This window comes from Triticum urartu, chromosome 2A (assembly GCF_056163025.1).
Source record: "Triticum urartu cultivar PI428250 chromosome 2A, HENAU_Tu73, whole genome shotgun sequence".
NCBI lineage: Eukaryota > Viridiplantae > Streptophyta > Magnoliopsida > Poales > Poaceae > Triticum > Triticum urartu.
Window position 1 is genome coordinate 34,468,248 of NC_141874.1, and position 72,089 is coordinate 34,540,336.

Here is a 72,089-nt window from a genome sequence, read left to right on the forward strand (position 1 = left end):
ATGATCATGGAGCCCCGAAGATGGAGATCAAAAGGAGCAAATGATATTGGCCATATCATGTCACTATTTGATTGCATATGATGTTTATCATGTTTTACATCTTATTTGCTTAGAACGACGGTAGCTTAAATAAGATGATCCCTCGTAATAATTTCAAGAAAGTGTTCCCCCTAACTGTGCACCGTTGTGAAGGTTCGTTGTTTCGAAGCACCACGTGATGATCGGGTGTGATAGATTCTAACGTTCGAATACAATGGGTGTAAGCCAGATTTACACACGCAATACACTTAGGTTGACTTGACGAGCCTAGCATGTACAGACATGGCCTCGGAACACGGAAGACCGAAAGGTCGAGCATGAGTCATATAGGAGATACGATCAACACGAAGATGTTCACCGATGCTGGCTAGTCCGTCTCACGTGTTGATCGGACGCGGCCTAGTTAACTCGGATCATGTTTCACTAAGATGACTGGAGGGATGTCTATCTGAGTGGGAGTTCATTGAGTAATTTGATTAGATGAACTTAATTATCATGAACTTAGTCTAAAATCTTTACAATATGTCTTGGAGATCAAATGGCCCATGTTGTCCTCAACTTCAATGCATTCCTAGAGAAAACCAAGCTGAAAGACGATGGCAGCAACTATACGGACTGGGTCCGGAACCTGAGGATCATCCTCATAGCTTCCAAGAAAGATTATGTCCTAGAAGCACCGCTAGGTGATGCACTTGTCCCGGAGAACCAAGACGTTCTGAACGCTTGGCAGTCACGTGCTGATGATTACTCCCTCGTTTAGTGCGGCATGCTTTACAGCTTAGAAACGGGGCTCCAAAAGCGTTTTGAGAGACACGGAGCGTATGAGATGTTCGAAGAGCTGAAAATGGTTTTTCAAGCTCATGAAGTCTCCGACAAGTTCTTCAGCTGTAAGATGGAGGAAAATAGTTCTGTCAGTAAGCACATACTCAGAATGTTTGGGTTGCATAACTGCTTGACTCAGCTGGGAGTTAATCTCCCGGATGACGCGGTCATTGACAGAATCCTTCAGTCGCTTCCACCGAGCTACAAGAGCTTTGTGATGAACTTTAATATCAAGGGGATGGAAAAGACCATTCCTGAGGTGTATTCAATGCTGAAATCAGCAGAGGTGGAAATCAAAAAGGAACATCAAGTGTTGATGGTGAATAAAACCACTAAGTTCAAGAAAGGCAAGGGTAAGAAGAACTTCAAGAAGGACGGCAAGGGAGTTGCCGTGCCCGGTAAGCAAGCTGCCGGGAAGAAGCCAAAGAATGGACCCAAGCCCGAGACTGAGTGTTTTTATTGCAAGGGAAGTGGTCACTAGAAGCGGAACTTCCCCAAATACTTAGCGGACAAGAAGGCCGGCAACACTAAACGTATATGTGATATACATGTAATTGATGTGTACCTTACCAGTACTTGTAGTAGCTCCTAGGTATTTGATACCGGTGCCGTTGCTCACATTTGTAACTCAAAGCAGGAGCTGCGGAATAAGCGGAGACTGGCGAAGGACGAGGTGACGATGTGCGTCGGGAATGGTTCCAAGGTCGATGTAATCGTCGTCGGCATGCTGCCTCTACATTTACCTACGGGATTAGTTTTAAACCTCAATAATTGTTATTTAGTGCCAGCTTTGAGCATGAACATTGTATCAGGATCTCGTTTAATTTGAGCTGGCTACTCATTTAAATCCGAGAATAATGGTTGTTCTATTTATATGAGAGATATGTTTTATGGTCATGCTCCGATGGTGAATGGTTTATTCTTAATGAATCTCGAGCGTAATGCTACACATATTCAGAGTGTGAATACCAAAAGATGTAAGGTTGATAATGATAGTCCCACATACTTGTGGCACTGCCGCCTTGGTCACATAGGTGTCAAACGCATGAAGAAGCTCCATGCAGATGGACTTTTAGAGTCTCTTGATTACGAATCATTTGACATGTGCGAACCATGCCTCATGGGTAAAATGACCAAGACTCCGTTCTTAGGAACAATGGAGCGAGCAACCAACTTATTAGAAATCATACATACTGATGTGTGCGGTCCAATGAGTGTTGAGGCTCGCGGTGGCTATCGTTATGTTCTCACCCTCACTGATGACTTGAGTAGATATGGGTATGTGTACTTAATGAAACACAAGTCTGAGACCTTTGAAAAGTTCAAGGAATTTCAGAGTGAGGTTGAGAATCAATGTGACAAGAAAATCAAGTTCTTGCAATCAGATCGTGGGGAAGAATACTTGAGTCACGAATTTGGCACACACTTAAGAAAATGTGGAATAGTTTCACAACTCACGCCGCCTGGAACACCTCAGCGTAATGGTGTGTCCGAACGTCGTAATCGCACTCTATTGGATATGGTGCGATCTATGATGTCTCTTACCGATTTACCGCTGTCATTTTGGGGCTATGCTTTAGAGACTGCCGCATTCACTTTAAATAGGGCTTCGTCGAAATCCATTGAGACGACACCGTATGAATTATGGTTTGGGAAGAAACCTAAGCTATCGTTTCTAAAAGTCTGGGGATGCGATGCTTATGTCAAGAAACTTCAACCTGAAAAGCTCGAACCCATGTCGGAAAAATGCGTCTTCATAGGATACCCTAAAGAAACTGTTGGGTATACCTTCTACCTCAGATCCGAAGGCAAGATCTTGGTTGCCAAGAATGGGTCCTTTATAGAGAAAGGGTTTCTCTCGAAAGAAATAAGTGGGAGGAAAGTAGAACTTGATGAAGTATTACCTCTTGAACTGGTAAGTGGCGCAGCTCAAGAAAATGTTCCTGAGGTGCCTGCACAGACTAGAGAGGAAGTTAATGATGATGATCATGAAACTTCAGATCAAGTTACTACTGAACTTCGTAGGTCCACGAGGACACGTTCCGCACCAGAGTGGTACGGCAACCCTGTCGTGGAAATCATGTTGTTAGACAACGGTGAACCTTCGAACTATGAAGAAGCGATGGCGGGCCCGGATTCCGACAAATGGCTGGAAGCCATGAAATCCGAGATAGGATCCATGTATGAAAACGAAGTGTGGGCTTTGACTGACTTGCCCGTTGATCGGCGAGCCGTAGAAAATAAATGGATCTTTAAGAAGAAGACAGACGCGGATGGTAATGTGACCATCTATAAAGCTCGGCTTGTCGCTAAGGGTTATCGACAAGTTCAAGGGGTTGACTACGATGAGACTTTCTCACCCGTAGCGAAGCTGAAGTCTGTCCAAATCATGTTAGCAATTGCCGCATTCTATGATTATGAGATATGGCAAATGGATGTCAAAACGGCATTCCTTAATGGTTTCCTTAAGGAAGAATTGTATATGATGCAGCCGGAAGGTTTTGTCGATCCTAAGAATGCGGACAAGGTGTGCAAGCTCCAACGCTCGATTTATGGGCTGGTGCAAGCATCTCAGAGTTGGAACATTCGTTTTTTGATGAGATGATCAAATCGTTTGGGTTTATGCAGACTTATGGAGAAGCCTGCATTTACAAGAAAGTGAGTGGGAGCTCTGTAGCATTTCTCATATTGTATGTGGATGACATACTGTTGATGGGAAATGATATAGAATTCTTGGAAAGCATAAAGGCCTACTTGAACAAGTGTTTTTCAATGAAGGACCTTGTAGAAGCTGCTTATATATTAGGCATCAAGATCTATAGAGATAGATCGAGACGCCTCATTGGTCTTTCACAGAGTACGTACCTTGACAAGATATTGAAGAAGTTCAAAATATATCAGTCAAAGAAGGGGTTATTGCCTGTATTGCAAGGTACGAGATTGAGCACGACTCAATGCCCGACCACGGCAGAAGATAGAGAAAAGATGAGTGTAGTCCCCTATGCCTCGGCCATAGGGTCTATCATGTATGCTATGCTGTGTACCAGACCTGATGTAAACCTTGCCGTAAGTTTGGTAGGAAGGTACCAAAGTAATCCCGGCATGGAACACTGGACAGCGGTCAAGAATATCCTGAAGTACCTGAAAAGGACTAAGGACATGTTTCTCGTGTATGGAGGTGACGAAGAGCTCGTCGTAAAGGGTTACTTCGATGCTAGCTTCGACACAGATCTGGATGACTCTAAGTCACAAATCGGATACGTGTATATTTTGAATGGTGGGGCAGTAAGCTGGTGTAGTTGCAAGCAAAGCGTTGTGGCGGGATCTACATGTGAAGCGGAGTACATGGTAGCCTCGGAGGCAGCACAAGAAACAGTCTGGGTGAAGGAATGCATTACCGACCTAGGAGTCATACCCATTGCGTCGGGCCCGATGACTCTCTTCTGTGACAACACTGGAGCTATTTCCCTTGCCAAGGAGCCTAGGTTTCACAGGAAGACCAGGCATATCAAGCGTCGCTTCAACTCCATTTGTGAAAGTGTTCAAAATGGAGACATAGAGATTTGTAAAGTACACATGGACCTGAATGTGGCAGATCCGTACTAAACCTCTCCCTAGAGGAAAACATGATCAACACCAGAACTGCATGGGTGTTCGATTCATCACAATGTAACTAGAATATTGACTCTAGTGCAAGTGGGAGACTGTTGGAAATATGCCCTAGAGGCAATAATAAAATGGTTATTATTATATTTCTTTGTTCATGATAATTGTCTATTGTTCATGCTATAATTGTGTTATCCGGAAATCGTAATACATGTGTGAATACATAGACCACAACACGTCCCTAGTGAGCCTCTAGTTGACTAGCTCGTTGATCAAAAGATAGTCATGGTTTCCTGACGATGGACATTTGATGTCATTGATAACGGGATCACATCATTAGGAGAATGATGTGATGGACAAGACCCAATCCTAAGCTTAGCTCAAAGATCGTGTAGTTCGTTTGTTGTAGCTTTTCTGAATGTCAAGTATCATTTCCTTAGACCATGAGATTGTGCAACTCACGGATACCGTAGGAGTGCCTTGGGTGTGCCAAACGTCACAACGTAACTGAGTGACTATAAAGGTACATTACAGGTATCTCCGAAAGTGTCTGTTGGGTTGGAACGAATCGAGACTGGGATTTGCCACTCCGTATGACGGAGAGGTATCTCTGGGCCCACTCGGTAATGCATCATCATAATGAGCTCAATGTGACCAAGTGGTTGATCACGGGATCATGCATTATGGCACGAGTAAAGTGACTTGTCGGTAACGAGATTGAACTAGGTATTGGGATACCGACGATCGAGTCCCGGCAAGTAACGTACCGATTGACAAAGGGAATTGTATACGGATTGATTAAATCCTCGACATCGTGGTTCATCCGATGAGATCATTGTCGAGCATGTGGGAGCCAACATGGGTATCCAGATCCCGCTGTTGGTTATTGACCGGAGAGGCGTCTCGGTCATGTCTGCATGTCTCCCGAACCCGTAGGGTCTACACACTTAAGGTTCGGTGACGCTAGGGTTGTAGAGATATTAGCATACGGTAACCCGAAAGTTGTTCGGAGTCCCGGATGAGATCCCGGACATCACGAGGAGTTCCGGAATGGTCCGGAGGTGAAGATTTATATATAGGAAGTCAAGTTTCGGCCATCGGGAAAATTTCGGGGGTAATCGGTATTGTACCGGGACCACCGAAAGGGTCCCGGGGGTCCACCGGGTGGGGCCACCTATCCCGGAGGTCCCCATGGGCTGAAGTAGGAGGGGAACCAGCCCCTAGTGGGCTGGTGCGCCCCCCTTGGGCCTCCTCCTGCCCCTAGGGTTGGGAACCCTAGGGGTGGGGGCGCCACCCTTGCCTTGGGGGGCAAGGAACCCCCTTGGCCGCCGCCCCCCCTAGGAGATTGGATCTCCTAGGGCTGGCGCCCCCCCCTAGGCACCCTATATGCAGTGGGGGAGGGAGGGAGGGCAGCCGCACCCAAGCCCCTGGCCTCTCCCTCTCCCTCCCGTGACACTCCTCCGTCTCCCTGCGCTTGGCGAAGCCCTGCCGAGATCACCGTTGCTTCCACCACCACGCCGTCGTGCTGCTGGATCTTCATCAACCTCTCCTTCACCTTGCTGGATCAAGTTGGAGGAGACGTCTTCCCAACCGTACGTGTGTTGAACGCGGAGGTGCCGTCCGCTCGGCAATTGGTCATCGGTGATTTGGATCACGTCGAGTACGACTCCATCAACCCCGTTCTCTTGAACGCTTCCGCGCGCGATCTACAAGGGTATGTAAATGCACTCCTCTCTCCCTCATTTCTAGATGACTCCATAGATTGATCTTGGTGATGTGTAGAAAATTTTAAAATTCTGCTACGTTCCCCAACACTTTTATCACGATTAAAACTTTGTCCCAAAGCCTCTCCATAAATCCTGAGAATCTCATTGAGTCTGAGAGAACTTGGATTACTTACATTGATGAAAATCAAACCATCATCCGCAAATAATAAATGTGTGACCCATGGTGATCTATAACTCACCCTCAAACCCCTCTCTATGGTTACTCTACTGTAATATTTTAACAGCGAGGAAAAGCCTTCCGCACATAGCAAAAAAAGGAATGGTGAAAGTGGATCACCTTTCGGAAACCTCTGGATGGTGTGAAGTATGGTAAAAGTTCACCGTTGACACGCACCGAGAAGCGCACCGAGGAGACGCACTTCATTATCAATCTAACAAAGCTCATACAGAAGCCAAGCCGAGCTAGTATAGCTTTGAGATAATACCACTCAACGCAGTCACATGCTTTCATCATATCGAGCTTGACCGCGCATGAATAATTCTTGCCCTTCTTCCTCCGCCTCATCGTATGTACACTTTCATACGCACCTAGCACATTGTCAGTAATGAGGCGGCCGGGAACGAAAGCACTTTGCTCTTCACTTATAACCTCATCCATAATAGATCTCAAGCGATTGGTGATTGCCTTAGCAGCAATCTTATACAAAACTGGGCACAATGCAATAGGACGGTATTGCGAAATTCATTGGGGGTGTCTAACCTTGGGGATGAGGGTAATAGAAGTGTCATTCAGTCCCGATGGCAGCTCCCCCGCCCCCCATTGAGAAAATCAAGCACTGTCCTCGGTTACGTCATTACCAAGTAGATCCCAATGACGCTGATAAAAACCCGCAGTAAAACCATCAACACCGGGTGCCTTCGAAGGAGCCATTTGAAACAGCGCCACTTTGACTTCCTCCGGGGTATAGGGTTTGGCTAGTTCTATGTTCATCGCTTGTGTCACTTTGACTGGCACATGTGATAACAACAGCTGGGGATCCGCAAAACCCTGTGATTCATAAAGTTGCTGATAGAAGGTCTGCACCTCCACCTTATCCTCATCTCCACTAGGACACACCATGCCATCAGCTCAGCGAAGATCTGAGATCTTATTCGTACGTTGGCGTTGAGCTGCTTGCGCCTGGAAATATGATGTGTTGCGATCACCCTCTCGGAGCCACTGAACTCTCGAACGTTGCCGAGTCCAAATCTCCTCTTGATGCAAGGCCTCCTTCAGTTTTTTAACAATGCTTTTCTCCTCATCTGAAGGCCCAGTACCTATAGCCTGACACCGAACACGGTTCAGACGTTGTTGGAGTTGTCTGACAGTACGTGCCGGACACCCAAACTCCTTCAAACTGCAAGGCTCTAGGGTTGTCTGCAAAGTACCAAACGCCGATGCAATGCCTTGGAGGCCCGGAGTCCGTGGTATGCCCCGCCATGTCACCTCAACTAGGCGGTCATAATCTGTATGAGTCTGCCAGACGTTTTCATAACGGAATTGTTTCTTCGCCCTAGGCCGATCCGGCAGTACCTCTTTCATTTCTGCTATCACAAAACAGTGGTCAGACTCAACTGAAGGAAGATGTCAAACTCGTATGTGATGAAAAAACTACCGACATTCGTCGTTCGCGAAAGCTCGATCTAGCCGTGCCTTGACATTTGCTTCTCCCATTTGATGATTATCCCATGTGTAGGCTGAGCCAGACCAGCCTAGATCTTGGAAACAAATTTCATCCACAACCTCCCTGAATGATTTCATGTGAGTTTCAGACCGTGCCTCTCTTCTGAAGTGCTCACATGCATACAAAGTTTCATTAAAATCTCCCATGCACAACCAGGCACTATGGGGTATATTATGCAAAGTACGCAAGAACCACCAACTGTGATGTCTCTCTTCCACTCGCGGTGCTCTGGAAAAACCAGTTAAACGCCAAACATAAGTGTTTTGATTATTGCTATGAACCAGTACATCAATATGATTCTTACTGAAATTTTTCAGATCAACAGTCACATCTCTGGACCAAAAAAGACATATGCCGCCACTAAGGCCAACACTGTCAACTGCAAAACTGCCTTCAAAACCAAGCGTAAACTTCAGATCCTCAACTCTTTTTGCTTTGATTTTAGTTTCCATTACAAAGAGAAGGGAGGGGCCTTCAAGCTTCACGATACTGCGAAGCTCCCGAACTGCCTCAGGGTTCCCAAGCCCCCAGCAGTTCCAGCTTAAAACACTAATTGTGACTGGCAGGACCGCTACGCGGTCTCTCCCGAGTTATCTGGTGTAGGCTTTTTCTTCTTTGGTTCATGAGCAAAGTTATCTCCCTGTGTATCGTTGCTAGCTGTGGTTGGGTCCTTGATGCTTGCACCTGCGTCCCCAACTGGATCGCCCAAACTCCCATCTGTAAGCAACAAGGGTTTAGCCACGGATTTGTAAACTTGATGAGAAGCATCTTTTCGCTTCAGTGGCTGCATGTTCTTCATAGGAGATGTCACTTCCTCCCCAGGTTCCTTGTTTGTACTAGAATTCTTTGTGGTTGGCTTGCTATTAGACTTTGGTTCCTTGGAGGAATTGTCACTGGCCGCCGACTTCTTTGCATCATCCGACGCACGGAGTTTAGAGCCAAACGGCAGCTCACCCTTGTCATGGCGTGAGCCCAGAGTAGCACAATAGAGCTCTGAATGCCCTAATCTACCACAGGAGAAACAGAAATAGGGCAACTGTTCATATTGAATGTCATACAAGTCCGTCTTCTTTCTCCTGGCAGAATCGATCAAAATCCACCTTCTCAAAGGCTTGTCTACCTCAATTGATATCCTTGCTCGCAGAAAACCAGCATTATGATCAAACTTGACAAACTGGGCGTTTTTATCAATCTGCTTAGCGATCGACATCCACCACACCTCATCCCTTAGGTTATATGGTAGATCCATAACCCTAGCCCAAATCTGGAGACGATCGAACTGGACCTCATCAGGCAGCATACATTTGTCAAACTCAGCCATCACCACGGCGTTCGTACTGATATGCCATGGCGAGCCGCCCCACACCCGATCTTTGTCCCTCTGATTCTCAAATTCTGCTACAAACACGTTCACGCCCGCTGATCTAAACTTCAAACCACGCGGGTTGCCCCATTACGGCCGAAGCGCATTAGCGATGGTTTGGATGTGTAGATGGTTCCGGTGGAGCACCTTCCCGGCCAACAGCCAATTCGCCGGCCTCCCCTCGACGCGATCGTCGAGGATCAGAGGAGTAGCCTCCTCCTCGGATATGTCAAGTTCCCCCAAGGCCTCCTCGGGTTTCCTTCTGGTGGCGCAGCCCGCCTAGGGATCGCTCCCCTCCCCCGAGCCCGCGGCGCTAGGTGCAGCCATGAGCCCGGAGCACTAGCCTCTTCCTCTTTCTCTTGCACCGGCAACGAGTCATTGGGCAAAGTCGACTCCACGTCAAACCCTAATCGCCGCCAGGGGTTTTAGGGTTTGGGGAAATCTTGTAATTACTGTCAGCACCCTGTCTTCTGCTCTCGTAGTCCCATCTACGCCCTATGTTGTACGTAGATCGCTGCGGCCTTGTACCCTTTTCACTCTTTCTTTATATCAATGGAATGATACGCCTCCACGTATTCGTGAAAAGAAAAGTAAAGACCGAACAAGCACAAAGTCCATTTACTCCCTTCCCTAGTGACTAAGAGCAAAATGCAAGCCGGGATGTCAGGAAGGAAATTTCATGGCTGAGAATCCGATGTTGAGAAACTAAGACAACTCTTGTCAAACAGTATATTATTATCAGGCAGGCTATTCATTATCTTAGCACACAATTACTTGATTATTTTGTACTCTCTTCGTTTTAATTTACTCCGCAAATTAGATTTGTCTGAAGTCAAATTTTATATACTTTCAACAAGTTTGTAGAAAATATATTAACATATACACCACCAAATGTATATCATTAGATTCATCATTGCATATATTGTCACATCATATAAATTTGTTACTGTAAATGTTCATATTGTTTTACACAAACTTGGTCAAACTTTATAAAGTTTGACTTCATTCAAAACTTGTATTCAGAGTAAATAAAAACGGGGAGTACATACTGCATGTCACCTCCACAGTCTTCTTCAGATGCAGACTCCTGGAGTAAACAAGCAGGTTGTTGTTTCATTAATAAATCTCTTAAATGGCTTCTCGTAAGATGTAGACTTCTGAAAACAAATAGGCAGCAATCACTATCAGATGTGCACTACGCGTACTTCCTAGTCCCTGTGCACTTAAATTTTATAACATCGGCCGGACACCACACTCCACGGCAACGCACAAGCCCTTTTCCACAAAAAACTTCCTACAAGCACCGTATCTCTATACCTCCTATTTTAACATGTGCATGACATTATATATACCACAAACTTCCATTCAACAAACCAAACCAAAGCAGAGTACACAGTACTAGAAGGAAGGCATTTGGGTGCATAATTGAAGATGGCCATCCACAGGGCTTTGCTCCTTGCCATCCTGGCTTGCATCTGCCTATGCGGAACTGTCATTGCAACTCGTGAGCTGAACAACGAATTATCGATGGTGATGAAGCATGAGAAATGGATGGCGCAGTACGGCCGCGTGTACAAGGACGCCACAGAGAAGACGCGCCGGTTCAAGGTTTTCAAAGCCAGCGTTGAATTCATTGAAAGTTCAATGCCCAGACTCACAAGTTCTGGCTCGGCGTCAACCAATTCGCTGATATCACCAATGATGAGTTCAGGACAACCAACACAAACAAGGGGTTCAAAGAAAACTCCATGAGAGTTCTTTCTTCAGGATTCAAGTATGAGAATTTGTGTTTTGATGCCCTTCCAGAAACGATGGACTGGAGGGCCAAGGGAGCTGTCACCCCTATCAAGAATCAATGCTAGTGCGGTAAGTCATAACACATTGTGATGGATTGCTTATACATGGTAATATTTTCTAGGATGATACTATAACAACACAATTACTTCTAGGCTATTGCTGGGCATTTTCTGTTGTTGCCGCGACAGAGGGTATTGTAAAACTGAAAACACACAAGTTAATCTCACTGTCGGAGCAAGAGTTGGTTGACTGTGATGTTCATGGTGAAGATCAAGGCTGCGAGGGAGGACTCATGGATGATGCCTTGAAATTTATTATCAAGAACTGAGGACTTACCATGGAGTCCAGCTACACATATAATGCAACTGATGGGAAGTGCAAGGCTGGATCCAATAGTGCTGCATGGCAAGTGCAAGGCAACCAGCACCGGCTTTGAGGATGTGCCTGCCAATAATGAGGGTGCCCTTGTGATGGCAGTTGCAAACCAACCAGTGTCTGTAGCTGTCGACGAAGACGACATGACATTCCAATTCTACTCTGGTGAGGTGATGACTTGCTCATGCGGCACTGATTTGGACCATGGAATTGCAGCCATTGGATATGGAAAGACTAGTGATGGCACAAGTTATTGGTTAATGAAGAATTCATGGGGCACAACTTGGGGCGAAGATGGGTAATTGAGAATGCAGATGGACATTGCAGACAAGAAGGGCATGTGTGGTCTTGCCACGGAGCCTTTGTACCCCACCAAATAAGAAGATCACCAAATTGCACCCAATCATACATATGCACAGTTCTCAAAACACTAAGGTCCCCAAGTAGAATGCATAGTTCATATGTGTCCGTGTACAATAATGCATCTTATGTCTGTACATTGTTATAGTTTGTAATTTAATACCATGTGTGATACATTGTGTTTTAACAATTGATAGAGAATTATGTAGATATATATTCCATGAAGCTTTCAAATGGCTAAAATATTTCAATGTGTGTGTGATTTCTAAATAGTGTCCTCGGGTATTTATAAGAATGTAATGTCTTAATAGACTAGGAGGCATCCTACTAGTGATTTATATCACGAGAGCATACAACATGCAATATTTCAAAGGAATCAATCCATTCCAACTAGATTATGAGAAAACTCCACTTCCAAGAATAGCGTAACACACGATACCTTATGATGAGGTCATAGGCAAGACGTAGGGAATATGATTATGTTATCTTAAATTATGATGTTCATCGATATTGTATTTTAATCTTTCATGTGTCTTTTTAATCTTTCATGTGTTTTTATTCATATACAGAACTCCTAATTGTGCACCAATAAAAATATGTATCCGATGAAAATTTAGGATGAACAAAGAATCATCTTCTTACATTAATATACTAGTATGCACGCACGTGGACGTCAACATAAGTGTTTTTGGTGATAGAAAAAAGCATTAGGCTATGCTGCAAAAAGGAAATGCAAAATAATACGTTCTATGTCTGAATGCATTGAGGAATATTATTGTTGTAAAAAGAAATATTAGAAGTGTGTAATTCCTATTGATTGGTGACAGAATTGTAAAACACAAAGGAAAATAACCAGCAGGCTAAGATTCATTAATTGTTTAATTTAGATTTCTTCTCTCTCTTGTCCTCTTTCTAGACCGATCCCAAGCCACTCAGCACGTCGCTGCTGAACACAGCATGGCCTGAGCGGCATGCACTTCGTAAAACACAATGGTTCTAAAATACATTGGAAGCAGCTGATAGGTACTGTTCATGAGAATCCCATTGCTTTCAACCGTTAGATTGAGGATATCAACAATCAAGATCGATGCTCTCGACACATTCAAAACTCATACAATATATATTGGTATAGATTATAGGGAACTGTTTTATTGTGTGGAACACTAAGAATACACATAGACTAATAAAGTGAAAGTTGCTATGACAATACTTTTATAGACTCCATATAATTTATTCAAATTGATTCTATAACTTGTAATCAATTGTTCACATATTGTTAGTACATCAGAAATTGAACATCCTTCTAAATGGTCAGAAGACACTCTACTTACAAATTAAAATGTCATTCACTCTAAAAGAATTGTAGCATTGGAGTGAATGCCTAATTTCATAACTTGAAGTAAAAAATGCATTGGTATGACTTCAAGTTGAAGTATACTTCGCAGCAAAGTCAGCAATATGCTTATCTGAGCTTCCTCCTTCCTGCATTGCATCCTTGGCCTTTTGCATCCACTTTGCAGCATTTCTTTTGTACTCATCCTTTCTATCTCCGTCCATCACCTCTCTAATGCACCTCTCGACCTCCATCCTCTTTAGCCATCCGTTATCGCCCTTCCGCACTCGCACACCCATGCCCCACACAGTCTCCACATACTTTGAGATGGTGGGTTGGTCAGCCCAATGTGGGATTCCCACAAGAGGAACACCACTAACAATTGCCTCCAATGTGGAGTTCCATCCGCAGTGGGTAACAAAACAACCTACATGTATGTTCATAAATTTAGATCTAAAGTGTTGTCATTTTTGTTTACTTTGTAAAGCATTTATATATTCTTGTCCATAGAAAGTAAAAGAAATGTAATGTGTGTAACCATACCGATAGCCTTGTGTGACAAAACTTCTAGTTGGGGGCACCACGCAACAATTAATCCACTGTTCTCACATTTCTCCTTGAGTTCTTCAGATAACTTGTGTGCCTCATTGGATCTGACAACCCAAACAAAAGGTTTGCCAGAATTGCATAGTCCACTGCCAAGCTCCTCCAATTGGGTTGCATCGTAGTTAGAGACAGTACCATAGGATACAAGCACAACGGAGGAAATGCTATGCTTGTCTAACCAATCCATACAGGATGCACCCTCACTGAACAAGTTGAAACCATAAGACTTGTTGGATGGTAGGCGATTATCATCAAGATAGTATGATGGCAAAGTTGGACCTATCATATTCGCTCTCCATGTTAACTCCATGTACTCTGCCTCCTGCTCAGTTGGCAAAATTTCAAATATCAAATTCTTTCTGAAATGGACTAAATATAATCAAGCATAGAAACGTCATATTGACAGGACCGTTCGTTCCTACCCGTATGAATCATCACATCATCAATCTGATGTGACATAACAAATAATGGAGCGTCGAACACTTGTATGTTTAGTTGACGTGCTGGTAGCATATATATGAGGCCCTTATGCCACCTCCAATAATTTACACTGGATTTGTCATTTTGCACCATCCTTGCGTTAGAAATGTGGAACAGAAGATTATAGAAACGTAATAGATGTGTCCTCCTTACACACCCTGTCATAGCTCTCTCCATGAGAAATGAAAATTTATGTGTCTACGATGCTTGTGTAGCGCATTACTCCTCTTAAATGAAAAATGAAAAAAGAAATATGCTAATTGATAAAAGCAATGTCTCTTGTTAAGATATTTAGCACTGATAAATGCACTAAAAATACATATAAATTAATACATTTCAAATGTATTAAGGAAGCAATTTTACCATCTAGTTTTCTAGCATCTGAAAATGAAAATACACAACTAAAATTAGAATGCTCTGCTCTCATCAGTGCCGAATGCGTAAGATTAATTCCTAACGACCTCTTTAAGTCACGTGGTCTCTTTCTTGTTGCAAAACTTATTAGATAACTAGAGCAGAGCTGACCAGTCTCAAAGTATGGCGTACCTTTGGCTCGATGTCGTGGAAAGAGTTGACGAGCACGTCGTCGGCGTCCTCCAGCCCATCGAACTGCCCAATCGACGTCTTTGTGAGCACCGGCTGCGACTCCGGTGCGACCGCGAACGGCGGCATGTCCTCCGGCCCAAGCTCCACGCCCAGCGCTCCTCTCGCGAGCAGCGCATGCCCGTCCGTCGCCGGCAGCGCCAGTCGCCCCGCCCAGAGCTCCCCATACACGATGTCCACTGCGCACGGCTGGGAGAAGAAGGCCGCGGTGGCCACGCCGGCCGCCCGCGCCACCCGCAGCGCCCACGCAAGATGAGGGTCGTAAACCAGCACGCGCACTGGCCGCCCAGCGCACGCCTCCGACAGGAGGAGCTCCCACAGCGTCTCGGACCCGACGGCCTCCAGTCGCGGGAAGTACTCCGCGTAGTCGGGGCACGACGCCATGCCACCAGCGTCGAAGCCGTCCGAGATGGCGGCCACGCGGAACGGCGCGCCAGGGGGCGAGGTGGTGGAGAGCACGTACCGGGTGACGACGAGGGTGGGGCGGAGACCGTGGTACGCGAGGCGGCGGCCGAACTGGAGTATCGGGTTTGTGTGGCCCTGCGCCCCCGGGAACGGGAGAAGGAGGACGCTCGGGCCGTCACCTGCTCCATGGCCGAGGATTGAGGCAGTGGTGCCCGTGGTCTCCATGTTGACAGCGTTCATTCATAGTGTTTGCTCAAAGATAAATAGGCATGGAAAGTTGGATGCAGAGTGGCGCGTAAGGTTTCTCTTGGGAATGGTCAAATTTGTTGCCACGCTCCTGTCTGTGTGTCTTGCACTGACGAGTGGAAGGAACCGGGAAGGTGGTGCGGCTGCATTCTCGACCGCATGCGTATAAAAAGTTGTACTAGTTTATTCTCTTTCCAGGATAGAGACGGAGTAATCTAATCTATCGTGTCCACACAAAAACCCAGGGGAGATATGGACATATTTGTTGTTTATTTGTCACGTATTCACGGACCCGGTTCGATGTAACCGAGGTCCACAATTCTAGGTATAAAAATTTGTCCAAAAATGGCTGTAATATGAGTAAAATTATACTGCAATTATTCACTCCATTAATATGCTAATATATGTTAGTCTCCGCAATTATCTTCCTAATCTTTTTCCCTATAATAATCTTTCCCTAATCTTTTTACCTACTAATAAAGCAGTCATTGTTTTTGGTCGTACGTCATTGGCATTTTTGCATAAAAGCCCCCGCGATTTTGGGTATTCAACCCACAGTACAATAATAAGTCAACTCCAACCGTATTGACGAGAGAAAAAACGAAATAACCCACTCGCCCGCCGATGCATCAGTCCTTCCCCACATCAGCAGTCTTTAAATTGACTATTAGTCCCACCTCGCAGCTTTGTATTGAATCCTACAAATTTATATATGTTCGAAAGTAGACAATCAACAAGCCGAATAACAAAGCAGAGATGGCTGATCAAGAGAATAAGAGAGAGATCAGATAAAACGAGCCTCCCTCAAGGCCAATGCATCACCGGCGCGGACTTGCCTCACGGAAGCAGAACAGAGCCGTGGGCGCTAGATGGAGAAGTGGAGGAGTGGGGCTGGGTGGTGGTGGGGAGCCCCTCTCTCTCTGGTGGATGGCTGGGGTGACGGGGGCAGCGGGACCGGTGCGCAGTGGCGCAGAGAGGGTCTCTATCGAGCTGGACTTGGCGCTGGACGTCGCGGGTGATACTCGTGTTCGTCGTCTCCATGCCCAGACGAAGCAGGCAGCGACGAGCCGATGACGGCTCTCGACACGGTCGGAGAAGGCGGGGCGGCGCGGATCTGGTGCTGAACAGCGGCGGGAGCTTGAGCGTCGGGGTCGGAGATCCATGGCGCGGGTGTGATTCTCCCTGTACAGAAAAGATACGGGGGTGAGAGGTGAGGGAGAGATCTAGAGGGAGGGAGTTAGGGAAGGGAATGGAGAGGGGGAAGGTTAGCGGAGCAGCGGGCCGGAGTTGCAGGGGCGGTAGCCGGCCATGGCGCCGGTCGCCGGACTGGACGGGGGGAGGCGAGGAGGGGCTGCAGGCGCCGGGGGTCGAGGGGAGTTCCTTGCTCGGGCATGGTTGGTGCGGGAGGCGGCGTACGGGCGGCGGCGTTGTTGCAGCGCGGCTGGGCTGTGTATGGGCTCCTGGCATGGAGAAGTGGCGCTGGGTGTGATGGATGTGGAAAAGATAAGAATTGAGTGGTGGAAAAGGAATTGTCGGTGGGATTGAGTGCTTGTTGCTACTGCTTTTTTTTAAAACGATGTGATGTTTTTCTTCTGCTTTTATGCGTAGAGCTAGGTGTCGGTCTCTGCTTTTTCTGCGTAGAGCTAGGTGTCGATCTCTGCTAGCATAGTACAATTTACTTGGCTGCTGTTTAAGGCTGCCATATCTTAATCTTAATTATGAATACATTAGTAGTTACAGTACTTAAAAGATGTGTGACTGAAATATTGGAAAGATTTGTTTAAAAAATATTGAAAATAAATACTATTTGTTAAGGGAAAATATATTTCAGGCTCACCTATGGACTACCTGATCATCAATATATTCCTCGAGTCTTGATGTTCCTGATAGATTTGTTTAAAATAATATTGAAAATAAATACTATTTCTTAGGGGAAAAGATATTTCGGGCTCACCTATGGACTACCTGATCATCAATATATTCCTTGAGTCTTGATGTTCCTGATGCCGTTGATGAGATAGAGATGAGGGACGAACAAAGAGTTGAGAGGGTACGGCAACGCTGCATCCTGCTTGAACTGGATCTGGAGGAGGGGTTGTGTCCTATTTCGACTCTCACGTCGGCGAGAGCACTACTAGGAAAAAGGCTACTAGCAGCGCGGGTAAAATGGCTACTAGCAGCGTGGGTACCCGCGCTACTAGTATCGCGCTACAGCTAATAGTTAGTAGTAGTGCGGGTAGACCCACGCTACTACTAACTTTGTTAGTAGTAGCGTGTGTGACACCCGCGCTATTGCTATTACAGAACCGCGCTACTACTAGTGTAGTAGTAGCAGCGTGCTTATAATACCAGCGCTACTAGTATCCTAAGTACTAGTAGCGCTCAATTTGTTCCCACGCTACTACTAACTATTTAGGATTTAAAAATAAATAAAATCAACCAATTTCATTTTATGCATACAATTCCAAGAAACAATAGTGATGGAAAAATGTCACTATCACACAGTTGCCATATTCCTTATTCATGATTCTACTATCACACAGTTGCCATATCTGCTACCACACAGTTTCTCATTCTACATGTCCTCACTCGAATAGTAAGAAAAATGAAAAGGAAAAATAGAGCTAATCTGCCATTGGAATGTCCTTATTCCTGAGTAATATTCAATGGAACGGTGCAATTGCACTGCAGTCTCATGGATTCACTATGCCGCTTCAACATCTCATTATCCTGTAGCGATGGAAATGAGCATCAGCAAGGCATATAGATTTTATCAATAAATGGAGAGGAAGCATAATCTCAGATGATACAGGAGACACATGGACTAAGATTCTGATACAATGCGAATATGCACTATAAGTACACATATATTTCAGTTACAAAATGATATTTAGTTAAAAAGTTACAAATAACTGAATGAAACTCAAACTAGATATTTCAGTTACAAAAAATATTTCAGCTTAGGAATGCAGTGTATAAATCAGACTAGATAGATAACACTAAGCTTAAATTTTAAATGCAGTTTAAGTACTAGCACCTACCAACTGAATATAGATTTTCCTTAGTGCATTTGCACTAGGAAACTAATCCTAACGTATCAACATTTTGATCACCATTATATCCCGTTGTGAATCCAAGGAAATCAACAGTTCTATAAGATATGGCTAGAAAACACTGGACATAACAGAAAGTAGCCACTTCTTTGTTGTGTGGAAAATTTCTCAGGATTACTTCACTATGGATTGGGTAAAGAATCAATAAGGACAGCACCCACGGTATAACTCTCACCTTCTTCTGGGTGAAGAAGAAGGTGGCCACCGGCTTGAAGTACTAGGTGACAGGCATTTCTTCAAACATGTTCCAGTGAAAGCTGGGATTTGGCGCCAATTGCCATAGTCGTCATGCGCCTGTCACAAGACAAAAAAAAAGAACTACCTTAAATTGCTATACGTTTGGTTTTCTTCGTCAAACATGAACGAACAAAAAAATGTTTGGCTGAAACAGATAATCAGCTATATGTTTCTTTCCGCTCCTAAATTGCATAAGGAAATCTTCATCTATTATTTTACTCTATGCCTACTAGCTACAACCTGTTGGATAGAAAAACACCTTCCACCATATGACTGTAGCTTGCCTAAATAACCTCAAAGTAGAAAATGCACGCTCGACACTTGTGGTACAAATTGTAAAATGAATGGTTTTGCCCTTAACCATTACTGTCTCTAAATAACACTTTTTATTCAGTACAAAATCTGTGACCTAATTAGAACTTGTTCCAATTAGTTAACATGAAAGAATCTACACTGAAAAGGCATAATCAAAGAGCTGGACTTCAGTATAGGAAGATTAAATTCCCAGTGGGGAGAGGGTGGGCAGACTGCTCATGTTGCTAACAGGCTAACTTGCACGCGACGCTGGCGGCGCCTATGCATAAGCACGGCCACGACGAGACATCGGCGGCCGAGGAGGCATCGACGGCAGGATTAAATGCAAAAGAAATGTTTATAAGGTGCTGATAACTCGTTACCAAGCTACCTGATAGCAAATTAATTCATCTAAGCACCGAGAATAACAAAAAATTAGTACGCTGTTTGGTCCAATTAGTCAAGGACCAAAATGCAGGTCAAGACCAACTATATCAACACCTATAAGAACCTCTACCTTATGCATGCCTCATATGCGACCTTACAATAATCTACTCCTATGGGTGCCCAATGCTGTAATATTGAGAAATCACCAACAAAGTTCAGGCAACAAAAGGCAAAGAACGGAACAAACCTGCGGGAGCTTGACGGTGGTGGAGGCGGCCATGATGCAGTAGCCGAGGAGCTTGGAGACGAGCGGGAGCAGGCATTCTTTCTCCGGGATCTTGGCGTCCAACAGCGCCGAGAGGACGCAGACGAAGTTCATGCCCAGGATCTCCAGCTCCGTCATCTTCAGATTCGCCAATTTCCAAATCATCCAATACAAAAATCAGAAGAAAACAAGGCAGAGGATGCTTCAGTCAGGAGGGCGAGGGGGGATGAGGGAGGAGGGAGTTTCCACATATCCTCACGTCGATCTGCACCGGCGCCATGGCTTCCTCAGCATGGATGGAGGCCACGGCGAGCGAGGGACTGGACTGGAGGTCGAGGGACGAATCTTTCACCGGAGAGGAGCTGGTTGCCGTCGAACTGGGCGAGCGGGACGGGGACGGTGCGGGGGCGCTTGCCGAAGCAGGCGGTGCAGCGCTTGTGGGCCTGCACGCGGGGGAGGCAGCAGGTGAGGCGGGAGCAGCCCGGGCACCGGTACTTCCACGGCTGCTCCCCGCACTCCTGGCACGGGGCACCCTTCTCCCCGCCGCCGCCGGAGCCGTAGGCAGCGGCGCTGGGGGGCGGGCCCTGCGCGGGCGGCTCCCCCTCCATGGCGGGTTGGGACTTGGGAGAGGAGGAGAGGAGGTGGGAGCAGAGACGGGATTGGGGATCTGGATCAAGCGTTGAGTGTTTTTTTGAGACATGGAGTGGGATGGTTGGTGGGGTGGGAGCAGATGCAGGTGGTAGCGTGGGGTTTATAACCCGCGCTACTACTATCGACTTAGTAGTAGCGTGGGTTTATAACCCACGCTACTACTATGGCTTGTCCCGGAAGGCACGGTGAAAATCACTTAGTAGTAGCGAGGGGTAAAAACCTGCGCTACTACTATTGGGTTATTAGTAGCGTGGTTTCCTTAAGCTCGCTACTCCTAATTAGCAGTAGCGTTTGTTTTTAAACCGCGCTACTGCTAAGATTCTGTGTATAAGGTTTTCCCTAGTAGTGGAGAGAGAGAGAGAGAGATGTGGTCATGGCTATGCCGATTATGTCCTTAGTCCTTCCGTGCACCACCTCTATGCATGTGGCTACTCCCCTCCGTCATATCATCTCACCCACAACTCTGCATCTCCTATCCTGATCCTATTCGAGCCCTGATGTTGGTGTCAAGGGAAGCAACCGTGTTGGCGCAGTCGGCGTGCTCCTACTGTTGGTGGTCGTCAGTGGCGGAGCTAGACCAGGAAGACTCGAGGGGGGGGGGGAGGGGGGGCAAAGAGAAAAAACAATTTCTAGGGGGTGCAAAATCTCTATTTTTTCCAATCCAAAAATCTCTATAAAGAATTTCTTCACTATTTTTGCCCAGTCTGGGGGGGCGACGTCACCTGCAGGGATGCATGTAGCTCCGTCAGTGGTGGTCGTGTATCAACAAAAGAGCATCAAGCATTGTAAACTCTTTACTATCTAATGGTCATCTTATCTTTGAAGTGGTCAACTAAAAATATGAATTCATGATAAGACGAGGAAGATTCTAACAGATTGAGAGATAGAGCTTGATATTTCACCATAATAGATAAACTCTAAAATATCACGCAAACCCTAAAATTTATTTCATACGGTTGCAATGCACATGCTTTTTTTGCTAAAATGTCAACTTTTATTAAAAATAAGGAAATTCCCACGTTTAACCATATTATCAACATTTATTAAAAATGGATATAAAAATTGATGCACAATGACACATGCAGCAGGTTATGCCCATTTATCCGCCCGGTGCAACACACGGGCATTTATACTAGTAATAATAAAGCAATTACTGTTTCTGATCGTACGTCATCTGCGTTTTTGCAAAAAAGTCCCTCTATTTCTTTGAAGTCAACCCGCAGTCCTATTTTCAGTGTGTTCTTGAGATAACATTCCATTTTGGCAAAAAAGCCCCTGATGTCCGGCGTGCGTTTGAGAGCACGGCGGGCACGGGAGTGAGCTCGCGGGCGCGCCTGCGGCAGGCGAGCCTGGCCGGCAAGTCCTCCTGCTGCTTGGCGAGGCCCTTGGCCTTCCTGCGGGCCGAGGCGTTGCGGAACGGGCGGCGGATCTCGGCCGCTCTGTCGTGGATCCGGCGGCGGGCGGATCGAGATGGGAGAGGCGACAACCTCCATGACAGGTCCCTCGAGGACACCAGCGTGGATCTGGCGAAGGACAGATAGAGACGAAGAGGCGACGACCACCATGGCGGGATCTGGGGCAGAGGAGTCAGGGTCTTGTGGCGGCGCTCGCCTGAGCTCCTGGCGCCGGGGAGACGTCGGGAACGGGCGAAGGACGGGGAGGCAGGTCGGAGACAGGCCGGATCTGGCGATTCCCGATGACGAACGGGCGGCGGCGGTCTCCATGCTGCGGGGTCGGCTCGAAGCTCCTGCAACGGGCATGGTAGTCTTCCTGTTGAAGAAAAGAGAGAGAAGAGAGAGACAAGGGAGAGATAGAGAGGGAGAGAGGAGGCGGGGCAACGTCGCGGTGCAGCTGCTGCTCACCTAGGTGACGACGTCGGCAGGGCCGCCGGGGCGTGGGTCAGAGCTGAGGACCTCAGGCGTCCATGGCGGCTTCCCTGTAACAGAGAGCAAGAGAGATAGAGGAAGATGAGAGTAAACGGGAGAAACAGAGAAGGGAAGAGGGAGATGACGGGGAAAAGAAGGCAGGGGCGACGGGGCCCTGGTCGGTGGCTTCGGTCATCGGCGAAGAAGGAGCTCGGGGTCGAGGACAAGGTGGCTGCGCTCGGGAGCAGCAGATCGAGCCGTGGCACGACTATGGTGGTGATAGACGGTGTCGCGACGAAGAGGAAAGGATGACTACTAGGAGGAGAAGGAGCAGCAGGGAGGAAGGATAACGCCACAAGTGAAGTCAGAGCGGCGGCAGCATCTGTCAAGGAAGAGCGGCGGCGGAGAGAAAGGGATGGATGGATACTAGGAGGAGGAGGAGGAGGAGCAGCAGAGAACGAGGTGATGCTGTCGCCTCTCGCCTCTCCTAGTGGGCACCTGTGAGTCCATGACTATATGCTGTCAATGATAACATTCTTTATACAAAGTAATTTTTACATGTCTGCAGGCCACATGCAAATCCAATCGAAGACACCAGAAACACACACATGCAGGCTCTTTGCAGAAGAGAACCCCCTCATCTGTTTTGTACTTTTGATACATGAATTATCTGACACTGGTCAGATACTTCCTCTGTTATCTAAAATTTGGTACACAAATTATCTGACACTAATCATAGTATCTGATAGTATGTCCCAATGTTTTGTTGAGTACTGTTTTAAAAAATACATACTTCTAAGTTTGTATTCATCCTGTACATTCATCATTCTTTGTAAACAAATAAGTTACCGTTATACATGTGAAGAAAAACTCTTCCCTCCCGTGTTTGTTCAAAACAGAGAAAAATTGCAACAACAAAAAAAACGATTTGCATGTTTATAAATTGATCTTTCTAAATAAAAAATGCAGTTTTTAATAATATCACTAGTAGAAAAAGGGTCAAACGTGAAACACATTAGTGCCGGTTTGTAAAAAAACCGGCACTAATGTGATCAATAGTGCCGGTTCGAATGGCTATGCATTAGTGCCGGTTCGTAATGAACCTTTAGTACCGGTTCGTGCCATGAACTGATACTAAAGGGGTGGTGGCAAGCTGGCGTCAGGCCAGGGCCCCACGAGCCCCTTTAGTGACGGTTTGTGACACAAACCGGTACTAAAGGTCTAACCTATAGTACCGGTTCGTGTCACCAACCGGCACTACAGAGTCTTAACCTATAGTACCGGTTGAAGACACAAACCGGCACTATAGGGCAATTTTCAAACTCTACCCCCCCCCCCCCCCCCCCGTATCGCCATTTCAGTTTTGAAAAAATAAAAAGAAAATGATAAAAACTTCAAAAATTAAAATCCTTCGAGAGGTAGTTATATTACTACATCTACACGTTAGGAAAATTTGAAAACTTAAATTTGGACATGTTTTGCAAAAAGTGTAGGGAAAATGTAAAACGGCTATAACTTTTGCATACGATGTCGGAAAAAAACGTATAATATATCAAAAAATTCAGCACGAAAATCTGGTCAAACTACGGCCTGTTTGCAATATTTTAGAATCCTCAAATTCCAAAAGGAAAAAAAGATATGGTCAAATTTAAGTTTTTTTAAATTTTTTTTGTTAAATCTGGTCAAACTACTTATTCAAGAAGTATTAATATTACTACATAATTATTCAAGAATATTAGTGTTACTAAATAATTATTTCAATTTTTTGAATTTTGGTCAAATCTGGTCAAACTATGGTCAAACTATGGTCAAACTGTTGGCGAACGTAGTAATTTCAAAAAATTTCCTAAGCACATGCAAGATCATGGTGATGCATAGCAACGAGAGGGGAGAGTGTGATCTACGTTCCCTTATAGACCGATAGCAGAATCGTTAGCACAACGCGGTTGATGTAGTCGTATGTCTTCACGGCCCGACCGATCAAACACCGAAACTACGGCACCTCCGAGTTCTAGCACACGTTCAGCTCGATGACGATCCCCGGTTAAGAATATGATCACGGGGATCAACTTGTGTGTCTAGGGGTGCCCCTGCCCCCGTATATAAAGGATCAAGGGGAGGAGGCCGGCCGGCCCCTATTGGCGCGCCAGGAGGAGTCCTCCTCCTAGTAGGAGTAGGACTCCTACTAGGAGCGGGAAAGAAGTGGGGAGGGAGAAGGAAAGGGGGGCGCCCCCCCCTCTCCTAGTCCAATTCGGACCAGGGGGGAGGAGGCGCGCGGCCCACCTTTGGCTGCCCCTCTCTCTCCACTAAGGCCCATATGGCCCATTACTTCTCCCGGGGGGGTTCCGGTAACCCTCCGGCTCTCCGGTTTTCTCCGAAATCACCCGGAACCCTTCCGGTGTCCGAATATAGCCGTCCAATATATCAATCTTTATGTCTCGACCATTTAGAGACTCCTCGTCATGTCCGTAGTCACATCCGGGACTCCGAAGTAACTTCAGTACATCAAAACTCATAAACTCATAGTATAACTGTCATCGAAACCTTAAGCGTGCGGACCCTACGGGTTCGAGAACAATGTAGACATGACCGAGACACGTCTCCGGTCAATAACCAATAGCGGAACCTAGATGCTCATATGGCTCCTACATATTCTACGAAGATCTTTTATCGGTCAGACCGCATAACAACATACGTTGTTCCCTTTGTCATCGGTATGTTACTTGCCCGAGATTCGATCGTCGGTATCTCAATACCTAGTTCAATCTCGTTACCGGCAAGTCTCTTTACTCATTTCGTAATACATCATCTTGCAACTAACTCATTAGTTGTAATGCTTGCAAGGCTTATGTGATGTGCATTACCGAGAGGGCCCAGAGATACCTCTCCGACAATCGGAGTGACAAATCCTAATCTCGAAATACGCCAACCCAACATTCACCTTTGGAGACACCTATAGAGCTCCTTTATAATCACCCAGTTACGTTGTGACGTTTGGTAGCACACAAAGTGTTCCTCCGGTAAACGGGAGTTGCATAATCTCATAGTCATAGGAACATGTATAAGTCATGAAGAAAGCAATAGCAACATACTAAACGATCGGGTGCTACATTTCTATGGTTAGGAAACATAACCATCTTCGATTAACGAGCTAGTCAAGTAGAGGAATACTAGTGACGTTTGGTTTGTCTATATATTCACACAAGTATTATGTTTCCGGATAATACAATTCTAGCATGAATAATAAACATTTATCATTGCTTCTAGGGCATATTTCCTTTAGTCTCCCACTTGCACTAGAGTCAATAATCTAGATTACACAGTAATGATTCTAACACCCATGGAGCTTTGGTGATGATCATGTTTTGCTCCTGGAAGAGGCTTAGTCAACGAGTCTGCTACATTCAGATCCGTATGTATCTTGCAAATCTCTATGTCTCCCACTTGGACTAGATCACGGATGGAATTGAAGCGTCTCTTGATGTGCTTGGTTCTCTTGTGAAATTTGGATTCCTTTGCCAAGGCAATTGCACCAGTATTGTCACAAAAGATTTTCATTGGACCCGATGCACTAGGTATGACACCTAGATCAGATATGAACTCCTTCATCCAAACTCCTTCGTTTGCTGCTTCCGAAGCAGCTATGTACTCCGCTTCACATGTAGATCCCGCCACAACGCTTTGTTTAGAGCTGCACCAACTAACAGCTCCGCCATTTAATCTAAACACATATCCGGTTTGCGATTTAGAATCGTCCGGATCAGTGTCAAAGCTTGCATCAACGTAACCATTTATGATGAGCTCTTTGTCACCTCCATATATGAGAAACATATCCTTAGTCCTTTTCAGGTATTTCAGGATGTTCTTGACCGCTGTCAAGTGATCCACTCCTGGATTACTTTGGTACCTCCCTGCTAGACATATAGCAAGACACACATCAGGTCTGGTACACAGCATTGCATACATGATAGAGCCTATGGCTGAAGCATAGGGAACATCTTTCATTTTCTCTCTATCTTCTGCATTGGTCCGACTTTGAGTCTTACTCAATTTCACACCTTGTAACACAGGAAAGAATCCTTTTTTTTTGCTTGATCCATTTTGAAATTTTTCAAAACTTTGTCAAGGTATGTGCTTTGTGAAAGTCCAATTAAGCGTCTCGATCTGTCTCTATAGATCTTGATGCCCAATATGTAGGCAGCTTCACCGAGGTCTTTCATTGAAAAACTTTTATTCAAGTGTCCTTTTATGCTATCCAGAAATTCTATATCATTTCCGATTAGTAATATGTCATCTACATATAATATCATAAATGCTACAGAGCTCCCACTCACTTTCTTGTAAATACAGGCTTCTCCAAAAGTCTGTATAAAACCAAATACTTTGATCACACTATCAAAGCGTTTATTCCAACTCCGAGAGGCTTGCACCAGTCCATAAATGGATCGCTGCAGCTTGCACAGTTTGTTAGCTCCCTTTGGATTGACAAAACCTTTCGGCTGCATCATATACAACTCTTCTTGCAGAAATCCATTCAGGAATGTAGTTTTGACATCCATTTGCCAAATTTCATAATCATAAAATGCGGCAATTGCTAACATGATTTGGACAGACTTAAGTATCGCTACGGGTGAGAAGGTCTCATCGTAGTCAATCCCTTGAATTTGCCGAAAACCTTTTGCGACAAGTCGAGCTTTGTAGACAGTAATATTACCGTCAGCGTCAGTCTTCTTCTTGAAGATCCATTTATTCTCAATTGCTTGCCGATCATTGGGCAAGTCAACCAAAGTCCATACTTTGTTCTCATACATGGATCCCATCTCAGATTTCATGGCTTCAAGCCATTTTGCGGAATCTGGGCTCACCATCGCTTCTTCATAGTTCGTAGGTTCATCATGATCTAGTAGCATGACTTCGAGAATAGGATTACCGTACCACTCTGGTGCGGATCTTACTCTGGTTGATCTACGAGGTTCAGTAGTATCTTGTTCTGAAGTTTCATGATCATTATCATTAGCTTCCTCACTAATTGGTGTAGGTGTCACAAAAGCAGGTTTCTGTGATATACTACTTTCCAATAAGGGAGCAGGTACAGTTACCTCGTCAAGTTCTACTTTCCTCCCACTCACTTCTTTCGAGAGAAACTCCTTCTCCAGAAAGTTTCCGAATTTAGCAAAAAAGTCTTGCCTTCGGATCTGTGATAGAAGGTGTATCCAATAGTTTCCTTTGGATATCCTATGAAGACACATTTCTCCGATTTGGGTTCGAGCTTATCAGGTTGAAGCTTTTTCACATAAGCATCGCAGCCCCAAACTTTCAGAAACGACAACTTTGGTTTCTTGCCAAACCACAGTTCATAAGGCGTCGTCTCAACGGATTTTGATGGTGCCCTATTTAACGTGAATGCGGCCGTCTCTAGAGCATATCCCCAAAACGATAGCGGTAAATCAGTAAGAGACATCATAGATCGCACCATATCTAGTAAAGTACGATTACGATGTTCGGACACACCATTACGCTGTGGTGTTCCGGGTGGCGTGAGTTGCGAAACTATTCCACATTATTTCAAATGTACACCAAACTCGTAACTCAAATATTCTCCTCCACGATCAGATCGTAGGAATTTTATTTTCTTGTTACGATGATTTTCAACTTCACTCTGAAATTCTTTGAACTTTTCAAATGTTTCAGACTTGTGTTTCATTAAGTAGATATACCCATATATGCTTAAGTCATCTGTGAAGGTGAGAAAATAACGATATCCGCCACATACATCTGTATGTATGATTTCCAACAAATCTATTGCTCTCTCCATAGTACCGGAGAACGGTGTTTTTGTCATCTTACCCATAAGGCATGGTTCGCAAGTACCAAGTGATTCATAATCAAGTGGTTCCAAAAGCCCATCAGTATGGAGTTTCTTCATGCGCTTTACACCGATATGACCCAAACAGCAGTGCCACAAATAAGTTTCACTATCATTATCAACTCTGCATCTTTTGGTTTCAACACTATGAATATGTGTGTCACTACTATCGAGATTTAATAAGAATAGACCACTCTTTAAGGGTGCATGACCATAAAAGATATTACTCATATAAATACAACAACCATTATTCTCAGATTTAAATGAATAACCGTCTCGCATCAAACAAGATCCAGATATAATGTTCATGCTTAACGCTGGCACCAAATAACAATTATTTAGGTCTAATACTAATCCCAAAGGTAGATGTAGAGGTAGCATGCCGACTGCGATCACATCGACTTTGGAACCATTTCCCACGCGCATCGTCACCTCGTCCTTAGCCAATCTTCGCTTAATCCGTAGTCCCTGTTTCAAGTTGGAAATATTAGCAAAAGAACCAGTATCAAATACCCAGGTGCTACTGCGAGCATTAGTAAGGTACACATCAATAACATGTATATCACATATACCTTTGTTCACCTTGCCATCCTTCTTATCCGCCAAATACTTGGGGCAGTTCCGCTTCCAGTGACCAGTCTGCTTGCAGTAGAAGCACTCTGTTTCAGGCTTAGGTCCAGGTTTGGGTTTCTTCTCTTGAGTAGCAACTTGTTTGTTGTTCTTTTTGTAGTTCCCCTTCTTCTTCCCTTTGCCCTTTTTCTTGAAACTAGTGGTCTTGTTGACCATCAACACTTGATGCTCCTTCTTGATTTCTACCTCCGCAGCTTTCAGCATTGCGAAGAGCTCGGGAATAGTCTTATTCATCCCTTGCATATTATAGTTCATCACGAAGCTCTTGTAGCTTGGTGGTAGTGATTGGAGAATTCTGTCAATGACGCAATCATCTGGAAGATTAACTCCCAATTGAATCAAGTGATTATTATACCCAGACATTTTGAGTATACGCTCACTGACAGAACTGTTCTCCTCCATCTTGCAGCTATAGAACTTATTGGAGACTTCATATCTCTAAATCCGGGCATTTGCTTGAAATATTAACTTCAACTCCTGGAACATCTCATATGCTCCATGACGTTCAAAACGTCGTTGAAGTCGCGATTGTAAGCCGTAAAGCATGGCACGTTGAACTATAGAGTAGTCATCAGCTTTGCTCTGCCAGACGTTCATAACATCTGGTGTTGCTCCAGCAGCAGGCCTGGCACCCAGCGGTGCTTCCAGGACGTAATTCTTCTGTGCAGCAATGAGGATAATCCTCAAGTTACGGACCCAGTCCGTGTAATTGCTACCATCATATTTCAACTTTGCTTTCTCAAGGAACGCATTAAAATTCAACGGAACAACAACACGGGCCATCTATCTACAATCAAACATAAACAAGCAAGATACTATCAGGTACTAAGTTCATGATAATTTTAGGTTCAATTAATCATATTACTAAAGAACTCCCACTTAGATAGACATCCCTCTAATCTTCTAAGTGATTACGTGATCCAAATCAACTAAACCATGTCCGATCATCACGTGAGATGGAGTAGTTTCACTGGTGAACATCGCTATGTTGATCATATCTACTATATGATTCACGCTCGACCTTTCGGTCTCCGTGTTCCGAGGCCATATCTGTATATGCTTGGCTCGTCAAGTATAACCTGAGTATTCCGCGTGTGCAACTGTTTTGCACCCGTTGTATTTGAACGTAGAGCCTATCACACTCGATCATCACGTGGTGTCTCAGCACGAAGAACTTTCGCAACGGTGCATACTCAGGGAGAACACTTCTTGATAATTAGTGAGAGATCATCTTAAAATGATACCGTCAATCAAAGCAAGATAAGATGCATAAAAGATAAACATCACACGCAATCAATATAAGTGATATGACATGGCCATCATCATCTTGTGCTTGTGATCTCCATCTTCGAAGCACCACCGTGATCACCATCGTCATCGGCGCGACACCTTGATCACCATCGTAGCATCGTTGTCGTCTCGCCAATCTTATGCTTCCACGACTATCGCTACTGCTTAGTGATAAAGTAAAGCATTACAGCGCAATTGCATTGCATACAATAAAGCGACAACCATATGGCTCCTGCTAGTTGCCGATAACTTGGTTACAAAACATGATCATCTCATACAATAAAATTTAGCATCATGTCTTGACCATATCACATCACAACATGCCCTGCAAAAACAAGTTAGACGTCCTCTATTTTGTTGTTGCAAGTTTTACGTGGCTGCTACGGGCTTAAGTAAGAACCAATCTTACCTACGCATCAAAACCACAACGATAGTTTGTCAAATTGGTGCTGTTTTAACCTTCGCAAGGACCGGGCGTAGCCACACTCGGTTCAACTAAAGTTGGAGAAACTGTCACCCGCTAGCCACCTTTGTGCAAAGCACATCGGGAGAACCGGTCTCGCGTAAGAGTACGCGTAATGTCGGTCCGGGCCGCTTCGTCCAACAATACCGCCGAACCAAAGTATGACATGCTGGTAAGCAGTATGAATTATATCGCCCACAACTCACTTGTGTTCTACTCGTTGATATAACATCAACACATAAAACCTAGGCTCGGATGCCACTGTTGGGGAACGTAGTAATTTCAAAAAATTTCCTACGCACACGCAAGATCATGGTGATGCATAGCAACGAGAGGGGAGAGTGTGATCTACGTACCCTTGTAGACAGGCAGTGGAAGCGTTAGCACAACGCGGTTGATGTAGTCGTACGTCTTCACGGCCTGACCGATCAAGCACCGAAACAACGGCACCTCCGAGTTCTAGCACACATTCAGCTCGATGACGATCCCCGGACTCCGATCCAGCAAAGTGTCGGGGAAGAGTTCCGTCAGCACGACGGCGTGGTGACCATCTTGATGTACTACCGTCGCAGGGCTTCGCCTAAGCACCGCTACAATATTATCGAGGATTATGGTGGAAGGGGGCACCGCACACGGTTAAGAATATGATCACGTGGATCAACTTGTGTGTCTAGGGGTGCCCCCTGCCCCCATATATAAAGGACCGAGGGGAGGAGGCCGGCCGGCCCATATTGGCGCGCCAGGAGGAGTCCTCTTCCTAGTAGGAGTACGACTCCTACTAGTAGGGGGAAAGAAGTGGCGAGGGAGAAGGAAAGGGGGGCGCCGCCCCCCTCTCCTAGTCCAATTCGGACCAGGGGGGAGGAGGCGCGCGGCCCACCTTTGGCTGCCCCTCTCTCTCTCCACTAAGGCCCATATGGCCCATTACTTCTCCCGGGGGGGTTCTGGTAACCCTCCGACTCTCCGGTTTTCTCCGAAATCACCCGGAACCCTTCCGGTGTCCGAATATAGCCGTCCAATATATCAATCTTTATGTCTCGACCATTTCGAGACTCCTCGTCATGTCCGTGATCACATCCGGGACTCCAAACTAACTTCGGTACACAAAACTCATAAACTCATAATATAACTGTCATCGAAACCTTAAGCGTGCGGACCCTACCGGTTCGAGAACAATGTACACATGACCGAGACACGTCTCCGGTCAATAACCAATAGCGGAACCTAGATGCTCATATTGGCTCCTACATATTCTACGAAGATCTTTTATCGGTCAAACCGCATAACAACATACGATCGTCGGTATGTTACTTGCCCGAGATTCGATCGTCGGTATCTCAATACCTAGTTCAATCTCGTTACCGGCAAGTCTCTTTACTCGTTTCGTAATACATCATCTTGCAACTAACTCATTAGTTGTAATGATTGCAAGGCTTATGTGATGTGCATTACCGAGAGGGCCCAGAGATACCTCTCCGACAATCGGAGTGACAAATCCTAATCTCGTAATACGCCAACCCAACATTCACCTTTGGAGACACCTGTAGAGCTCCTTTATAATCACCCAGTTACGTTGTGACGTTTGGTAGCACACAAAGTGTTCCTCCGGTAAATGGGAGTTGCATAATCTCATAGTCATAGGAACATGTATAAGTCATGAAGAAAGCAATAGCAACATACTAAACGATCGGGTGCTAAGCTAATGGAATGGGTCATGTCAATCACATCATTCTCCTAATGATGTGATCCCATTAATCAAATGACAACACATGTCTATGGTTAGGAAACATAACCATCTTCGAGTAACGAGCTAGTCAAGTAGAGGCATACTAGTGACGTTTGGTTTGTCTATATATTCACACAAGTATTATGTTTCCAGATAATACAATTCTAGCATGAATAATAAACATTTATCATGGTATAAGGAAATAAAATAATAACATTTATTATTGCTTCTAGGGCATATTTCCTTCACAAACTGTGGTCAAACTATGGTCAAACTTATTCAAGAAATATTAGTGTTACTAAATTACTGTTTTTTTAGAATAATAGTTTCAAACTCAAACAGTGAAATGTGTGACTTCATGTTCAAGCTAAACTCCTGAGGGATAATAGGATTGACATCTTATTATTGTCAGGAAAACAACAAGTGCAGACTTGGAAACGAAGTAGAATAGAACCCGAAAGTTAAGCGTGCTCGGGCTGGAGTAGTGAGAGAGATGGATGACCGGTTGGGATGTTAGATGATTTGGAATGAGTGATCCACACTTGAGCAGTTAAGAGAGGTGATTAGAGACTAAATCACCAAATAATTCAGAAAAATTAAAAATCGAAAAAAAAATAATCAAAAAAAATTTCCAAAATTTTCAAATTTTTTTTTTCAAAAAAAACCCTTTAGTACCGGTTGGTAACACCAACCGGTACTAAAGGTCCCCCATACCAGGGCGCGAGCTCACGCCACGTGGTGGCACTTTAGCGCCGGTTCGTGCCGAACCGGTACTAAAGAGGGGGGGGGGCTTTAGTGCCCACCAATTAGTGCCGGTTATGGAACCGGCACTAAAGGCCCTTACGAACCGGTTTTAAAGCTCCGTTTTCTACTAGTGTATGGATGTCTTGCTATCCAGTTTGCTTTGTTGTTTAAACTAATTTTTAAATATTTGAATGTGTCCTTTTGAATATATGTTATATCTCTGATTATTTTCATAACCATTATGCCTTTTCTTTATTATTTAGCAGAGATAAGATGTATAAAGTTTAAATATTCTTCCATACATTTGACATGCATGTAACCCTGTATTATGTATCATGTTATGTAGATATACCAGACAGTCAGCTTTGAAACTGTTTGACCATGGCCATACTGTTAGATGCTTGGGGTATATTAGCTGCACATGTTCCTTACTTACATGGTTTCCCATGATGTATGGCAAAAGGCCTTCGATTGACTAACGATGTTTAAATATATAAGAGAAGATTCATATGATGTTTTCCTACAAATCTAACTATGAACCCAGAAGTGAGTTTTTAGTAATTTTCTTATTAAATAATTGAAGTGATCACTTTTCTCTTTGATTTTCTTTGTGTGAAATATATAGGGTCGTCTTATAGTTATATTTAAACAGGAACAAAATAAGGTTCATTATTCACTCCAACCTGCATATTTGTTAATGGAATTTTATGTTTGTTCCAATCAACACAAAGACTTACTTGCATCAATTATATCATTTTTATATGAGGATGTATGTCGCAAATAGTGTGTTGTAATCATTTTTGTATGTATAGCTAATTAGCACTAAGACACACCATATGTATTTATGGTAAAACTATAAATTGATGTAAGTTCTTCTGATGCACTATAAAGAAATGAATACCGTCAGCCCAAAATCAGAGGGTACTAATGATTTTCTTATTAAATAATTGAAGTGATTGCTTTTCTCTTTGATTTTCATTATGTGAATATATAGGCTCGTCTTATAGTTATATTTAACCTGTATCAAAATAAGGTCCATTATTCACTCCAAACCTGCATATTTGTTAGTGGAAGTTTATGTTTGTTCTAGCCGACCCAAAGACATACTTGCATCAATTATATCATTCTTATATGAGGACGTATGTAGCAAATAGTGTGTTGTAATCATTTTTGTACACACAGTTAGCACTAAGACATACCATATGTATTTATGGTAAAAACTAGAAATTTATGTAAGTTCTTTTGATGCACTATGAATATATGAACACTGTTAGCCCAAAATCAGAGGGTACACTAAATTATTGGCCATTTAGATTCATGGTTTTGATGTTAATTGTTCTACCGTGAACATTCTCTTCCGCTAGCATTCGAACAGCTGTAATGTCTAAGCTGCGATTGAACCAGGGACCAACAGATTGTTTGTAGAATGAGCTAGCCACAATGCCAAAGTAAGTGTTCCGTTCTGTACGTATAGGGATCTTGTAGAGTTGGAATGTTAAGCTTCACTTTAATTGCTTTGCAGAATATGTGCACTAAAAGAATTTTAATTTCTCATGTCAGGCAATTGGAAAGATCTCAAAATTTATTTACATCATACCAATTTTATTTTGACTCCGTGGGTTCACCGTCACAATACGCTTCTTCCCGTGAATTTACGCTTTCACTTTGAATTTAAATATATACATGAGGTGGTACTAAAAAATCGCTTGGTTCGTCCGTCCGTTTTCCCCTTCTTTTCTCTTTGGTAGGCGTTGGGTCACCCGTCGCCCACCTGGGCCACAGCCCGTAGAATCCAGACGAGACACGATGGGAGCCGGCCCAGTTAATCAAGAGAGGAGGCAAAAACTTCCGCTGATCGTACTCCCTACTTCTGTTAGGTCCTCGATGGCATCGAACAGAGGTAGCCCATTATTGTGTACAGAAAACTGATTTGAACTGCTATCAAAAGTACCACCTCGCTTTGTTATGTCCCATCATACCAATTTATATAGGTCATTGAATTAAAATTCGTAAGAAGCCTCGAGCGTACATGGATCAACATGAGATACATCTTTGAGATGAAGAGCTGATGCAAACGACCTGGCTAGGGTATTCGTCATCCTCGCAACACCAGCATCCGCCGTCACCCCGCCCGCCGGTCGCCGTCAATAGCATCAGATGCTTCCGGTGAGCGGCCTTGCATCGGATGCTTCCGGCGAGCAACCCCACGTGGCTGGCGCTCCCGCCGGCGACCAGCCTTGCTTTTGCAGCCGCCCCATTGTTGCTACCCCCCATACGAGAGAGTCGCGTGAGAACGCTCGCCGCTGCTGCAACTTCTCGCCGCCGTCAGCTAATTGCCGTCAAACACACCATGGCTGGATTTGTGCTTGCAGAGAGAGCATGGTTCTTGCTGGATATGGCGCGAGCTTGCACAAGCCTTGGCGGTGGCTCTTGCTTGCGCATCAGTGGGGTTCCAGAGATAAGGGGAGAGAAGGGAGGAAGGAAATTGGGGATGACGGGGACAAAAAGGGACGGCTATGAAGATAATGTCGACGAGGGACAGCGGTGCGTGCGCTAGACGACACGCGTCACCCGCGCGAGACGACTGGTGGGACAAGCCTATGGCCGCTTTTCTCGCAAAAAAGTGTACGGCCACTTGAAAACAAGCAATTCCTGTAGGATAGGATTAGATTTAGCTAGATTTGATAATACTCCTATATAACTAGGTAACCTCGTGTAAACTTTCAACTAGATCAAATCGTCGTGCATGCATTTTTACATAATTGCCAGGTTTGGTACGACATTCTTTTTTAAGTTGGATTTGCATATGTTTGTGTTTTTTATGTACTCATACTAACTACACAGGTCACGACACATACGGCACAAACATATATGTCTAGACGTCCAATGAAATAAATACATAAATTATCTTCGGGAGCTGCTGATCTCGATGTCAAAACATAGGCATTTACGTGTTATGGCCACGGCTGATCTCGATTTATACGAGTGCATAATAAATCATCAATGTCAAAACATAGGCATTTACATGTTATGGCCACGGAGTGTTTAGTTGTTCTCAATAAAGCTAAAGTTGTTGTTCCGAATCAGAAAGAAGATGCAATGTTTGATGTCCCTGAAGATGGTCACGTTGAAGGTGTGGTATGGAGGAACATGGCAACCACCTTAAACATCCTTTTGACCCAAAATTGATGCTATGGAGAAAAAAGAACAATTGCATCCAGATAAAATTATTTTGAAAGTGTTGTATATATATATATATATATATATATATATATATATATATATATATATATGATATTTTTACTGTCTAATGTCAATACAATACTTAATCTGCTGGTGTGGTATATGCTTTGTCACTAGGCATTAACAGACTGATCTACAACATCGTACTGAAATGTGTCGGACAAAAAACATGGTGTATATAGCAATGCTCTTACTTTAATATCATTTTTCCGCTTTCTAAATTACTTCAAAAAACATGATTCTTTTTTTTGAGGGTGATGCGATTGATTTCTATGTGTTAGCTAGCAGCATTGTAGACCCAAAAATAAATATCTCCGTGCACGTGGTGTTTTTTAAATAAACTAGTAAATGCGCACGTGCAACGCACGTGTAATTTTAATCTGGCTTGAAGATATACGTGAATTTTCTGTAGAAAAGTAGCACCAAAAGTATCAAAAATACAATTCGGCTCCCGGGAGCACATGCTCCTACCTGTGGAAAATGAATTTTGAAATGTCAAAAAAATCTCAACAAAATTTGTATGTGTTCTTTGCAAAATCCAAATCTGCCTGAAAATATAGGCAGAAAGGTAAAGCATTTTGGCCTATGCAAAAAAAAAACAAATTGAACATCAATTGTTACACCAAAATGTCACACCCAAATTTGTTTTTTTTTCACCGACGAAACGATGTTGCTCCGTTTTGCATGAAAATTGTCAACCATGTTTGCGACACGAACACGAACATTTATGAAAAATTCCAGATTTTTTTTAAATTACTATTTTTTGATTTTTTTAGGGAAACTATTTTTTGATTTTATTGTTCATGTGGGTGCATGTGCACCCGAGAGCCAAAACGCCTCCTCCCAAAAGTATTTGTGTGTCTAACACCACCAGCTGGTTCCTACAAATGGGTTAAAATTATCCGACGTAATTAATGATACGGGCAAGTAACCAAGGGAGGGGGCAAATACCTTGTCCTCAAGCCGGTAAAAGAAAATTCCAAAAATCAAAGCGCAATCTATTCAAATCAGCTCAACTGATCAACTACCTAGCTACTACCAAAAGTTCCATATCACTGTGTAATGTAGTCGTTTCATAGCACATCATCCAGGAGATGCCACTAATTCCACAGCCACCGTTCCCTTCCAGGGCGAACTAATTAGGCTAGTGCTACACAGGGTAGGATTCAGATCAAATCTAAACATGCTATAATAAAACCTGAGCACACCTCAAGATCACATCCAGTCAATCAAATAAATATACTACCCAAGTAAGTTTATAGAGCAGTTGTGCATAAAGCAAAGTATTCCACGGAAAGAGATGAAGGGTGAAAAAGGACGGACCTCGATGTAGCCATTCTGGTTGGGGTCGAGCTCCTCCATGATCAACACCGTGTACTCCTCGACGCACTCGAGGATCTTGGTGAATTGTTTGTAGAGGCCGTGCCGAGTGAGGACCTGACAACGCAAGAGAAAGTCATAAGCATTGATATGACCGGTTGTGAACAAACAACACACTACGTAGCTTCAACTGTCATTACTCGTGACAGCATTCTTCGAGCTCATTTGACAACTCTTTGAGCTCCTCTTCGGTGATCCAACCGTCTGCATTCTTCCCAACCCTGCAACAAGTTTAGTACAATTGTCAAATTTCGTCCAGATTCCAGATTACAAACAAAAAATGAACTTTGAGATCAGATTTCATTGGAGATGTACATATCAAAGAAAGTCTGGAGGGTTGGCAATCCAGATCGAGTGGATCAGGCCGGTTAGGCGGCTTGCAACATCGGAGTGAGGGCAGCGGCCGACGCGGTGAAGGGCGGTGGCGCCGCAGCTCGCAGCGTCGGAGTGAGGGCAGCGGCCGATGCGGTGAAGGGCGGCGGCATCGTTGGATGGTGGGGAGGCAGCGTTGGAGGAGGCGACCTCCCTGACGGTCGGCCGGGCGATGTAGTAGGGGCGGTGTCCCCGATGGCCGGCCAGAAGCTTTAGTAGGAGGCGGCGTCCCGCCGGCCGGCCAGGCGATGCAGGAGGCGCCATCCCCGACGGCCGGCGTCCGAGGCGAGGTGATGGGTGGGCGTCCCCGATGGCCGGCCAGTAGGTCTATTAGGAGGCGGCGTCCCGCCGGGCGGCCAGGCTGTGCAGGAGGAGGCGATGGGTGGGGGCGTTCTTGAAGGTGTGATGGGGATGACAGCGGGAAGGTGCGACGGGCGGAGGCGGTTGGGGCGGAGAGAGGCAGCGTCGTGCGTGCGGCAGTTCCCCTTTTCTTTCGTAGGAAAGGAAGGGGATCAGTAGAAAGACTTTTAACGCTAAACATGTTTAGTACTCACCATTAGAACAATAATGACTGTTGGATTAACATAAATGGATGGTTCGGATTTATTGGATCTGAGTCTCTGGGCCTTTTTATATTGGTATAGATGTGCAATTTTGAGTAAATATCCCCCAGTCCGTCACGCGGACGGTTTAGCTCACATACTATCACCCAAAAGAAGAGCGTTTGTTCTATAAATTATGCACACTTTTGAAACTGTACTGTATATTTTTGATTTAAGGTTAAATTTGACTCTGTACTGAAAAGGAAACAAACACTACACATAGATAGGAAGGATTGGATAATGTTGGATTAACATATATACACAGTTTAGACACACACCACAAAAACATATATGCTTGCACGTCCAATCTTTACCTAATAATAAAGTAAATACATGATAAATTGACAGTTGCCGCTATTGAACCCGGTACATACGAGTGCATAATAAATCATTGGCGCCAAAATATAGACATTTACATGTCATGGAAATAGTCTTTTGTTGATCTCAACGAAGCTATTGTTTCACGACATCTCGTCGAGGTGTTGTGGTTGGCCGCTAGCGGCTGTAATATGTTTTCTTCTCCCATTGCAAAGCAGCGGCTGTGATATGTTTTCTTCTCCCATTGCAAAGCACGGGTATTTTTGCTAGTAATATATGTCCAAAAATGGCTGTAATATGAGTAAAATTATACTGCAATTATTCACTCCACTCATATGCTAATATATGTTAGTCTCTGCAATTATCTCCCTAATCTATCCCTAATAATAAAGCACGAATTGACTCCGTGAGTTCACCGTCATAATACGCTTCTTCTCGTGATTTTACGCTTTCAGTTTAAATTTAAAATATATTCGAGGTGGTACAAAATTTCTGTCTCGGTAATTCAATGAGGCGAATCCTGTGCCGGTTCGCCAACTGCGCTTGTAATAAGCAATTGTTTCACGACATCTCGTCGAGGTGTTGTGGTTGGCCGCTAGCGGCTGTAATATGTTTTCTTATCCCGTTGCAAAGCAGCGGCTGTGATATGTTTTCTTCTCCTGTTGCAAAGCATGGGTAATTTTGCTAGTAATATATGTCCAAAAATGGCTGTAATATGAGTAAAATTATACTGCAATTATTCACTCCACTAATATGCTAATATATGTTAGTCCCTGCAATTATCTTCCTAATCTATCCCTAATAATAAAGCGTGGATTGACTCTGTGAGTTCACCGTCATAATACGCTTCTTCTCGTGATTTTACGCTTTCAGTTTAAATTTAAAATATATTCGAGGTGGTACTAAATTTCTGTCTCGGTAGTTCAATGAGGCGAATCCTGCGCCGGTTCACCAACTGCGCTTGTAATTGGGCCGGCCCGTTTTTCCTTTATTTTTCAAACCCAAGCAAAAAAGGCGAGTGCGCCGGCGGGGTTTGAACTCAGGATTTCTTCGTGGAGAACGCAGCGCACTAACCACTAGGACACTAACTCACTTGTGTTACCTTCTTTTATTCTTTCACAGGTCGCGGTTCTTATTCCTTTTTGCTTTTTTTTGTTTTCTTCATTGCACGAACTTGGTTCAAATTCGTGATTCTATATTCATGAACTTTTTCCAAATATCATGAACTTTCATCAAACTCAAAGTCGTGATTTTTTTGAAAATTTATCAGTTTTTTTTAAAATTGTTGAACTTTTTTTCAATTTGATGAACGTTTTCAAATTCAATGAACCTTTTTTCAAATTCGATGTAATTTTTTCAAAATCAATAAACTTTTTTACAAATTGGATGAACTTTTTTGAAAATCGATGAACTTTTTTTCCAAATTCGACGAACTTTTCTCAAAATCGATGAACTTTTTTTGAATTCGATGAACTATTTTCAATACCGATGAACTTTTTTTGAATTGGATGAACTCTTTTTTTCAAATTTGATGAACTTTTTTCAAATTCGACAACTTTTTATCAAATTCCATGAACTTTTTTCTAACTCTATGATTTTTTTTGAAAATTGATGATTCTTTTAAATTCCATGAACTTTTTTCTAACTCTATGATTTTTTCGTATTTGGTCAACTTTTTGTCAAAATCGATAACTATTTTCCAAACTCATGTTTTTTCAATTTTTTGTTCTTTCTTCAAATTCATGAACTATTTTTGAATTTGTGAATTGTTTTTTCAAATTCATGAACTGTTTTTTCGAAATTTTGCACTAGCAGCGCTAAATGCTTTGCCGCTACAGTACCTCTCGCCGCTACAGTACCTCGTGCCGCTGTAGAGCGGCTGGAATGAGCGAGCGAGGACTACACATCACTAACAGGCCGGCCCAACTGACAAGCGCGGGGCGCCAGGGAGCATCCCTGGCGCCTGAAGCGCTGACTAGGGACTCCCATTCAATCATGCGTCTTCCATGCCTGGGCAGTCTTCCGCGCTTGGGCATCAGCCCATCTGGCATGCATCCCCCGCGTCTGGGCCAGATGCAGCTGTGGCGGCAATGCATGGGGTGTTTAGAAGGTCGGCGCTGACCCAGATCTAATATCAAGGCGGCAAAGAAATTGGGCGACAGTAGTGCAGAACTCCCACAGTGCTTTCAGGGGGCGAGCAGACGAAGTCGGACGATGGCGGGCGCATCGCTCCCAACGGATCCAACGCAGGAGCGGTGCCATGGCGTGGATCTGGGGCAAAACGCGATGGCGGCGAAGCTTCTCTGCCATGGCGCCTCGACTGGGTTCCTGCGCTGGAAGGGGAGAGTGAGACGAGGGAGGAGATAGACAGGAGAAGATAAGAAGGAAGAGGAAGGAGGAAAGGGAGGGAGAAGGCAGGGAAGAGGGCGGCGGTCGCGAAGCTATACTGCCATGGCGGCTCGGCTGGGTTCCTGCGTGAAGGAAGGAGAGAGACGGGAGAAGAAGAGGGCGGCAGCGCGAGGTTATCGGCGGCAGTTGGGCTCACCGGCCGGAGGTGAGAGGAAGGAGGCAGAGATGGCATCCCAAGGAAGAGCTCGGCCTCTCCTCGCTCGCTCGGGCGCAGCGGCGGCTGCTGGCTGTAGCGGGCATATGCTCCCATTTTTTAGAAGAAACATTTTTTATTTTACTTTTGTTTAGGGGAAAGAGTTCTTTATTTGACGGGCACGGGATGTCCTATGATTCAGCCCATCCAGTTTACTATTCTCTTTATTGGGCCAGCTTTTGGTACTATAGGAAAATCTTTATTGATTAATAGTACCATCTATTCCTAAAAAGAAAATTAGTAGTACCACCCTGCAAATATACACAGGATCTCACTAATTTATATATGGCCTCAAATAGACAACCAATAGGCCTTTTCAAAAATAATAAAAAACTACCGGTGAGGTGTAGCTATAATCTGGCAATGACGGAAATAAACAAAACAAATGATGAGGTGTGGGCATAATCCGACAATGACAGACATATGCAAGTCAGTGGTTAGGTTAGTAAAATGTTGAACCACGTATTATATTTTTTTCCCGTTGCAACGCACGGGCATGTGTGCTAGTCTATCCCTAATCTTTCCCTAATAATAAAGCATGGATTGACTCCGTGGGTTCACCGTCACAATACGCTTCTTTCCGTAAATTTACGCTTTCATTTTTTTTCAACATGTGCGTAATTTTTCCAAAATCCAAGGTGGTACTAATCTATCATATTTTTGTACGTTCATATTTTTAGCTTTTTGTACGTTCTTGTACTTAATTGGGTTGGGCCTTCTTTCCCTAAAAGAAACAGGAGCATGATGCGTTGCCTCACGAGAGACGAGACTCGGTCTCCCTCCTCTTCTTTCATCGATCCTACTTCTCTCTATTATAAGCAGGTCCACCTCCATAAAAAAACACAGGAGGTCGATCCGCTGTCGCAGCAGACACGGTCTCCTTCCTCTTCACCTTCCATGCCTTTCCTAAATCCTTCCAATAAATACACTGATCCCCATCTCACGGGCACTTCATCAAGGACAAGGGAGCCCTCCTTGGACGAACATCACCTCACGCTAGGGCTGGACCAAAAGCTCGTAACTCCCGAGCTTAATGAGTGCTCGATAGTTCGGCCCGTTAAGCTGGTAGCTCGCTTCTTAATGAACAGAGCCAATCATTGATTTCAGCTTGTTAAGCATAACGAGCTTAACAAGCGAGCTAACGAGTTTCACGAGTAGCTCGTTAAGCTCGTTAGTAACAACACAACACATATTTTCATCTTACATGACAAACTTTTGTAGCATCTCAGCCCATCTATTCAATCTAATCGACATATGAGGCAATAAGTTACTATATTTATTTTTTATAGTCATCATATTTTGTCTTGAAAACCACACATACATATTCATCTTGTATATCATAAGACATTATAATCTATTAACAAGCGCTGGTGAGCGCTCACGAGCTTAACGATCTTCAAACGAGCCGAGCTGAGCAGGGTTTTCTGCTCGTTAATATTAACGAGCTTGGCGAGCTGAGCCTTAACGAGCACGAGCTTAATGAGTACGAGCTTAACGAGCCGAGCTGCTCGTTAGTCCACCCCTACCTCACGCACGTGCTTGCACAAACAAACAATTGATTTCAGCAGCCGGTTGTGGTAGGTCAACCTGACCTTGGGCGCCACCTCCGTCGACCTGTTAGGAGACCGGCCGGAGTTTTGCTTCGTCGAGTTGCCGAGCGAAAGCATGGTGCCTGCACCTGCGCCTACGGCGTACAGGCGATGGACTACTCAGAGAGGATGAGGGCTAGGTGCTGTTCATGCGGGAGAGGGCCAACCATCGGCGCAATCTTGAGCACGATCTCTATGCTTCCATGACGTTCAGAGCCATACCTGACATGAAGTTGTTCGGTCTCACCCCGTACAACATCGGGCAGCATGAGCATGACCTAAATGGGATCTGGCCAGTGGCGTTCTGTGCAGCTGCTAGGCGAGAGGGTTGGCTGCCTCCCAGAGAGGCCACCCGTGAAGTCCTGGAACAATGAGGATGCTGCCTTGCATGGCCGATATGAATCAGGGGACATGCGGGGCTCCATGGCATCATTGCTGGAAACAATAGCAGCAACAGTACTCGCTTCACGTACGTGCTCCTCTTATCAATAAATCCACAATTATGTATCGCACAATCTCATCGGTCAGCGATGTTGCCGGCATGTCGCCCAGGTTGTTGTTTTGGTGTACTACGACCGGGGTGCCATACTAAAGCTTTCCCCCATGAATAATCCATGAAGCAATTATGTATGCTAAAGATCCATAACCCACGTTTCTTTTGTTTCTTCTCAGATCTCCAAGACAAGGCAATTAGGTCATCTGAAGGATCCTCGATCTAACTATTCAATTTATGAATCAACTATGCCTCTGTTCATGAATCATGACTCAAGATAAGACTGATTTGTTACGCCGGCCAGCTGCGGATTACTGTCATGTACACGTATTTGATCGTAGGATCACTGTACAACAGGCTTTGGAGCAGGTTATGATTCAAGCAGAGATCCCCAGCAACCTCATATTTTCAGGATATTAGATGGATACAAAATCCAGTAACCCTTCAATAGATAAAGGAAGTCCAATTTTCTGTTGGTAATTTGCACGACAGGGTTCTAGCTAATTTATGATTGTGCCGACAATAGACTACCAATGACTGAAGATTTAAGGTGTGACTCAAATTTCCTGTTGTTAGAAATCAACAATGAAGACTTCAGTTTTGTCATGTATATTCATACGAATTTCTTATTTAACAGATCATAGAAATTTATTCTATAATCAGATCTTGGTATGTTTTCAGATTTTTCAGAGAAGAAAGATGTGGACGTTCGTCATATTTTTAGGGGGAATCAAGTCTGCACAATACACACTGATTCCCCCCCCCCCCCCCCCCCGCAAAGTAAAAGCATCTCAGTCTCCCTGTTACCTATTTTGTTCCTAACAGAACCATCATGGCTGGGCTAATGGAGGTACATAAAAAAATCTATACTGAACCTTCGCTACGTAGAAAGCTAGCCAAGAAGCATCATAACGGCCCTCCTCAGCAAGCTTTAGATTTGGTTGTGCATCACAAAGATGACAAGATTACAGATTTACTGTACTAATTTCCGTAGATTTATAATTGTTTACGGTCGTTGTTTATGGACGAAAATTACATTACATACAAGCGGTTTTTTGCGAGATTAATAATTTTATAAAATGTAGCATTGTGCATCTATCTTCCTCATTCTACTCGTGACACTTGATGTGGTTTATTGCTAGGCTAAACGACTTTGAATTGATTAAGAGGTGGAGCATGTCTTGCGTTTTAATACCTGATCCATATTTCTGACCAATATTTTATAGCTGGCTACTTCCTAACTTTGCTCATATACATGCTAAATTATATATCATCTTATATTCCAACTAGAGGGATAATGAAAATATATAGAGGAATATAAATCTGCATACATTATTAACATCTTACAATTTTATATTTGGGATCATGGCCATTTCAATATGATTTAAACTCAAACAGTGAAATATGTGACTTCATGCTCAAGCTAAATTCCTGAGGGTTAATAGGATTGACATCTTACTATTGTCAGGAAAACAACATGTGCAGACTTGGAAACGAGGGAGAATAGAACCCGGAAGTTAAGCGTGCTCAGGCTGGAGTAGTGAGAGGATGGGTGACCGTTCGGGAAGTGAGATGATTTGGAATGATGAGGGGTGATTAGAGATTAAATTGAGCAGTGATGAGGGGTGATTAGAGATTAGATGTTAAAATAATTCAGAAATTTGAAAATAAAAAATTTCAAAAAAAAATTCCAAAAAAAAATTTCAAAAAAAATTTCAAAAAAAATCAGGAAATTTCCTTTAGTCCCGGTTGGTAACACCAACCGTTACCAACCGGGACTAAAGGTGGACCGGCCACGTGGAGGGCCTTTAGTCCTGGTTCTGGATTGAACCGGGACTAAAGGGGGGAGGTATTAGTACCGACACTTCAGTCCCGGTTCTAGAACCGGGACTAAAGGCCCTTACGAACCGGGACTAAAAGCCCTTTTTCTACCAGTGCAGAGAACCAAGGATCATCCATCCATGCCTTTGTTTGCAATTATGGAGCACCCTAGCTTGAGTCAATCGAGCTCTACTTTTGCTACTTTGTGAATCTGGGCAGATTGTCAGCTTGTTTGCAATTTTGTAGGTGATGCTGTAGTTGATCCGTGCATGCTATGCTATTGTTCTTGTCATGTATAGCTTGCATTTTGTGCCTTCTTGATGGGTGTATGCTTGTCTTGCCATGACTTGCACCGTAGTGAGTGCATCGAGCTCGTAAACATGCCTACTTGAGTTATATTTCAGCATGTGCCAGTTTTCACTAAGTCTGAAAACTGATTATGTTTTTGCTATGTTCACGTGCTTGCAATTGTATTTTCTGATCCCTTTTGGCTCAAGGTCACTAAGGGACTTTTGTTAAGCTCTTTGAGTAGCTCCATGCCATGCTTTACTTTGCCTTGTTCAGATCCTGTAGCATGTAGTTTTGTTGCTCCGAAGAGGGCTACCTGATCTGAAATTCCAGACAAGTGTTAATTTCACTAAGTCTGAGATATGTTTGCCATATGCATTTTTGCCATGCTTGTTTGAACCTGTTAATGGATGAATTGGCCGTAGCTCAGTGCTAGACTTTTGTTAAGCATCTTGTGGGCATCCCTGCCATGTATTTTGTTGTCATGTTTGGTTGCTGTAGCATGTTCATCTCATTGCATTTAGATGCCTACTTGCTGTAAATCGCAGACCGGTGTCATTTTTGAATCGCTTGCCATTTCCAAACCATAACGGCCTGTTTGCAAATTTCTAGAATCCTCAAATTCCAAAATGAAAAAAAGTTATGCTCAAATTTCAGTTTTTTTAAATTTCAGTTTTTTTAAATACTTATTCAAGAAGTATTAGTGTTACTAAATTATTATTTAAGAATATTAGTGTTATTAAATAATTATTTCACCTTTTTTGAATTTTGGTCAAATCTGGTCAAACTATGGTCAAACTGTGGTCAAACAATGGTCAAACTGCTTATTCAAAAATATTAGTGTTACTAAAAAATTATTGTTTTTTAGAACAATAGTTTTAAACTCAAACAGTGAAATATGTGACTTCATGCTCAAGCTAAATTCCTGAGGGTTAATAGGATTGACATCTTACTATTGTCAGGAAAACAACATGTGCAGACTTGGAAACAAGGGAGAATAGAACCCGGAAGTTAAGCGTGCTCAGGCTGGAGTAGTGAGAGGATGGGTGACCGTTTGGGAAGTGAGATGATTTGGAATGATGAGGGGTGATTAGAGATTAAATTGAGCAGTGATGAGGGGTGATTAGAGATTAGATGTTAAAATAATTCAGAAATTTGCAAAAAAAAAATTCAAAAAAAAAATTCCAAAAAAAAATTTCAAAAAAATTTTCAAAAAAAAAATCAGGAAATTTCCTTTAGTCCCGGTTGGTAACACCAACCGGGACTAAAGGTGGACCGGCCATGTGGAGGGCCTTTAGTCCCGGTTCTGGATTGAACCGGGACTAAAGGGGGGAGGTATTAGTACCGACACTTTAGTCCTGGTTCCAGAACCGGGACTAAAGGCCCTTACGAACCGGGACTAAAAGCCCTTTTTCTACCAGTGCAGAGAACCAAGGATCATCCATCCATGCCTTTGTTTGCAATTATGGAGCACCCTAGCTTGAGTCAATCGAGCTCTACTTTTGCTACTTTGTGAATCTGGGCAGATTGTCAACTTGTTTGCAATTTTGTAGGTGATGTTGTAGTTGATCCGTGCATGCTATGCTATTGTTCTTGTCATGTATAGCTTGCATTTTGTGCCTTCTTGATGGGTGTATGCTTGTCTTGCCATGACTTGCACCGTAGTGAGTGCATCGAGCTCGTAAACATGCCTACTTGAGTTATATTTCAGCATGTGCCAGTTTTCACTAAGTCTGAAAACTGATTATGTTTTTGCTATGTTCACGTGCTTGCAATTGTATTTTCTGATCCCTTTTGGCTCAAGGTCACTAAGGGACTTTTGTTAAGCTCTTTGAGTAGCTCCATGCCATGCTTTACTTTGCCTTGTTCAGATCCTGTAGCATGTAGTTTTGTTGCTCCGAAGAGGGCTACCTGATCTGAAATTCCAGACAAGTGTTAATTTCACTAAGTCTGAGATATGTTTGCCATATGCATTTTTGCCATGCTTGTTTGAACCTGTTAATGGATGAATTGGCCGTAGCTCAGTGCTAGACTTTTGTTAAGCATCTTGTGGGCATCCCTGCCATGTATTTTGTTGTCATGTTTGGTTGCTGTAGCATGTTCATCTCATTGCATTTAGATGCCTACTTGCTGTAAATCGCAGACCGGTGTCATTTTTGAATCGCTTGCCATTTCCAAACCATAACGGCCTGTTTGCAAATTTCTAGAATCCTCAAATTCCAAAAGGAAAAAAAGTTATGCTCAAATTTCAATTTTTTTAAATACTTATTCAAGAAGTATTAGTGTTACTAAATTATTATTTAAGAATATTAGTGTTATTAAATAATTATTTCACCTTTTTTGAATTTTGGTCAAATCTGGTCAAACTATGGTCAAACTGTGGTCAAACAATGGTCAAACTGCTTATTCAAAAATATTAGTGTTACTAAAAAATTATTTTTTTTAGAACAATAGTTTTAAACTCAAACAGTGAAATATGTGACTTCATGCTCAAGCTAAATTCCTGAGGGTTAATAGGATTGACATCTCACTATTGTCAGGAAAACAACATGTGCAGACTTGGAAACAAGGGAGAATAGAACCCGGAAGTTAAGCGTGCTCAGGCTGGAGTAGTGAGAGGATGGGTGACCGTTTGGGAAGTGACATGATTTGGAATGATGAGGGGTGATTAGAGATTAAATTGAGCAGTGATGAGGGGTGATTAGAGATTAGATGTTAAAATAATTCAGAAATTTGAAAAAAAAAATTCAAAAAAAAATTCCAAAAAAAAATTTCAAAAAAATTTTCAAAAAAAAAATCAGGAAATTTCCTTTAGTCCCGGTTGGTAACACCAACCGGGACTAAAGGTGGACCGGCCATGTGGAGGGCCTTTAGTCCCGGTTCTGGATTGAACCGGGACTAAAGGGGGGAGGTATTAGTACCGACACTTTAGTCCCGGTTCCAGAACCGGGACTAAAGGCCCTTACGAACCGGGACTAAAAGCCCTTTTTCTACCAGTGCAGAGAACCAAGGATCATCCATCCATGCCTTTGTTTGCAATTATGGAGCACCCTAGCTTGAGTCAATCGAGCTCTACTTTTGCTACTTTGTGAATCTGGGCAGATTGTCAACTTGTTTGCAATTTTGTAGGTGATGTTGTAGTTGATCCGTGCATGCTATGCTATTGTTCTTGTCATGTATAGCTTGCATTTTGTGCCTTCTTGATGGGTGTATGCTTGTCTTGCCATGACTTGCACCGTAGTGAGTGCATCGAGCTCGTAAACATGCCTACTTGAGTTATATTTCAGCATGTGCCAGTTTTCACTAAGTCTGAAAACTGATTATGTTTTTGCTATGTTCACGTGCTTGCAATTGTATTTTCTGATCCCTTTTGGCTCAAGGTCACTAAGGGACTTTTGTTAAGCTCTTTGAGTAGCTCCATGCCATGCTTTACTTTGCCTTGTTCAGATCCTGTAGCATGTAGTTTTGTTGCTCCGAAGAGGGCTACCTGATCTGAAATTCCAGACAAGTGTTAATTTCACTAAGTCTGAGATATGTTTGCCATATGCATTTTTGCCATGCTTGTTTGAACCTGTTAATGGATGAATTGGCCGTAGCTCAGTGCTAGACTTTTGTTAAGCATCTTGTGGGCATCCCTTCCATGTATTTTGTTGTCATGTTTGGTTGCTGTAGCATGTTCATCTCATTGCATTTAGATGCCTACTTGCTGTAAATCGCAGACCGGTGTCATTTTTGAATCGCTTGCCATTTCCAAACCATAACGGCCTGTTTGCAAATTTCTAGAATCCTCAAATTCCAAAAGGAAAAAAAGTTATGCTCAAATTTCAATTTTTTTAAATACTTATTCAAGAAGTATTAGTGTTACTAAATTATTATTTAAGAATATTAGTGTTATTAAATAATTATTTCACCTTTTTTGAATTTTGGTCAAATCTGGTCAAACTATGGTCAAACTGTGGTCAAACAATGGTCAAACTGCTTATTCAAAAATATTAGTGTTACTAAAAAATTATTGTTTTTTAGAACAATAGTTTTAAACTCAAACAGTGAAATATGTGACTTCATGCTCAAGCTAAATTCCTGAGGGTTAATAGGATTGACATCTCACTATTGTCAGGAAAACAACATGTGCAGACTTGGAAACAAGGGAGAATAGAACCCGGAAGTTAAGCGTGCTCAGGCTGGAGTAGTGAGAGGATGGGTGACCGTTTGGGAAGTGACATGATTTGGAATGATGAGGGGTGATTAGAGATTAAATTGAGCAGTGATGAGGGGTGATTAGAGATTAGATGTTAAAATAATTCAGAAATTTGAAAAAAAAAATTCAAAAAAAAATTCCAAAAAAAAATTTCAAAAAAATTTTCAAAAAAAAAATCAGGAAATTTCCTTTAGTCCCGGTTGGTAACACCAACCGGGACTAAAGGTGGACCGGCCATGTGGAGGGCCTTTAGTCCCGGTTCTGGATTGAACCGGGACTAAAGGGGGGAGGTATTAGTACCGACACTTTAGTCCCGGTTCCAGAACCGGGACTAAAGGCCCTTACAAACCGGGACTAAAAGCCCTTTTTCTACCAGTGCAGAGAACCAAGGATCATCCATCCATGCCTTTGTTTGCAATTATGGAGCACCCTAGCTTGAGTCAATCGAGCTCTACTTTTGCTACTTTGTGAATCTGGGCAGATTGTCAACTTGTTTGCAATTTTGTAGGTGATGTTGTAGTTGATCCGTGCATGCTATGCTATTGTTCTTGTCATGTATAGCTTGCATTTTGTGCCTTCTTGATGGGTGTATGCTTGTCTTGCCATGACTTGCACCGTAGTGAGTGCATCGAGCTCGTAAACATGCCTACTTGAGTTATATTTCAGCATGTGCCAGTTTTCACTAAGTCTGAAAACAGATTATGTTTTTGCTATGTTCACGTGCTTGCAATTGTATTTTCTGATCCCTTTTGGCTCAAGGTCACTAAGGGACTTTTGTTAAGCTCTTTGAGTAGCTCCATGCCATGCTTTACTTTGCCTTGTTCAGATCCTGTAGCATGTAGTTTTGTTGCTCCGAAGAGGGCTACCTGATCTGAAATTCCAGACAAGTGTTAATTTCACTAAGTCTGAGATATGTTTGCCATATGCATTTTTGCCATGCTTCTTTGAACCTGTTAATGGATGAATTGGCCGTAGCTCAGTGCTAGACTTTTGTTAAGCATCTTGTGGGCATCCCTGCCATGTATTTTGTTGTCATGTTTGGTTGCTGTAGCATGTTCATCTCATTGCATTTAGATGCCTACTTGCTGTAAATCGCAGACCGGTGTCATTTTTGAATCGCTTGCCATTTCCAAACCATAACGGCCTGTTTGCAAATTTCTAGAATCCTCAAATTCCAAAAGGAAAAAAAGTTATGCTCAAATTTCAATTTTTTTAAATACTTATTCAAGAAGTATTAGTGTTACTAAATTATTATTTAAGAATATTAGTGTTATTAAATAATTATTTCACCTTTTTTGAATTTTGGTCAAATCTGGTCAAACTATGGTCAAACTGTGGTCAAACAATGGTCAAACTGCTTATTCAAAAATATTAGTGTAACTAAAAAATTATTGTTTTTTAGAACAATAGTTTTAAACTCAAACAGTGAAATATGTGACTTCATGCTCAAGCTAAATTCCTGAGGGTTAATAGGATTGACATCTTACTATTGTCAGGAAAACAACATGTGCAGACTTGGAAACAAGGGAGAATAGAACCCGGAAGTTAAGCGTGCTCAGGCTGGAGTAGTGAGAGGATGGGTGACCGTTTGGGAAGTGACATGATTTGGAATGATGAGGGGTGATTAGAGATTAAATTGAGCAGTGATGAGGGGTGATTAGAGATTAGATGTTAAAAAAATTCAGAAATTTGAAAAAAAAAATTCAAAAAAAATTTCCAAAAAAAAATTTCAAAAAAAATTTCAAAAAAAAAATCAGGAAATTTCCTTTAGTCCCGGTTGGTAACACCAACCGGGACTAAAGGTGGACCGGCCATGTGGAGGGCCTTTAGTCCCGGTTCTGGATTGAACCGGGACTAAAGGGGGGAGGTATTAGTACCGACACTTTAGTCCCGGTTCCAGAACCGGGACTAAAGGCCCTTACGAACCGGGACTAAAAGCCCTTTTTCTACCAGTGCAGAGAACCAAGGATCATCCATCCATGCCTTTGTTTGCAATTATGGAGCACCCTAGCTTGAGTCAATCGAGCTCTACTTTTGCTACTTTGTGAATCTGGGCAGATTGTCAACTTGTTTGCAATTTTGTAGGTGATGTTGTAGTTGATCCGTGCATGCTATGCTATTGTTCTTGTCATGTATAGCTTGCATTTTGTGCCTTCTTGATGGGTGTATGCTTGTCTTGCCATGACTTGCACCGTAGTGAGTGCATCGAGCTTGTAAACATGCCTACTTGAGTTATATTTCAGCATGTGCCAGTTTTCACTAAGTCTGAAAACTGATTATGTTTTTGCTATGTTCACGTGCTTGCAATTGTATTTTCTGATCCCTTTTGGCTCAAGGTCACTAAGGGACTTTTGTTAAGCTCTTTGAGTAGCTCCATGCCATGCTTTACTTTGCCTTGTTCAGATCCTGTAGCATGTAGTTTTGTTGCTCCGAAGAGGGCTACCTGATCTGAAATTCCAGACAAGTGTTAATTTCACTAAGTCTGAGATATGTTTGCCATATGCATTTTTGCCATGCTTCTTTGAACCTGTTAATGGATGAATTGGCCGTAGCTCAGTGCTAGACTTTTGTTAAGCATCTTGTGGGCATCCCTGCCATGTATTTTGTTGTCACGTTTGGTTGCTGTAGCATGTTCATCTCATTGCATTTAGATGCCTACTTGCTGTAAATCGCAGACCGGTGTCATTTTTGAATCGCTTGCCATTTCCAAACCATAACTCCGATTCCGGCGTTCTTTAAATCGTTTTTCAAGCGATTTCATCTCATCTTTCCAGTGGCACACTTGGTTTTCCAAGTTGAGGCCAGGTTCATGCATTTCCTGTCATATCTTGCATTTTGCATCCCGCATCGCATCCCGCATAGCATATCATCTTTGCATTGTGTTGTTTGAGTTTGCACGTGGTTGATTGTATCCTTGTTGCTTGTTTGTCTTGTTTGGGTAGAGCCGGGAGACGAGTTCGCTAACGAGGAGCCCGTTGAGTTTGCTTTTGAGGATCCAGTCAACTCTGACAACTGTGCAGGCAAGATGATCATACCCTCGAAATCACTACTATCTTTGATATGCTAGTTTGCTCGCTCTTTTGCTATGCCAATGCTACGATGCCTACCACTTGCTTGCAAGCCTCCCAAATTGCCATGTCAAACCTCTAACCCACCATGTCCTAGCAAACCGTTGATTGGCTATGTTACCGCTTTGCTCAGCCCCTCTTATAGCGTTGCTAGTTGCAGGTGAAGATTGGAGGCCGTTCCTTGTGGGAACATATATTTTACTTGTTGGGATATCATTATATTATCTTGTTATCTTAATGCATCTATATACTTGGTAAAGGGTGGAAGGCTCGGCCTCTCGCCTAGTGTTTTGTTCCACTCTTGCCGCCCTAGTTTCCGTCATATCGGTGTTATGTTTCCGGATTTTGCGTTCCTTACGCGGTTGGGTTATAATGGGAACCCCTTGATAGTTCGCCTTGATTAAAGCATTTCCAGCAATGCCCAACCTTGGTTTTACCATTCGCCACCTAGCCTCTTTTTCCCTTGGGTTTCCGGAGCCCGAGGGTCATCTTATTTAACCCCCCCGGGCCAGTGCTCCTCTGAGTGTTGGTCCGACCGAGTAGACTGCGGGGTCACCTCGGGGCAACATGAGGGTTGGTTTTACTCGTAGGATGTCTCATCTGAGTGTGCCCTGAGAAAGAGATATGTGCAGCTCCTATCGGGATTTGTCGGCACGTTCGGGCGGTGTTGCTGGTCTTGTTTTAACTTGTCGAAGTGTCTTGAGTTACCGAGATACCGAGTCTGATCGGAACGTCTTGGGAGGAGGTCTATTCCTTCGTTGACCGTGAGAGCTTGTCATGGGCTAAGTTGGGACTCCCCTGCAGGGATTTGAACTTTCGAAAGCCGTGCCTGCGGTTATGGGCAGATGGGAATTTGTTAATGTCTGGTTGTAGATAACTTGAACTTTAACTTAATTAAAAATGAATCAACTGAGTGTGTTACCGTGATGGCCTCTTCTCGGCGGAGTCCGGGAAGTGGACACGGTGTTGGAGTAATGTTTGCGCAGGTTGCTCTCTAGTTTCTCGCTCGCGCTTTGCCTCCTCTTCTCGCTCTCCTTTGCGAATAAGTTAGCCACCATACTTGCTAGTCGCTTGCTGCAGCTCCACTTATATTTACCTTGCCATACCTATAAGCTTAAATAGTCGTGATCGCGAGGGTGCGAGATTGCTGAGTCCCTGTGGCTCACAGATTACTATTACACCAGATGCAGGGCCTGATGATTCCGCTCCAGGAGACGCGTATGAGCTCAATGGGAGTTCGATGAAGACTCTCAACGTTACTACGTTTCCTTTCCCGATGATCAGTAGTGGTGCCCAGTTGGGGGTGAACGGGACCGTTGTCGCATGTTGGGTTCTCTTTTATTTTGGCACCATAGTCGGGCCATGAGTGTTTGGATGATGTAATGTTATTTATGTACTTGATTGACGTGGCGAGTGTAAGCCAACTATGTTTTCTCCCCTTTATTATTTACATTACATGGGATGTTGTGAAGATTGCCTAACTTGCGACATATGCCTTCAATGCGATTATGTCTCTAAGACGTGCCTCGACACGTGGGAGCTATAGTCGCATCGAGGGTGTTACAGCGGTGCTCCTCCTCGATGGAAGCGCTGCGAAGCGCTTCCAACATAGTGTCCGGCGCCACTGGGTGGACAGAGGTGACCGGCACAGGTGTCTCACCCTCCTTAGAAGGGGACCGCCTGCCCGAGCTCGGATCCATTGGAGGGTCCGGCGCGGTGTTCGGCTGAGGGCCGAACTCGGAGCTCTCAGGGACCCCGTCCCCTCGGCTCCCGGAGTCCGGAAGGTCGCCTTGAGGCGCCTCCGGGACTGTTCCCCCTCAATCCGGTTCCTCTTGAGACAGCACCTTGGCGTCGTCGGCCGGATGAGGGGAGGTGGCGGTCGGGACTAGATCGCTATCCATGTCTGACGAGCCTAGCGAGCCGTCCGAGGATACCTCGATATTGGCTCGGGGTGGCCTGTACAATTGAGTTCGGCGTTAGCGAAAGCAATGCAACAAAGGAATCCTATGGGTTACTTTGGTATCCGAACACTTCCGATCTCCCTTGGGCGTGCCCCTGGGCAACCACTCGTCTTCACTTTCGTCGGCGGCGGTAGAGCTGTCCGGAAGGAGCATCCTTCCCTTCTTGGACCCTTCGGCCTCCCCAGTTGGGGCGGCCTTCCTTTTCTTGTCTCCCCCAGTCAGTGGGGGAGCCTCTTCTTCCTCTTCCTCGTCTTCAAGGAAGAGTGTGCCGCAGAGTCATCGGACGGTGAGTCCGACGACGCCTGGCGTCGGGAACTCTTTCGAGCTCCCTTGTCCTTCTTGGTCTTCTCCGCCACCTTATAAGTGGCCGGAGTCAGCATCTTCGTCAGAAGAGCGTCTGCGGGGCCTTCGGGCAAGGGAGCCGGATAGTCGATCTGTCCGGCCATCTTCTGCCAGTCCTGTCAAAATTACGGGAGTTTAGATCCCGCATAGAATCAATCTATATAGAAAACAAGTATCCTGTGAAAGGCAAAACAACTTACCGCACTGGTGTGGCGCTTCGCGCTGAATCAGTGATCCTCAGTAATGGGGGGAGGGACCTCGGCGCCCTTGAACAGCACCCTCCAGGCATCTTCATGAGTCATGTCGAATAGCCTGTTCAGAGTTCGGTTTTGACACCGACAGGTACCCATATCACATAAACCATGATAACAATGATCTCCTATTTTAACAGAAATAACAGGCATGCCTACCACAGGTCTAGGTTTATCTTTAGCACAAGGTCTAGCAATTCTAGAAGTTTGATCACAGAAATAAATAACATGCCCATCAATATTATCAGCCAAGAGATCCTTAACAATAGTAATATTAGGTTCAACTTTAATTTGCTCAGAAGGTGTATAAGTTTTAATACTGCTTTTACGAACCACAGTTGAAGCTTTAGCATGATCCTTTATCCTGACAGGGGAAGGTGGTTTCACAACATAAGAAATAGGAACAATAGGATCCTTATAAGTGATAGTATTTTCTTCAACGTTAATAGGTGCAGCTATTTTTACTTATATGGGAGGATGATATTTAAACCACTTCTCCTTGGGGAGATCAACATAAGTAGCAAAAGATTCACAGAAAGAAGCTACTATCTCACAGTCAAGTCCATATTTAGTGCTAAATTTACGGAAAACATCGGTATCCATAAAAGATTTAACACAATCAAATCTTCAGAGTTGCGTTACCTTTGTCGAGGTCCAAATCTTCAGAGTTGCGTTTAATTCTTTCCAATAAATCCCATTTGAATTCAATAGTCTTCATCATAAAAGAGCCAGCACAAGAAGTATCAAGCATGGTGTGATTGCTATCAGAAAGCCGAGCATAAAAATTTTGAATAATCATTTCTCTTGAGAGCTCGTGATTGGGGCATGAATATAACGTTGATTTAAGCCTCCCCCAAGCTTGAGCAATGCTTTCTCCTTCGCGAGGCCAAAAATTATATATATAATTGTGATCACGATGAACAAGATGCATAGGATAAAACTTTTGATGAAATTCCAATTTCAATCGTTTGTACTTCCATGACCCCGTATCATCACATAGCCCATACCATGTTGATGCATCTCCCTTCAAAGATAAAGGGAAGACCTTCTTCTTAACAACATCTCCGAGTACACCTGCAAGCTTAAATAATCCACAAACTTCATCCACATATATTAGATGCTCATCAGGATGCTTTGTTCCATCTCCTACAAAAGGATTAGCTAGCAGTTTTTCTATCATACCCGAAGGAATTTCGATGCACACATTTTCATTTTTAGTAGGTTCAGTAGGTTGAGGAGCAACTCTTTGCTCTACTGGTCGGGGTGAAGATACCCCGAACAAGCCCCTCAGAGAATTACTTTCCATAGTAACAAGTGACAGTAAATTTCAGCACACTATATAAATTTTTCCTTACCAAATTCCACCTACCAAAGGCGCTTCACTCCTCGGCAACGGCGCCAGAAAAGAGTCTTGATGACCCACAAGTATAGGGGATCTATCATAGTCCTTTCGATAACTAAGAGTGTCGAAGCCAATGACGAGCAGAAGGAAATGATAAGCGGTTTCCAGCAAGGTATTCTCTGCAAGTACTGAAATAAGTGGTAATAGATAGTTTTGTGATAGGATAATTTGTAACGAGCAACAAGTACCAAAAGTAAATAAAGTGCAGCAAGGTGGCCCAATCCTTTTTGTGGCAAAGGACAAGCCTGGACAAACTCTTATATAGAGAAAAGCACTCCCGAGGACACATGGGAATATCATCAAGATAGTTTTCATCACGCTCATATGATTCGCATTCGGTACTTTGATAATTTGGTATGTGGGTGGACCAGTGCTTGGGTACTGTCCTTACTTGGACGAGCATCCCACTTATGATTAAACTCTATTGCAAGCATCCGCAACTGCAACAAAAGTATTAAGGTAAACCTAACCATAGCACGAAACATATGGATCCAATCAGCCCCTTACGAAGCAACGCATAAACTAGGGTTTAAGCTTCTGTCACTTTAGCAACCCATAATCTACTTATTACTTCCCAATACCTTCCTCTAGGCCCAAATCATGGTGAAGTGTTAGTCGATGTTCACATAACACCACTAGAGGAGAGACAACATACATCTCATCAAAATATTGAACGAATACCAAATTCACCTGACTACTAATAGCAAGACTTCTCCCATGTCCTCAGGAACAAACGTAACTACTCACAAGGCATATTCATGTTCATAATCAGAGGGGTATTAATATGCATATAGGATCTGAACATATGATCTTCCACCCAATAAACCAACTAGCATCAACTACAAGGAGCAATTAACACTACTAGCAACCTACTAGCACCAATCCCGGACTTGGAGACAAGAATTGGATACAAGATATGAACTAGGGTTTTGAGAGGAGATGGTGCTGGTGAAGATGTTGATGGAGATTGCCCTCTCCCAATGAGAAGAGCGTTGGTGATGACGATGGCGATGATTTCCCCCTCCCAGAGGGAAGTTTCCCCGACAGAACAGCTCCGCCAGAGCCCTAGATTGGTTCCGCCAAGGTTCTGCCTCGTGGCAGCGGAGTTTCCTCCGAGAAGATGGCTTATGATTTTTCCTCATCGAAAGACTTCATATAGCTGAAGATGGACATCGGAGGGCCACCAGGGGGCCCATGAGGTAGGGGGCGCGCCCAGGGGGTAGGGCCCGCCCCCCACCCTCGTGGGCAGGGTGTGGCCCCCTGGTGAACTTTTTGCTATCAGTATTTTTTATATATTCTGAAAACGTCTTCCGTGAAGTTTCGGGACTTTTTGAGCTGTGCAGAATAGGTCTCTAATATTTGCTTCTTTTCCAGCCTAGAATCCCAGCTGCCGGCATTCTCCCTCTTTATGTAAACCTTGTAAAATAATAGAGAATAGGCATAAGTATTGTGACATAATGTGTAATAACAGCCCATAATGCAATAAATATCGATATAAAAGCATGATGCAAAATGGACGTATCATAAGACTCTTACAAACTTTCTTGGTCAGTAGGAATATACGCATAGGATAAGTAGGAATTGATAGAACGACAGATTTGAGAAGAGTCTCTCGACCAACACACGCCAATAATTTATCCGACCAGCCTTGTATTTTCCCGCAAGCTCTTTTACTGATATGATCAAATGTGCCGCTGGTGATCCGACCCACAGCAGTAGGGAGCCCCAGGTATTTCTCACTGAATGCTTGCACATGCATATTTAATGTTGATTGCAGAACCTGCCTCAATGAATCATGAGTGTTAGTACTGAAATATATTGAACTTTTTGTTGGAAATATGCCCTAGAGGCAATAATAAAATGGTTATTATTATATTTCTTTGTTCATGATAATTGTCTATTGTTCATGCTATAATTGTGTTATCCGGAAATCGTAATACATGTGTGAATACATAGACCACAACAGGTCCCTAGTGAGCCTCTAGTTGACTAGCTCGTTGATCAAAAGATAGTCATGGTTTCCTGACTATGGACATTGGATGTCATTGATAATGGGAAAAAATCATTAGGAGAATGATGTGATGGACAAGACCCAATCCTAAGCTTAGCTCTAAGATAGTGTAGTTCGTTTGCAGTAGCTTTTCTGAATGTCAAGTATCATTTCCTTAGATCATGAGATTGTGCAACTCCCGAATACCGTAGGAGTGCCTTGGGTGTGCCAAACGTCACAACTTAACTGGGTGACTATAAAGGTACATTACAGGTATCTTCGAAAGTGTTTGTTGGGTTGGCACGAATCGAGACTGGGATTTGTCACTCCGTATGACGGAGAGGTATATCTGGGCCCACTCGGTAATGCATCATCATAATGAGCTCAATGTGACCAAGTGGTTGATCATGGGATCATGCATTACGGCACGAGTAAAGTGACTTGCCGGTAACGAGATTGAACTAGGTATTGGGATACCGACGATCGAGTCTCGGTCAAGTAACGTACCGATTGACAAAGGGAATTGTATACGGTAACCTGAAAGTTGTTCTGAGTCCCGGATGAGATCCCGGACGTCACGAGGAGTTCCGGAATGGTCCGGAGGTGAAGATTTATATATAGGAAGTCATGTTTCGGCCATCGGGAAAGTTTGGGGGTAATCGGTATGGTACCGGAACCACCGGAAGGGTCCCGGGGGTCCACCGGGTGGGGCCACCTATCTCGGAGGGCCCCATGGGCTGAAGTGGGAGGGGAACCAGCCCCTAGTGGGCTGGTGCGCCCCCCTTGGGCCTCCCCCTGCGCCTAGGGTTGGGAACCCTAGGGGTGGGGGGCGCCACCCTTGCCTTGGGGGGCAAGGCACCCCCTTGGCCGCCGCCCCCCTAGGAGATTGGATCTCCTAGGGCCGGAGCCCCCCTAGGCACCCTATATATAGTGGGGGGCAGGGAGGGCAGCCGCACCCAAGCCCCTGGCCTCTCCCTCTCCCTCCCGTGACACTCCTCCGTCTCCCTGCGCTTGGCGAAGCCCTGCCGAGATCACCGTTGCTTCCACCACCACGCCGTCGTGCTGCTGGATCTTCATCAACCTCTCCTTCCCCTTTGCTGGATCAAGTTGGAGGAGTCGTCTTCCCAACCGTACGTGTGTTGAACGCGAAGGTGCCGTTCGTTCGGCACTTGGTCATCGGTGATTTGGATCATGTCGAGTACGACTCCATCATCCCCATTCTCTTGAACGCTTCCGTGCACGATCTACAAGGGTATGTAGATGCACTCCTCTCTCCCTCGTTGCTAGATGAATCCATAGATTGATCTTGGTGATGCATAGAAAATTTTAAAATTCTGCTACGTTCCCCAACAGTGGCATCATGAGCTAGGTCTATGCATAGTTACTATGCACGAGTAGAACACAAAGCAGTTGTGGGCGTCGATATTGTCAATTTGCTTGCCGTTACTAGTCTTATCTTGATTCGGCGGCATCGTGGGATGAAGCGGCCCGGACCGACCTTACACGTACGCTTACGTGAGACTGGTTCCACCGACTGACATGCACTAGTTACATAAGGTGGCTGGCGGGTGTCTGTCTCTCCCACTTTAGTCGGATCGGATTCGATGAACAGGGTCCGTGTGAAGGGTAAATAGAAATTGGCAATTCACGTTGTGGTTTTGGCGTAGGTAAGAAACGTTCTTGCTAGAAACCTATAGCAGCCACGTAAAAACTTGCAACAATAATTAGAGGACGTCTAACTTGTTTTTGCAGCAAGTGTTTTGTGATGTGATATGGCAAAAGGATGTGATGAATGATATATGTGATGTATGAGATGAGTATGACAACCGGCAGGAGCCATAGGAGTTGTCTTTATTTATTTATGACCTGCATGTCAACATAAACGTCATGTAATTACTTTACTTTATTGCTAAAGCGTTAGCCATAGTAGTAGAAGTAATAGAAGACGAGACAACTTCAAGAAGACACGATGATGGAGATCATGATGACGGAGATCATGGTGTCATGCCGGTGACAACGATGATCATGGAGCCCCGAAGATGGAGATCAAAAGGAGCAAATGATATTGGCCATATCATGTCACTATTTGATTGCATGTGATGTTTATCATGTTTTACATCTTATTTGCTTAGAACGACGGTAGCTTAAATAAGATGATCCCTCGTAATAATTTCAAGAAAGTGTTCCCCCTAACTGTGCACCGTTGTGAAGGTTCGTTGTTTCGAAGCACCACGTGATGATCGGGTGTGATAGATTCTAACGTTCGAATACAATGGGTGTAAGCCAGATTTACACACGCAATACACTTAGGTTGACTTGACGAGCCTAGCATGTACAGACATGGCCTCGGAACACGAAAGACCGAAAGGTCGAGCATGAGTCATATAGGAGATACGATCAACACGAAGATGTTCACCGATGCTGGCTAGTCCGTCTCACGTGATGATCGGACGCGGCCTAGTTAACTCGGATCATGTTTCACTAAGATGACTGGAGGGATGTCTATCTGAGTGGGAGTTCATTGAGTAATTTGATTAGATGAACTTAATTATCATGAACTTAGTCTAAAATCTTTACAATATGTCTTGGAGATCAAATGGCCCACGTTGTCCTCAACTTCAATGCATTCCTAGAGAAAACCAAGCTGAAAGACGATGGCAGCAACTATACGGACTGGGTCCGGAACCTGAGGATCATCCTCATAGCTGCCAAGAAAGATTATGTCCTAGAAGCACCGCTAGCTGATGCACTTGTCCCGGAGAACCAAGACGTTCTGAACGCTTGGCAGTCACGTGCTGATGATTACTCCCTCGTTTAGTGCGGCATGCTTTACAGCTTAGAAACGGGGCTCCAAAAGCGTTTTGAGAGACACGGAGCGTATGAGATGTTCGAAGAGCTGAAAATGGTTTTTCAAGCTCATGAAGTCTCCGACAAGTTCTTCAGCTATAAGATGGAGGAAAATAGTTCTGTCAGTAAGCACATACTCAGAATGTTTGGGTTGCATAACTGCTTGACTCAGCTGGGAGTTAATCTCCCGGATGACGCGGTCATTGACAGAATCCTTCAGTCGCTTCCACCGAGCTACAAGAGCTTTGTGATGAACTTTAATATGAAGGGGATGGAAAAGACCATTCCTGAGGTGTATTCAATGCTGAAATCAGCAAAGGTGGAAATCAAAAAGGAACATCAAGTGTTGATGGTGAATAAAACCACTAAGTTCAAGAAAGGCAAGGGTAAGAAGAACTTCAAGAAGGACGGCAAGGGAGTTGCCGCGCCCGGTAAGCAAGCTGCCGGGAAGAAGCCAAAGAATGGACCCAAGCCCGAGACTGAGTGTTTTTATTGCAAGGGAAGTGGTCACTAGAAGCGGAACTTCCCCAAATACTTAGCGGACAAGAAGGCCGGCAACACTAAACGTATATGTGATATACATGTAATTGATGTGTACCTTACCAGTACTTGTAGTAGCTCCTAGGTATTTGATACCGGTGCGGTTGCTCACATTTGTAACTCAAAGCAGGAGCTGCGGAATAAGCGGAGACTGGCGAAGGACGAGGTGACGATGTGCGTCGGGAATGGTTCCAAGGTCGATGTAATCGTCGTCGGCATGCTGCCTCTACATTTACCTACGGGATTAGTTTTAAACCTCAATAATTGTTATTTAGTGCCAGCTTTGAGCATGAACATTGTATCAGGATCTCGTTTAATTCGAGATGGCTACTCATTTAAATCCGAGAATAATGGTTGTTCTATTTATATGAGAGATATGTTTTATGGTCATGCTCCGATGGTGAATGGTTTATTCTTAATGAATCTTGAGCGTAATGCTACACATATTCAGAGTGTGAATACCAAAAGATGTAAGGTTGATAATGATAGTCCCACATACTTGTGGCACTGCCGCCTTGGTCACATAGGTGTCAAACGCATGAAGAAGCTCCATGCAGATGGACTTTTAGAGTCTCTTGATTACGAATCATTTGACATGTGCGAACCATGCCTCATGGGTAAAATGACCAAGACTCCGTTCTCAGGAACAATGGAGCGAGCAACCAACTTATTAGAAATCATACATACTGATGTGTGCGGTCCAATGAGTGTTGAGGCTCGCGGTGGCTATCGTTATGTTCTCACCCTCACTGATGACTTGAGTAGATATGGGTATGTGTACTTAATGAAACACAAGTCTGAGACCTTTGAAAAGTTCAAGGAATTTCAGAGTGAGGTTGAGAATCAATGTGACAAGAAAATCAAGTTCTTGCAATCAGATCGTGGGGAAGAATACTTGAGTCACGAATTTGGCACACACTTAATAAAATGTGGAATAGTTTCACAACTCACGCCGCCTGGAACACCTCAGCGTAATGGTGTGTCCGAACGTCGTAATCGCACTCTATTGGATATGGTGCGATCTATGATGTCTCTTACCGATTTACCACTGTCATTTTGGGGCTATGCTTTAGAGACTGCCGCATTCACTTTAAATAGGGCTTCGTCGAAATCCATTGAGACGACACCGTATGAATTATGGTTTGGGAAGAAACCTAAGCTATCGTTTCTAAAAGTTTGGGGATGCGATGCTTATGTCAAGAAACTTCAACCTGAAAAGCTCGAACCCATGTCGGAAAAATGTGTCTTCATAGGATACCCTAAAGAAACTGTTGGGTATACCTTCTACCTCAGATCCGAAGGCAAGATCTTTGTTGCCAAGAATGGGTCCTTTATAGAGAAAGGGTTTCTCTCGAAAGAAATAAGTGGGAGGAAAGTAGAACTTGATGAAGTATTACCTCTTGAACCGGTAAGTGGCGCAACTCAAGAAAATGTTCCTGAGGTGCCTGCACAGACTAGAGAGGAAGTTAATGATGATGATCATGAAACTTCAGATCAAGTTACTACTGAACTTCGTAGGTCCACGAGGACACGTTCCGCACCAGAGTGGTACGGCAACCCTGTCGTGGAAATCATGTTGTTAGACAACGGTGAACCTTCGAACTATGAAGAAGCGATGGCGGGCCCGGATTCCGACAAATGGCTGGAAGCCATGAAATCCGAGATAGGATCCATGTATGAAAACGAAGTGTGGGCTTTGACTGACTTGCCCGTTGATCGGCGAGCCGTAGAAAATAAATGGATCTTTAAGAAGAAGACAGACGCGGATGGTAATGTGACCATCTATAAAGCTCGGCTTGTCGCTAAGGGTTATCGACAAGTTCATGGGTTGACTACGATGAGACTTTCTCACCCGTAGCGAAGCTGAAGTCTGTCCGAATCATGTTAGCAATTGCCGCATTCTATGATTATGAGATATGGCAAATGGATGTCAAAACGGCATTCCTTAATGGTTTCCTTAAGGAAGAATTGTATATGATGCAGCCGGAAGGTTTTGTCGATCCTAAGAATGCTGACAAGGTGTGCAAGCTCCAACGCTCGATTTATGGGCTGGTGCAAGCATCTCAGAGTTGGAACATTCGTTTTTTGATGAGATGATCAAATCGTTTGGGTTTATGCAGACTTATGGAGAAGCCTGCATTTACAAGAAACTGAGTGGGAGCTCTGTAGCATTTCTCATATTGTATGTGGATGACATACTGTTGATGGGAAATGATATAGAATTCTTGGAAAGCATAAAGGCCTACATGAACAAGTGTTTTTCAATGAAGGACCTTGTAGAAGCTGCTTATATATTAGGCATCAAGATCTATAGAGATAGATCGAGACGCCTCATTGGTCTTTCACAGAGTACGCACCTTGACAAGATATTGAAGAAGTTCAAAATATATCAGTCAAAGAAGGGGTTATTGCCTGTATTGCAAGGTACGAGATTGAGCACGACTCAATGCCCGACCACGGCAGAAGATAGAGAAAAGATGAGTGTAGTCCCCTATGCCTCGGCCATAGGGTCTATCATGTATGCTATGCTGTGTACCAGACCTGATGTAAACCTTGCCGTAAGTTTGGTAGGAAGGTACCAAAGTAATCCCGGCATGGAACACTGGACAGCGGTCAAGAATATCCTGAAGTACCTGAAAAGGACTAAGGACATGTTTCTCGTGTATGGAGGTGACGAAGAGCTCGTCGTAAAGGGTTACTTCGATGCTAGCTTCGACACAGATCTGGATGACTCTAAGTCACAAATCGGATACGTGTATATTTTGAATGGTGGGGCAGTAAGCTGGTGTAGTTGCAAGCAAAGCGTTGTGGCGGGAGCTATTTCATACCCATTGTGTCGGGCCCGATGACTCTCTTCTATGACAACACTGGAGCTATTTCCCTTGCCAAGGAGCCTAGGTTTCACAGGAAGACCAGGCATATCAAGCGTTGCTTCAACTCCATTTGTGAAAGTGTTCAAAATGGAGACATAGAGATTTGTAAAGTACACATGGACCTGAATGTGGCAGATCCGTACTAAACCTCTCCCTAGAGCAAAACATGATCAACACCAGAACTGCATGGGTGTTCGATTCATCACAATGTAACTAGAATATTGACTCTAGTGCAAGTGGGAGACTGTTGGAAATATGCCCTAGAGGCAATAATAAAATGGTTATTGTTATATTTCTTTGTTCATGATAATTGTCTATTGTTCATGCTATAATTGTGTTATCCGGAAATCGTAATACATGTGTGAATACATAGACCACAACACGTCCCTAGTGAGCCTCTAGTTGACTAGCTCGTTGATCAAAAGATAGTCATGGTTTCCTGACGATGGACATTTGATGTCATTGATAACGGGATCACATCATTAGGAGAATGATGTGATGGACAAGACCCAATCCTAAGCTTAGCTCAAAGATCGTGTAGTTCGTTTGTTGTAGCTTTTCTGAATGTCAAGTATCATTTCCTTAGACCATGAGATTGTGCAACTCATGGATACCGTAGGAGTGCCTTGGGTGTGCCAAACGTCACAACGTAACTGAGTGACTATAAAGGTACATTACAGGTATCTCCGAAAGTGTCTGTTGGGTTGGAACGAATCGAGACTGGGATTTGCCACTCCGTATGACGGAGAGGTATCTCTGGGCCCACTCGGTAATGCATCATCATAATGAGCTCAATGTGACCAAGTGGTTGATCACGGGATCATGCATTATGGCACGAGTAAAGTGACTTGCCGGTAACGAGATTGAACTAGGTATTGGGATACCGACGATCGAGTCCCGGCAAGTAACGTACCGATTGACAAAGGGAATTGTATACGGATTGATTAAATCCTCGACATCGTGGTTCATCCGATGAGATCATTGTGGAGCATGTGGGAGCCAACATGGGTATCTAGATCCCGCTGTTGGTTATTGACCGGAGAGGCGTCTCGGTCATGTCTGCATGTCTCCCGAACCCGTAGGGTCTACACACTTAAGGTTCGGCGACGCTAGGGTTGTAGAGATATTAGCATACGGTAACCCGAAAGTTTTTCGGAGTCCCGGATGAGATCCCGGACATCACGAGGAGTTCCGGAATGGTCCGGAGGTGAAGATTTATATATAGGAAGTCAAGTTTCGGCCATCGGGAAAATTTCGGGGGTAATCGGTATTGTACCGGGACCACCGGAAGGGTCCCGGGGGTCCACCGGGTGGGGCCACCTATCCCGGAGGTCCCCATGGGCTGAAGTAGGAGGGGAACCAGCCCCTAGTGGGCTGGTGCGCCCCCCTTGGGCCTCCTCCTGCCCCTAGGGTTGGGAACCCTAGGGGTGGGGGCGCCACCCTTGCCTTGGGGGGCAAGGCACCCCCTTGGCCGCCGCCCCCCCTAGGAGATTGGATCTCCTAGGGCTGGCGCCCCCCCTAGGCACCCTATATATAGTGGGGGAGGGAGGGAGGGCAGCCGCACCCAAGCCCCTGGCCTCTCCCTCTCCCTCCCGTGACACTCCTCCGTCTCCCTGCGCTTGGCGAAGCCCTGCCGAGATCACTGTTGCTTCCACCACCACGCCGTCGTGCTGCTGGATCTTCATCAACCTCTCCTTCACCTTGCTGGATCAAGTTGGAGGAGACGTCTTCCCAACCGTACGTGTGTTGAACGCGGAGGTGCCGTCCGCTCGGCAATTGGTCATCGGTGATTTGGATCACGTCGAGTACGACTCCATCAACCCCGTTCTCTTAAACGCTTCCGCGCGCGATCTACAAGGGTATGTAAATGCACTTCTCTCTCCCTCATTTCTAGATGACTCCATAGATTGATCTTGGTGATGTGTAGAAAATTTTAAAATTCTGCTACGTTCCCCAACACTTTTATCACGATTAAAACTTTGGCCCAAAGCCTCTCCATAAATCCTGAGAATCTCATTGAGTCTGAGAGAACTTGGATTACTTGCATTGATGAAAATCAAACTATCATCCGCAAATAATAAATGTGTGACCCATGGTGATCTATAACTCACCCTCAAACCCCTATCTATGGTTACTCTACTGTAATATTTTAACAGCGAGGAAAAGCCTTCCGCACATAGCAAAAAAAGGAATGGTGAAAGTGGATCACCTTTCGGAAACCTCTGGATGGTGTGAAGTATGGTAAAAGTTCACCGTTGACACGCACCGAGAAGCGCACCGAGGTGACGCACTTCATTATCAATCTAACAAAGCTCATACAGAAGCCAAGCCGAGCTAGTATAGCTTTGAGATAATACCACTCAACGCAGTCATATGCTTTCATCATATCGAGCTTGACCGCGCATGAATAATTCTTGCCCTTCTTCCTCCGCCTCATCGTATGTACACTTTCATACACACCTAGCACATTGTCAGTAATGAGGCGTCCGGGAACGAAAGCACTTTGCTCTTCACTTATAACCTCATCCATAATAGATCTCAAGCGATTGGTGATTGCCTTAGCAGCAATCTTATACAAAACTGGGCACAATGCAATAGGACGGTATTGCGAAATTCATTGGGGGTGTCTGACCTTGGGGATGAGGGTAATAGAACTGTCATTCAGTCCCGATGGCAGCTCCCCCGCCCCCCATTGAGAAAATCAAGCACTGTCCTCGGTTACGTCATTACCAAGTAGATCCCAATGACGCTGATAAAAACCCGCAGTAAAACCATCAACACCGGGTGCCTTCGAAGGAGCCATTTGAAACAGCGCCACTTTGACTTCCTCCGGGGTATAGGGTTTGGCTAGTTCTATGTTCATCGCTTGTGTCACTTTGACTGGCACATGTGATAACAACAGCTGGGGATCCGCAAAACCCTGTGATTCATAAAGTTGCTGATAGAAGGTCTGCACCTCCACCTTATCCTCATCTCCACTAGGACACACCATGCCATCAGCTCAGCGAAGATCTGAGATCTTATTCATACGTTGGCGTTGAGCTGCTTGCGCCTGGAAATATGATGTGTTGCGATCACCCTCTCGGAGCCACTGAACTCTCGAACGTTGCCGAGTCCAAATCTCCTCTTGATGCAAGGCCTCCTTCAGTTTTTTAACAATGCTTTTCTCCTCATCTGAAGGCCCAGTACCTATAGCCTGACACCGAACACGGTTCAGACGTTGTTGGAGTTGTCTGACAGTACGTGCCGGACACCCAAACTCCTTCAAACTGCACGGCTCTAGGGTTGTCTGCAAAGTACCAAACGCCGATGCAATGCCTTGGAGGCCCAGAGTCCGTGGTATGCCCCGCCATGTCACCTCAACTAGGCGGTCATAATCTGTATGAGTCTACCAGACGTTTTCATAACGGAATTGTTTCTTCGCCCTAGGCCGATCCGGCAGTACCTCTTTCATTTCTGCTATCACAAAACAGTGGTCAGACTCAACTGAAGGAAGATGTCAAACTCGTATGTGATGAAAAAACTACCGACATTCGTCGTTTGCGAAAGCTCGATCTAGCCGTGCCTTGACATTTGCTTCTCCCATTTGATGATTATCCCATGTGTAGGCTGAGCCAGACCAGCCTAGATCTTGGAAACAAATTTCATCCACAACCTCCCTGAATGATTTCATGTGAGTTTCAGACCGTGCCTCTCTTCTGAAGTGCTCACATGCATACAAAGTTTCATTAAAATCTCCCATGCACAACCAGGCACTATGGGGTATATTATGCAAAGTACGCAAGAACCACCAACTGTGATGTCTCTCTTCCACTCGCGGTGCTCTGTAAAAACCAGTTAAACGCCAAACATAAGTGTTTTGATTATTGCTATGAACCAGTACATCAATATGATTCTTACTGAAATTTTTCAGATCAACAGTCACATCTCTGGACCAAAAAAGACATATGCCGCCACTAAGGCCAACACTGTCAACTGCAAAACTGCCTTCAAAACCAAGCGTAAACTTCAGATCCTCAACTCTTTTTGCTTTGATTTTAGTTTCCATTACAAAGAGAAGGGAGGGGCCTTCAAGCTTCACGATACTGCGAAGCTCCTGAACTGCCTCAGGGTTCCCAAGCCCCCAGCAGTTCCAGCTTAAAACACTAATTGTGACCGGCAGGACCGCGACGCGGTCTCTGCCGAGTTATCTGGTGTAGGCTTTTTCTTCTTTGGTTCATGAGCAAAGTTATCTCCCTGTGTATCGTTGCTAGCTGTGGTTGGGTCCTTGATGCTTGCACCTGCGTCCCCAACTGGATCGCCCAAACTCCCATCTGTAAGCAACAAGGGTTTAGCCACGGATTTGTAAACTTGATGAGAAGCATCTTTTCGCTTCGGTGGCTGCATGTTCTTCATAGGAGATGTCACTTCCTCCCCAGGTTCCTTGTTTGTACTAGAATTCTTTGTGGTTGGCTTGCTGTTAGACTTTGGTTCCTTGGAGGAATTGTCACTGGCCGCCGACTTCTTTGCATCATCCGACGCACGGAGTTTAGAGCCAAACGGCAGCTCACCCTTGTCATGGCGTGAGCCCAGAGTAGCACAATAGAGCTCTGAATGCCCTAATCTACCACAGGAGAAACAGAAATAGGGCAACTGTTCATATTGAATGTCATACAAGTCCGTCTTCTTTCTCCTGGCAGAATCGATCAAAATCCACCTTCTCAAAGGCTTGTCTACCTCAATTGATATCCTTGCTCGCAGAAAACCAGCATTATGATCAAACTTGACAAACTGGGCGTTTTTATCAATCTGCTTAGCGATCGACATCCACCACACCTCATCCCTTAGGTTATATGGTAGATCCATAACCCTAGCCCAAATCTGCAGACGATCGAACTGGACCTCATCAGGCAGCATACATTCGTCAAACTCAGCCATCACCACGGCGTTCGTACTAATATGCCATGGCGAGCCGCCCCACACCCGATCTTTGTCCCTCTGATTCTCAAATTCTGCTACAAACACGTTCACGCCCGCTGATCTAAACTTCAAACCACGCGGGTTGCCCCATTACGGCCGAAGCGCATTAGCGATGGTTTGGATGTGTAGATGGTTCCGGTGGAGCACCTTCCCGGCCAACAGCCAGTTCGCCGGCCTCCCCTCGACGCGATCGTCGAGGATCAGAGGAGTAGCCTCCTCCTCGGATATGTCAAGTTCCCCCAAGGCCTCCTCGGGTTTCCTTCTGGTGGCGCAGCCCGCCTAGGGATCGCTCCCCTCCCCCGAGCCCGCGGCGCTAGGTGCAGCCATGAGCCCGGAGCACTAGCCTCTTCCTCTTTCTCTTGCACCGGCAACGAGTCGTTGGGCAAAGTCGACTCCACGTCAAACCCTAATCGCCGCCAGGGGTTTTAGGGTTTGGGGAAATCTTGTAATTACTGTCAGCACCCTGTCTTCTGCTCTCGTAGTCCCATCTACGCCCTATGTTGTACGTAGATCGCTGCGGCCTTGTACCCTTTTCACTCTTTCTTTATATCAATGGAATGATACGCCTCCACGTATTCGTGAAAAGAAAAGTAAAGACCGAACAAGCACAAAGTCCATTTACTCCCTTCCCTAGTGACTAAGAGCAAAATGCAAGCCGGGATGTCAGGAAGGAAATTTCATGGCTGAGAATCCGATGTTGAGAAACTAAGACAACTCTTGTCAAACAGTATATTATTATCAGGCAGGCTATTCATTATCTTAGCACACAATTACTTGATTCTTTTGTACTCTCTTCGTTTTAATTTACTCCGCAAATTAGATTTGTCTGAAGTCAAATTTTATATACTTTCAACAAGTTTGTAGAAAATATATTAACATATACACCACCAAATGTATGTCATTAGATTCATCATTGCATATATTGTCACATCATATAAATTTGTTACTGTAAATGTTCATATTGTTTTACACAAACTTGATCAAACTTTATAAAGTTTGACTTCATTCAAAACTTGTATTCAGAGTAAATAAAAACGGGGAGTACATACTGCATGTCACCTCCACAGTCTTCTTCAGATGCAGACTCCTGGAGTAAACAAGCAGGTTGTTGTTTCATTAATAAATCTCTTAAATGGCTTCTCGTAAGATGTAGACTTCTGAAAACAAATAGGCAGCAATCACTATCAGATGTGCACTACGCGTACTTCCTAGTCCCTGTGCACTTAAATTTTATAACATCTGGCCGGACACCACACTCCACGGCAACGCACAAGCCCTTTTCCACAAAAAACTTCCTACAAGCACCGTATCTCTATACCTCCTATTTTAACATGTGCATGACATTATATATACCACAAACTTCCATTCAACAAACCAAACCAAAGCAGAGTACACAGTACTAGAAGAAAGGCATTTGGGTGCATAATTGAAGATGGCCATCCACAGGGCTTTGCTCCTTGCCATCCTGGCTTGCATCTGCCTATGCGGAACTGTCATTGCAACTCGTGAGCTGAACAATGAATTATCGATGGTGATGAAGCATGAGAAATGGATGGCGCAGTACGGCCGCGTGTACAAGGACGCCACAGAGAAGACGCGCCGGTTCAAGGTTTTCAAAGCCAGCGTTGAATTCATTGAAAGTTCAATGCCCAGACTCACAAGTTCTGGCTCGGCGTCAACCAATTCGCTGATATCACCAATGATGAGTTCAGGACAACCAACACAAACAAGGGGTTCAAAGAAAACTCCATGAGAGTTCTTTCTTCAGGATTCAAGTATGAGAATTTGTGTTTTGATGCCCTTCCAGAAACGATGGACTGGAGGGCCAAGGGAGCTGTCACCCCTATCAAGAATCAATGCTAGTGCGGTAAGTCATAACACATTGTGATGGATTGCTTATACATGGTAATATTTTCTAGGATGATACTATAACAAC

General features: G+C 44.3%; 2 protein-coding genes and 3 pseudogenes across 3 annotated transcripts; 2 read left to right on the plus strand and 3 right to left on the minus strand.

Moving 5' to 3' along the window:
* Window positions 1-10,712: 10,712 nt before the first annotated feature.
* On the plus strand, window positions 10,713-11,833 carry LOC147983281 (senescence-specific cysteine protease SAG39-like; annotated as a pseudogene).
* A 1,209-nt stretch (window positions 11,834-13,042) lies between these two features.
* On the minus strand, window positions 13,043-15,495 carry LOC125535956 (UDP-glucosyltransferase UGT13248). 2 transcript variants are annotated; one of them, XM_048699036.2, is made up of 3 exons: window positions 14,779-15,495; window positions 13,690-14,074; window positions 13,043-13,573 (listed from the first exon to the last, which is right to left on the minus strand). In XM_048699036.2, the coding sequence occupies exons 1-3, from the start codon at window positions 15,478-15,480 to the stop codon at window positions 13,236-13,238; spliced, it is 1,425 nt and encodes a 474-aa protein (XP_048554993.2). In that variant the 5' UTR covers window positions 15,481-15,495; the 3' UTR covers window positions 13,043-13,235. The 2 variants fall into 2 exon arrangements, with proteins under 2 accessions (XP_048554993.2, XP_087399002.1); XM_087542876.1 differs by having other exon boundaries at window positions 13,690-14,107; window positions 14,758-15,495.
* Window positions 15,496-16,751: 1,256 nt separating this feature from the next.
* LOC147983282 (uncharacterized) lies at window positions 16,752-20,076 on the minus strand. The gene is made up of 4 exons (XM_087540682.1): window positions 20,042-20,076; window positions 19,765-19,936; window positions 18,775-18,893; window positions 16,752-16,965 (listed from the first exon to the last, which is right to left on the minus strand). The coding sequence occupies exons 1-4, from the start codon at window positions 20,074-20,076 to the stop codon at window positions 16,752-16,754; spliced, it is 540 nt and encodes a 179-aa protein (XP_087396808.1).
* A 1,484-nt stretch (window positions 20,077-21,560) lies between these two features.
* Window positions 21,561-38,273, minus strand: LOC147983283 (uncharacterized; annotated as a pseudogene).
* Window positions 38,274-71,376: 33,103 nt separating this feature from the next.
* Window positions 71,377-72,089, plus strand: part of LOC125541106 (senescence-specific cysteine protease SAG39-like) — a 1,330-nt pseudogene continuing 617 nt past the window's right edge.

Coding starts and splice junctions, on each gene's coding strand:
- LOC125535956 (XM_087542876.1), bottom strand. CDS start 15,480: ATGAACGCTGTCAACATGGAGACCACGGGCACCACTGCCTCAATCCTC. Junction 14,108..14,757: donor TACGCCATACTTTGAGACTG/GTCAGCTCTGCT, acceptor CATTTCAGAAAG/AATTTGATATTTGAAATTTT. Junction 13,574..13,689: donor TTTGTCACACAAGGCTATCG/GTATGGTTACAC, acceptor ACATACATGTAG/GTTGTTTTGTTACCCACTGC.
- LOC147983282 (XM_087540682.1), bottom strand. CDS start 20,076: ATGCTGAGGAAGCCATGGCGCCGGTGCAGATCGAC. Junction 18,894..19,764: donor CCACCGTCAAGCTCCCGCAG/GTTTGTTCCGTT, acceptor GTCTTGTGACAG/GCGCATGACGACTATGGCAA. Junction 16,966..18,774: donor TCTTCTTCACCCAGAAGAAG/GTGAGAGTTATA, acceptor CATCACACCCAG/CGCCACTTCTCCATGCCAGG.